This window comes from Panthera uncia (genome assembly GCF_023721935.1).
Source record: "Panthera uncia isolate 11264 chromosome C1 unlocalized genomic scaffold, Puncia_PCG_1.0 HiC_scaffold_3, whole genome shotgun sequence".
Lineage (NCBI taxonomy): Eukaryota > Metazoa > Chordata > Mammalia > Carnivora > Felidae > Panthera > Panthera uncia.
The window spans coordinates 8,069,501-8,141,049 of NW_026057584.1; the positions used below are offsets into that span (position 1 = coordinate 8,069,501).

The following is a 71,549-nucleotide window of genomic DNA, read 5'->3' on the forward strand; positions in this document are numbered from 1 at the left end:
GCAGGCGCTGCGCTCCCCGCTGCCGAGAGGAACACGCAGCTGCTGCGCCTCGACGAACTGCGGATCCGGAACCGGACAGACTTGTCATCTCCCGGGCTGCTCGGCTCGCCAAGGCCTCTCTCGCGGGCCTTCACCCCGTTCGTTTAATCCGCGGGGGAGCCCCGTGAGGCCTTCGGACGTGCGCGGGACCAAACAAGCTTCCAGGTGTCCTGTTGGTCCGGCTCAGAGAAGGCGCCCCGCACCTGGGTGGACACCAGGGGGCGTCATCGCTCCGGAAAGATCAAGGGCTCCCTTGGGACAAAGGCCGACGAGGCTGAGCAGAGGGCAGGCGAGAAAGGCAGGGGCATCGAGGTGCCCTGTGGAGCACGTGCGGATTGGGGCACGGACCCCAGGCTTGAGTGCTCAGCGTGAGATGGGGGCCCCGGCCGAGCCTTGAGTCCCGCGCGCGGAGCCCGGGGAGGGACGACAGGACTCCCTCTCCCGGCTTGGTGCTCAGGTCAGTTGGTCTGTGGGCTCAGTTCGCACGTGCTTCCGGACCACGGAGGTCCGGTACTGGTGTGAATTCCGAGTGTGCGCAGAGAGGCCAGACCCGGCGACCGGCGGCAGCAGTCTCCTGGAGGCACACGGCCGGGAAGAGACTGCTGCAGGACGGCTGCCCCAGCTGCTCAGGATCTACCTCCTTTTCCCGCCGTGAAGTGGGGGTGTGCAAGTTTGTGAGCTCAAGCACCCCAACTGTAAAAACTTGGGTGTTATTTATTTGTGCATTAAATACAAGCACTTCCGTATTCACAAAACTGTAAGAGCCCGGGTGGCTCAGTCGGTTAAGCCTCTGACTCTTGATTTCAGCTCAAGCCATGATCTCACGGTTTGTGAGTTCCAGCCCCACGTGAGGCTCTGCCCTGACAGTGCTGAGCCTGCTTGGGATTCTCTCTCTCTCTGCCCCTCACCTGTTCGCTTTCTCTCTAAAATAAATAAACATAATAAATAAATAAATAAATAAATAAATACAATTGTAAGGTTGTGTGTGTGTATAGATATAGATGTAGACATAGATACAAATATAAATATAGATATAGATATACACTTTCCTCCCAGGCCCTGTGCTAGGCCCACATTCCCACATACAGTGCACGAGCCCAAAGATTGGACCTAAACTCAAGGAAAAGGTATATAGATCATTTTTTGAGGCTGGAGATGGGGTGACATCTGGCAGGATGTTTGCCAAAGCTATTATCTTGAGATGAGGGGTTTCAGGTGGCTCTTTTTATTTGTTGTATTTTTTGGTTGTACTTGCGTTGTATGCAACGCAGAGGTAGTGTGCATACGTATGTATCTATGAGTGTATATATGCGCATGTATGTATATGTGTGTATGTATGTGTACGTGTATACACACACACAAATGTTCACAGCAGCGGTATTCATAATAACCAAAAAGTAGAAACGACCCAAATGCCCGTCAGCTGGTGAACGGATAAGTAAAAACGGCATCTTCATACGTTGGAGTATTATTCATCTGTAAATGAAGCAGTGACTCACGCTAATAGTATAAATGAAGCTGAAAAAAGGTCAGGCCAAGTAAAAGAAGCCAGACACGAAAGGTCACGTGTTGGATGGTTCCACTTACATGAAAAGTCCAGAAGGAGCACACCCCTGTAGGAGCAGAAGGTACGTTCTGAGAGGTCGGCTAGGGGCTGAAGTGGGAGCGTGAGGGGAAGCAGGGAGTGCCGATTTCTTTTCGGGGCTGGGAAAACCGTCTCAAATCGGTTGTGATGATGGTTCACAGCTCTGAATGTCTGGAAAACCACTGAATTATAAACTTTATTTATTTTTTGAATTGTATACTATAAATGGGTAAAGTGGGCACCTGGTGGCTCAGTCGGTTGAGCGTCCAACTCTTGATCTCGGCTCAGGTCATGATCCCAGGGTTGTGGGATCGAGCCCCACATCAGGTTCCACACTGGGTGTAGAGTCTCTTTGAGATTCTCTCTCTCTCTCCTGTCCCTCTCCCCCACTCACTCTCTCTCAAAATAAAAAATAAAATAACATAAAAAATAAAATAAATGGGTGAAGTATATGGTATGTGAAGTCGATCTCAATAAATTTGTTATTTAAAGAACAATAAAGTGGGGTGCCTATGTGGTTCTGTCGGCTGAGGGTCCAATTCTTGACTTTGGGTCAAGTCATGATCTCACAGTTCATGAGTTCAAGCCCCATGTCGGGCTCTGCACTGGGCATAGAGCCTGCTTGGGATTCTCTCTCCCCCTCTCTCTGCACCTCCCCTGCTCATGTATGCTATCTCTCTCGAAATAAGTAAATAAGCTGGGACATCCAGGTGGGTCAGTTTGTTAAGCATCCAACTTTGGCTCAGGTCATGATCTCACTGTCCGTGAGCCCCGAGTCGGGCTCTGTGCCGACAGCTCAGAACCTGGAGCCTGTTTCTGATTCTGTGTCTCCCTCTCTCTCTCTCTCTCTCTGCCCCTCCCCCACTTGTGCTCTGTCTCTCTTGCTCTCAAAAATAAATAGACATAAAAATTTTTTTAATAAATAAATACGCTTTTAAAAAAAAGATTCTAAAAAACAATAAGATTATTTCAAAAGGGAGAAGAATTTCAAGAACCTCGAGAAAGAAAACTCTTATAATAAATCGGGCACTCAGAACGCAGCCCCATGCTTGGCTAGACCGCTGGCAGGAGTGGTGTTTCCTAAACTGTGCACAGAGCTGGGTGGACCAGCCCTGGTGCCAGGCGGCCTGGCCCCCTTCCCTGGCCCCACCCCCACCAGCTGGGAGGCTTGGACGGTGATAATCTCAGCGTCCTCCTCCAGAAAAAGGGAGCAATCCTAGTCGTACCTGGTGGGGTGGCTGCGAGGACGCACGGCCTGATGTCTGGGCCTGGCCAGCGGGAGGGCTATGGTTCCTATGAGACAAAGCGCACACCCGCTCCACCTCCTGGGTGCTGGGCTTCCCAGATTGTGAACAAAACCACAATCTCGATGACACTGATACTCGAATTACCTCAGCCTGCAGCCTCGGGCCACCCCTTCGTAGTCACTCCCAATTTCAGGGAAATCCCAGAGGCACACACTTTCTTCTCTTTTCCTCCAGGCTGACCGTCAATGGCTTCCAAGCCCAAAGGGGACATTGGCCATTGCCACACTGTCAATACCCGCCCCCAGAGATGCTGTTCTGCTGGGCACACGTGCTCTCCGGGTGCCTGTGTCTAGAACTGGGGTGGGAGGCAACACTGTGTCCCTAAGTGGTGCTGTTGGGCCAAATCTGCGGTCTCCAGGAGCTGCTGCGGGGAGCCACTCTGGCCTCTGGACCTTGAACTCAATCCACATGGGTGGAGGAAGGGCAGAGGTGAAGGGTGGCAGATGACCCCAAGCCATCTCCTCCCTCCTCATCACACTGTGTCTGTCCTTTTCTCTCATCCTTACAGGCCACCCAACACCTCTGCACTCCCCCAAAACTCTTCCCCCTTCAGCCAAGCACAAAGATCTTTGTGTTTGTCAACTTCTACTAATAGATGGCCAGAGAGGTCATCAGCTCCCAGGTCCATAAAAGTAATCCCATTTGGCAGAGCCAGAATGCTCTGTGATGGCAAGTTCTTCCTGGGCAAGCATGGGGTCGTTCTTGTTTTGATGTTCCCAGTATCTAATCTAGTTACTGGCGTGTCCTAGATGCTCCACTGAAGTTTGTGGAAGGCCAAGGGCAAGCTGAAGGCTACTGCTCCCTGCAGATTGGAGGTTGGCTAACTCTCGCGGGTGAGTCCCCGGGAGTGACTCTGGGGGGCTGCTCACAGAAGGGCCAGGGGCCATGAGCAGGCCACATTCTGTTATCAAGTCAAACTGGAGAGGCTGGCCCGGGGGTGCTGGCTTTTGTCCCCTGGGATGGTCTCCGAAACAAAGAGTACTCAGGGCAGCTCTCATCCAAGGAGAGATTCCTCCAGGAAGTGCCCTTTCTCAGCTCTGGGCTTCCTCCCCGCACATCTCTGCTCAAAAGCAACAGAAGTGGCTGTTCAATCTCTGACGCTGCCACCATCAAAGTTTTAAGACTTCCTTTATGACCCTACAAAGCCCATTCTCCCTGGCTTACTGCTTCCATCTGTCCTCTGGCAATGTTCCCACTCCGTGGTCTTTTCCTGTGACGGGAAAGTCTCTCTGACCCTTTGCAGTTAAGACAACCATCTTAGGATATGTGTCGTTAAACAAATACCTTGGCTCCCCTGAGCCCCAGTTTCTTATCTGCAAAGTGGGGATACTATCTAATTCAGAGGCCTCTGGAGAAGATTGGTTGCCCTAATAATGTCTTAGCTGTTGGCACAGTTAATACTTAATAAATGGTGAGAAGAACAATAAAATGTGCATAGGCTTCTTTGGCAAAGTGCATCGAATACAGGGGTGAATTTGAAGCTATAGTCTTTCTCTTTTTCTAAGTTTTTATGTACTTACTTTTTTAGTAATTTCTGCACCCCACATGGGGCTCGATCTCACGACACTGAGATCAAGAGTTGCATGCTCTTCTGACTGAGCCAGCCAGGTGCCATGAAGCTATAGTCTTTCCTAGGTTGTAATTATTCCAAGCAAACATGTTTCACAGAAACAGAATTCTAAAGAAGATACCTGACATCATTCAGGCAGAGGGGTGTTAATTCATCTAATACAGAAGCAAATGCTATCAACCCTATCTTCCAGGAACATCCTGACCACACCTGGCCAGTCTTCTACTCCCAGCCTGTTCAAGCCACCTGCATCTCATGCTGGACGATCAGCAGAGAATCCTAGTGAGCCTCCACGCACCTGGTCTCCCTCCCTCTCTTCTCTGTGCACAAGCCCGGGTAACCAGTCCCACCCCAGGACTTTGCACCTGCCGTTTGCTCAGTCTGGACGGAACACCATGTCCCCAGGTATTCTCATGGTGCATTCGCTTATTCAGATCTCTGCTCAAATGCCAACTGATCATCTTATCGGCGATACCTTTCCACGTTAGTGCCCCACGCACTGGTTACCCTCTTACCCTGCTTTGTTTTGCCTCTGACGTTTATATTACGTGCGTCTTGGTTTAGTGCTTGCCTTTCCCACTAGAATGTAAATTTCATAGGGCAGGATTTTGTCTTGTTTATACCGAAAGTCCAGTGTCTAGACTATAAAACACGGTAAGTGCTCAATAAATATTTGTCAAATGAATAAATCATCATGTTTACAGCCAAGTCCTGGATAACTGCTCAGTTACGAGCAAGTTTAAAAAACACATAAGTTGATGGAAGTGGCTTTTGCCAGTTCTGAAAATACAATCTGTCTTTTATTTTTTTATTTTTTTTTTTTATTTTTTAATTTTTTTTCAACGTTTTTTATTTATTTTTGGGACAGAGAGAGACAGAGCATGAACGGGGGAGGGGCAGAGAGAGAGGGAGACACAGAATCGGAAACAGGCTCCAGGCTCCGAGCCATCGGCCCAGAGCCCGACGCGGGGCTCGAACTCACGGACCGCGAGATAGTGACCTGGCTGAAGTCGGACGCTTAGCCGACGGCGCCACCCAGGCACCCCTCAATCTGTCTTTTAAAATGTACCTCCCATACAAACTACAGTGAGCTATTGCCTCCCACCTGTCAGCATGGCTAAAAGCAACAACACACTAGAAACAACAAGTGTTAGCTAGAATGTGGAGTAAAAGGAACTCTCCTGCGCTGATGGTGGGCGTGCAAACTGGTGCAGCCACTGTGGGAAACAGTATGGAGGGTCCTCAAAAAGTTAAAAATAGAACTACCTTATGATCCAGCAATTGCACTACTGGGTATTTATCCAAAGAATACAAGAACACTAATTCAAAGGGATACATGCACCCCTATGTTTATAGCAGCATTATTTACAATGGCTAAGATATGGAAGCAGCTCATGTCCATCGATAGCTGAAGGGATAAAGGAGATGTGGAACAGGGGCACCTGGGTGGCTCAGTCAGTTAGGTGTCCGACTTCGGCTCACATCATGGTCTCGGTTTGTGAGTTCGAGCCCCACGTCAGGCTCTGTGCTAACAGCTCAGAGCATGGAGCCTGCTTCCGATTCTGTGTCTCCCTCCCTCTGTCCCTCCCCCACTCATGCTCTGTCTCTCTCTCTCTCTCTCTCTCTCTCAAAAATAAACAAACATTAGAAACATTTTTTTAAAAAGATGTGGAATATATATATATATGTGAATATTATTCAGCCATAAGAAAGAATGATATCTTGCCGTTTGTAATGACATGGATGGAGCTTAGAGAGTATAATGCTAAGTGAAATAAGTCGGTCAGAGAAAGACAAATAACATATGATTTCACTTATATGTGGAATTTAAGAAACAAAAAAACAAGCAAAGGAAAAAACTGAGAGAGAGACAAATCAAGAAACGGACTCTTAATTATAGGGAACAAACTGATAGTTATCAGAGGTGAGGGGATGGGGGTGGGTTCAACGGGTGATGGGGATTAAGGAGTGCCCTTGTAATGAGCACCGGCTGATGTATGGAAGTGTTGAATTACTATATTGTACACTTGAAGCTAATATAACACTGTATATTAACTAACTGGAGTTAAAATAAAAACTGTAAATAAATAAAATGTATCTCCTATTTTTAAAAAAACCCTGCAAAGCCCTGTGAGCAGGAAGAACAGCCCGGGTGTCTCAAGAAGGTGTCTGAGGGCTTTCCCAAGTACTCAAAGAAACCGCTGGGGTATGGCTTGCTCTCAGAAAAGGGAACTCAGGGAGCGCCTGGGGGGCTCATTCAGTTGAGCGACTTCATGATCTCAGGGTTGGTGAGTTCAAGCCCCGGGTCGGGCTCTGTGCTGACAGCTCAGAGCCTGGAGCCTCCTGCTCCGGATCCCCGTCTCCCTCTCTCTCTGCCCCTCCCCCACTTGCGCTCCGTGTCTGTCTCAAAAATAAATAAACATTTTAAAAGTTAAAAAAAAAAGAAGAAGAAAAAAAGAAAGAAAGAAAGAAAGAAAGAAGGAAAAGGGAAGTCAGGGCCATGAAGAAGAAAATCCGATGCTCCAGAGACACAGCAGGAAGCCGGATCCACGGAGTCATTCCTGGACCCCTGCCCTCCGGGAAGGCCCTCAGGGCACCACCAAGACCACCTTCCCTGCCTGAAGTGCAACGTTCTGAAGGTGAGTTCAAAGCCCCTCTGGTGCTAAAGCCACAGCCAAACGTTGTGTTTGAAGGGGGAGTGGAAAGAGAAGGAAATAATTGGGTCTGTAAGTTTCATTTTTTAAAAAATCAATAGAGTGGTGGCTGTATTTGTCAAAATTCATTGAACTATCGAACATCTCCAATGAGTGAGTACACTTATATGTAAATTGTACCTCGGTACAGTTGAGTGGAAAATGACCAAAAAAGAGGTAACCAGAAGGAGGGGAGAGACAGGTGACAGCCATGTTCTCAGCCCAGGGGAAGCTGCCCGCGGAGGTAAGAAGCGAGGGCCTGCAGGAGAAGCAAAAGCGGCGAACCGGCCACCGTGCAGCTCTACCCTGCTTTTTACAGAATGTAAACTTTTATTAGGAGGTAATCTTTGTTGCTGACCCTCACGCTTGTACATTTCTACACGTTCCAGACGAAACAAGCTCTGTCCAATAAGTTCTACCACCACCGAACCTCGAAGGGTCCTCAGTTAAGCGAGGATAGAACGACTGTACAATTTGCTCCAAACATGGTGACATTTAAGGTTACCCAGTAATTCTCGACTACCTTCAGTCATTCTTTATTAAAAAGGAAAAAAAAAAAAAAAAAAAGCCTGGCGGGGTCTTTAATATCCTTGCTAGTTTGGTCTTTAGGAAAGAAAAAGCTGGCAAGGAGGAAACCACAGCCCACTGGTGCCCTCTGGTGGGAAAGTGGGAGGACTGCATGGGATTGCCAAAGTTGGAGGAGCGACGCCCAGACTACAGCTCAGGGGGTCTGCTAAAAGGGGCGGGCTGGGCCCTACCCCCAGTTTCTAAAGGGGAAGGTCCCAGGTGGGTCCTGGGAATGCGCATGTCTAACAAGTTCCCAGGTGCCACTGCCTCTGGGGCTGCTGTTCCAGGGGCCACACGGAGAATCACTGCGTTAGGTTTGTCTACCCCAACACCTTGCTTTTCTCATACTAGACCGCTAGGAAATTAATTAAAACAAGCATTTTCCTACAACGCAACAGAAGTTTATGGGTGACTTTTTTGTAGGTTCCAAATTTTTGCAGCGGGGTTGCAACTTTTGGGTTTGTTTTTAGCAAAACCAAAAGACCTAAGGCGCGTCAGTTGTTGGAGAATGGTTACCGCAGTGTCCTTCCAAGAGACGTAGGCGAGCCCACTTTTGCAAAGTTGGACTGTGCACTTCAGAGCTTGGGCCCTTCTTTGTCTTTTTGATTGCCTTCCATCAAAGGCCACGCCAGGAGGGTTGTGCCCGGGCCCTGCAGTGGGGGCTCCCGTCCCTCTAGGCTGGTGCTCTCATCCTCTGCCAGGGGGGTCCAGAGCCCTCTTCTCTTGCCACCCCAGGCCGTTGCTCTCATCTTCTCCCCCTGCTCCTCCAAGAGCTCTTGAGACCTGGGCCTGGCCCCTGCCCTGTTTGTCTGCTAATGGGTCAGGTTTGGGGCTGCAGATGAGGAGACCGTCAGCTCCCTCTGGCTTTGCAGAAAGAACTCAGGACACCTCACGGACCAGGGGAAAAATGGGCTGTGGGAGTGGGGTGGGGTTGAAGCAGCATTTCCAAGGCCACGGGGACTTTCTCTGCATCAACTCTGTCTCTCTCTGAGGGTCGGCCAGTTTCTCTCAGACCTGCTAGAACCATGAGCTTGGCAGTTCCCACACCTCTCACCTCCCAGCATTACCATCAGAGACGAACTGGGGGCTTGGGGGGGCACTCTGAAGGGAAAAATCCCAGGGATGGACCCCATCTGGTCTAGCTGGGGTCAAGGACCCACCTCAGGCCCACTGACCATGGCCAGAGTCCAGGGGTCTTGTGATGCGGGCATCCCATCCCCACGAGGACCACTTGCATTTGGTTGCTGTGGGGCCGGATTCACCCTCCCAGTGGGGGCTGGGCAGACAAAGTGCGTGTCCCAGCAGCTGGGTGGGCCCGGGGTATAATTCCCCCGGCTCCCCAGGGTTGGTGCTTGCCATGGTCAGGCTGCCGCCAGCGGCTGGCTCTCCCTGTGGCTGCGGCAGACATAAGCCATCTGAGCTCTGCACATGGCTGTCTGCCCCTTCCTGCAGCAGGTGGGGGCGCTTAAGAAGGGCAGTGCCTACTGTTGAGTGCTCCGTACCACATGACCAGAGGGAAGGTGCTGGGGGAAAGGGGACTGTCCCCCTGGAGGATGGAGCCACCGGAGGGCCTCAAGGTGGCCAGATGACGGAACTGCCTCCAATCCCCCACCTTCTCCCTGGGAGACCATGGACACTCTCTCTCCTTCCACGGAGACTGGGGAGATAAGGGTCCCGCTCTGGCTGATGCCCAAGAAGTGGGCTTCCTGCTGACAAGGGCCGGGCCCTGACCAGGGTGGGGAAGACCTCTGGGCCTACAGGAGGCTAGTCTGTAAAAGTGCATTCACCTGCTGGGGGCCCTGCCTAGGCTGCACCAGCCCCAGACGGACACCCTGTTCTCAATCCCAGCAGCGAGCTTTCCTTCCCAGAAGCTTGGGGGTTCCTGCCCCCTCCCCAGACAGAAGCAGTCCTGAGGGTAGAGCATTGGGTGACTTTGCCAAGCAGCCCTGGGCTTGGGGCCCGGCTCTCCCAACCAGCCGAAAGCCTCCCAAAGCACGTGGTTCCCGTCCACAGATACCTTGCTGGGGTCCAGTGACCCACAAGACACCCCCTAGGGCGCTGGAGAGCACATCAAGAGGCCAGGGCTGACCTTGCCCACTGCCCACATGCCCCTCGTGGGTCCTGGAAAACCCATACTCTCCCCATAGGCCAGGTTGGGCCACTGCTAAGCCTGGCCCCGCCGGCCCCCAGGTGCCCCGGGTGACTACGAGATCTGCTTGGAAGGGCTCTGGACTTGCCCCAGCGCAGCACCCACGAACTGAAATTACTCACAGGCCCTCACCAAGCCCTGTGTCTCAGATGCCATGGGCTGCTTTTGGAGATGGGTGGTGGTGGTTACAGAGAGTGCCAGACTCTCCCATCATTTCCAGATTTGCTCAGCAACCTAACCATGTCTGGGAGGCAAAGTAATGGCCCTCTTAAAGAAGCCCACATCCTAATTCCGGAACCTGGGAGTATTTTGCCTTACGAGGCAAAGGAGACTTTGCAGATGTCATCACACCTCAAGGGTACAGACCTTGAAATGGGGAAATGATTCTGGATTATGTGGTGTGCCCAGTGTCCTCGCAAGGGGCCTTAAAAATGGAGGAGTGAGGGAGACGGGTCCCTCAGAGGGAGACATGAGCACAGAAAAAAAGCACGGAGATGCACTCTGCGGGCTTTGAAGGTAGAAGAAGGGGGTCACGAGTCAAGGAGAATGTGGGCACCTCTAGAAGCTGGAAAAAGTCAGGAAACAGATATTCCCCTGCAGCCTCCAGAAGGGAAGGCTCCCACGCCAACACTTCTGATTTGTTGGTCTTCTTAACCTACCGAACTGTATGGTAAATTTGTGTGGTTTTAAGCCACAAAGTTTCAGTAACTCGTTCCAGCAGCACTAGAAAACTAATATGCCGTGACAGCCTGGCTGCTCAAGAGAGAAAATTTCAGAGCTGCCGCAGGGTTTTTAACTTTTTGTAACAGCTTTGTGGAGATGTAATTCACATATCAAGCGATTCTCCATTTGAAGTGCACAGCTCACCAAAGAATTTTAAGGGTTTGTTGGTGTTGCCGTTGCTGTTGTTGTTTACAACCTCTGAAGTAACCATCATTAACCAACTCCAAGGGGTGCCTGGCTGGCTCAGTCGGTAGAGCACGAAACTGGCCATCTCGGGGTTGTGAGTTCGAGCCCCACGCTAGGTGTAGAGATTAATTAAAAATAAAATCTTTTTTTAGAACACACTGACAACATTCCAAGTACATCTCAGGGGCCTGTGCAAAATATTTTGCATCTTATCAGTGGTTATGAAACAAACGACTGATATCAAGTAGCTCATCCTCGTCCGGTTGTGCTTCCTGACGCAGAGGTTCAACATGAGGTGAGAGGAAGTGAACTTGGTCTTGGCTTACCAGCTGGCAGCAGAAGCCCTCTTGGGAGAGGAGCAGAAAAACGCCTTGACATGTTGGGGGAAAGGCGAGCTTGGAGAACATGGAGGGGACAAACATTCGGTCATCAGGGTTGGCTGAGCTGTTCCGTCGGGGACAAGGAGGGAGAGAATGAAGAGAGAGGGCCAGAGAAGCTGGGGCCAGAGGGCCGGCCATGCCAGCAAAGGAGGAGGAGGGACACTGACACCATCTGCATCAAAGGGTCCGTTTGTAGTTGTTTTTGCCAAGATGGAAATCCTCCTCCTGGTGGGTGGGCGTTTGGGGGATGGGAGGATAAAGGACTGAGCCGCACGCTTTGATCCTGGCCTGCAGAGCAGGGTCCACACTCATCGCTCATCGATGACTTGAAGAAAACACTAGGTGCTGCAGAGTCCCGTGCAGGACTGCTCAGGGCGCCCAAAGGACCCCAGGGGGCCAAGAGACAACCCCCACCTGACACGGACGTGCCAAGCTCATGTGTACTTGTACATAGTTGGGGAAGAGTTTATCAAGTTCTTGCTGTGTCACACAGCTTTTTGCCTTACTTGAGCCAATAATTAGTGTTCGCTGCAAAAAATGTGGTATTTTGTTTTTTTAAGTTTTATTTATTTATTTTGAGAGAGAAAGGGCATGAGCAGGGGAGGGGCAGAGAGACTGGGAGGGAGGGAGAGAATCCCAAGCAGGCTCTGCGCTGTCAGCACAGAGCCCGATGTGGGACTCGAACTCATGAAGCCCTGAGATCATGACCTGAGCCGAAATCAGAAGTCAGAGGCTTAACCTACTGAGCCACCCAGGCGCCCCCAAAATATGTTTTAAATCAAGAAGTGACCAGCATCCTCCCAGCTCCCCTCCAAGCCCCATGCTGTGGATGGATGTTGGGGTCCCCACCCCCTATTATATATTCTCCTCTGTGTGATCCCCGAGACTTTTAAGCGCCAGGTATGATCTGGGCTGACCGCCGCTGTTCAGGGAGTTTGGAAAGCATCTAGTCCTGCAGCAACCTGCGGGGGGCATGACCCGCTGGCTGGATTGGGCACAGAGGGCAGGAGCTGAGTCTGCAGTTCTGGCCGCTCTGCTCTTGGTTGAGCCATGAGGCCCCTTCCCCACCCCGCCCCCAGGCAGGCCCCTGTCTGGGGCACATATATGACCACACCCCTGCGGGGGTGGGGTGAGGTGGCCCAGAAGGCCCTGAGTTGTTCTGAGGCCAATCTTCCCGAAGCCCTACAACTAAGGTCCTCTGTTTCCCTCAGGGATTCTCCGAGGGGTTGGTCAGATTTTTTTTCTTTTAACCTTTGAAACAGGAGGGCTGATTACAGCCGCTTTGCCCAGGTCATTGTCAGGTTCCCTCGCCTGAGATCAGAGTGCTCTTGTCTTACCCCTCTCTTTAATGTAAACTCGGGCCAGGGGCAGGCATCCTTTCCCATTCTCCTAAGGTGGGCAGGGACTGCTGTCAATGAGTCCACGGAGGTTTTCCTGGCAGCTTCTTAAGAGTAAAAGGAGCAAAATATAAACTTGGGCTCTAACAGCGTACCCTGACATTCCTATAATTCTAAGTTTAATTTTCAAGCAAAGACAGTAGTTACTCTAAACTGCAATGTGTGTTTATTAAATTATATGCCTGTATGCTATTTGGGTAATTTAAAACATCAGCAGCACAGTCATATATTTTGTACTTAAACTAGGACAAACGATATTTTATCATACATTAAAAATAAATTTAGAATTTCAGCTCTATGCAGAGTGATTTTTGTCCGTCATGCTCGCCCCTGCATTCCCAGCATCGAGAAAAGTTCCTGTCACATAGTAAGCACTCAATACATATTTGTGGAAGGAGTGAAATAACTAGTTAATTGATCAATTTTTACAGATTTTAAAAATACATTAAAATATCTTTGGTGTTACACCTCACACCTTCCTCGCAATGCTAAAGAAGAATAGAATGCAGTCATTTCCACATTCTTTTAAAGATATTCCATCTATCAATCGTGTCTTCCTTTAAGTGTATTTAATGTTTTATTAGAATGAAGGGGCACCTGGGTGGCTCAGTAGGTTAAGCATCCGACTTCAGCTCGGGTCATGATCTCACGCTTCGTGAGTTCAAGGCCTGCGTCAGGCTCTTTGCTGACAGCTCAGAGTCTGGAGCCTGCTTCAGATTCTGTGTCTCCCTCTCTCTCCGCTCCTCCCCTGCTCATGCTCTCTCTCTCTCTCTCTCTCTCTCAAAAATAAACATTAGAAAGGAAGGAAGGAAGGAAGAAAATTGGAGGAGTGCCTGGGTGGCTCAGTCAGTTGAACATCTGACTCTTGATTTCGGCTCAGGTCTTGATCCCAGAGTTGTGGGATCGAGCCCTGCTTCCTGAGCCTCAGTGTGGAGCCTGCTTAAGATTCTGTCTCCCTTTGCCCCTCTCCCCAGCTTGTGCTCTCTCTCTCTCTCTAAAAAAAAAAAAAAAGAAAGAAAAATGATTAGAGATCCCCATGGCATTACATTTATCTCCCCTGAAATGAAGCCATAATATATTTTCACTAATAACCCTGAAACTTTTGACCTGATGGAAATTCGTGGGGAAAGACCAGAGCAAACCATATTGGCTCCAAGAAACCCATGATGTAATAAAAATTCAGAAAACCACAAGTTAACCCCTGATTTTACCACTTAGTATCTCTGTGACATCAAGAAAGTTCACTAAACCCAGGACTTCTCATTTGCAAAATTAATATAACAGCTCATCCTCTCACTTCATGCAGTTGCCATGAACATCAAATGGAATCACACGTGGGAGCATTTTGTAAAACACCACTCAAAATTAAGCGATCCTAAAAAATAGGTATGGGTGCCTGATTACACATACCAAAAATGAGTATCTTAATTTTTAAAAAGTCAATCGGATAAACAAAAGTTGCTCAGACAGTTGTCATTTGTATTTCCTAAACCCCACTGCTTATATACATAAAGTTATGTAAACATATATATGTATGCATTGGCTTTTGATCAGTGCTTAAAGAGAGCTCTCTGACCTTAAGATTATAAAATATTTTACCTGTATTTTTCTTTTTTGATAGATTTATTTTTATATTTAATTAATCTATCTGTCATTTATTTCAGCATTTAAATTTTTTTTTTAACGTTTATTTATTTTTGAGACAGAGAGAGAGCATGAACGGGGGAGGGTCAGAGAGAGGGAGACACAGAATCCAACAGGCTCCAGGCTCTGAGCTGTCAGCACAGAGCCCGATGCGGGGCTCAAACTCACGGACCACGAGATCGTGATCTGAGCCGAAGTCGGCCGCTTAACCGACTGAGCCACCCAGGCGCCCCTATTTCAGCATTTAAGATAAACAGCAGGGAATCTAAATAACTCATTTCCCCCCAATGATGAGCCAGTTGCCCCAAGGCCATTTATTGGCTAACCTGTACTTTCCACACTGATCTTTTTTTTTTTTCTTCCAGACTGGTATTAATTGCCTTTTTTTTCAGCTACTAAATTCCCATTTGAACTTGAAGTCAGATCTGGACTCTGTTTTAATCTGTTCATCCGTCTATCTCTATGCCAGCATGACCCCATTTTGATTACCATAGGCTCAACAGAGTAGTTAAATATCTGATAGAGGGTAACTCTCAAGACATCACGCTGGGTGAAAGAAGCTGGACACAGAAGAGAACATTGTGGAAGATTCCACGTCGATGAAATCCTAGAACAGGTGAAACGAATCTACCGTGACAGAAAATCAGTGGTTGCCTCCATCAGGCCCAGTGTTGGGCGGGGGACTAGGGAGGGTCATATGGGAACCTTCTGTGGAGATGTTCTATATTTTGACTGGGTTGGTGGTTACAAGAGTACATACATTTGTCAAAACTTATCTAATTGTAACTTAAAATGCATTATATTGTATGTAAATTATACCTCATCTAAAAATTTCTAATAAGGCAAGTTTCCTCGTTTCGTCGCTGTTCCCAAAAATTGCTTTTCTCTGCTTATACAATTATTCTTCCAGATGAATTTTAGAACACCTTTATAAAGTTAAAAAAAATTCATCAGACTTGTGATAGGAATTGTGTCCAATGTGTTTATTAATTTGGGGTACAAGTGACATTTCTATATTAAGACCTTCCATCCACAAAGAGGATGTATCTCTTCATTTGTCCAAGCCTTCTTTGATACACTTTTGTCATTTTGGTAAAGCTTTGTCATGTATGGCCCATGTAGGCCATGCACATTTTTATGAAGTTATTTTAGGATATATTTTATATGTGGTTGCTATTGTCAAAGGGTTATTTTAAAAATTGTATTTCCCAACTCATTTCTGACATATGAAAAGGCTCTTGATTTTTATGTATTTACCTTGTTTCTGGACACATTATATAAGTTTCTTATTGTTTTTTTTAAGTTTATTTATTTATTTTGAGAGAGACAGAGAGACAGCATGAGTGGAGGAGGAGCAGAGAGACAGGGAGACAGAGAGGATCTCAAGCAGGCTCCACGGTGTCAGTGCAGAGCCCCATATGGGGCTCAATATCACAAACTATGAGAGCATGACCTGAGCCGAGATCAAAAGTCAGACACTTGGGGCACCTACGTGGCTCAGCCAGTCAAGCATCTGACTTCAGATCAGGTCATGATCTCATGGTTTGTGAGTTTAAGCACCCACATTGGGCTCTGTGCTGACAGCTCAGATCCTGGAGCTTCTTCGGGTTCTGTGTCTCCCTCTCTGTCTCTCCCCTGCTCACACTCTGTGCCCCTCTCCCCGCCCCCCCCCCAAAATAAATAAACGTTAAAAAAAAAAAGACGCTCAACCGAGCCACCCAGGTTTCCCAGTTTCTTATTGTTTTCATATTCTGTTAAGTTGATTTTATTTTTTAGGTGGATAATCATATCATCTGGACATATGATGGTTTGTCTTTTATTTTCCAATTTATCCTCAACTTTTCTTTTTTAACCAAATTTAATCATCTGAAACATCTAGAGCTTTTGAATAGTTGCTATGATAATGGGCATTTCTGTTTATTCTTGATGTAATGAAAGTTGCTTCTGTTTTTCCTTGGAGTACAGTGTTTGCTGTTGGTTTCTGATAAATACTTTCAACCATGCCAAGGACTCACACTCCTGTTTTTAGAGTTCCCAGCATTTTGGTCAGAAATGGATGTTGAATTATATCCAGTGTCTTTTCAGCATTTACTTAAGTCAGTGGCTCAATATTGGCTTCACATTAGAATCACCTGGAATCTTTAAAAATACTGTTGTCTGTGTGCCCTCTTGCCTAGATTCTGATTTAATTGGTTCAGAGTGGAGCCTAGGGATCAGCATTTTTAGCTCTTCTCGCAATTATTCCATCTACCCACAGGTGAGAATGATCGATCTAGAGCTTTGCTTCTCAATCTTTATTTTTTTTTAATGTTTATTTATTTTTGAGAGAGAGATCAGGGGAGGGGCAGAGAGAGAGGGAGACACAGAATCTGAAACAGGCTCCAGGCTCTGAGCTGTCAGCACAGAGCCCGATGCGGGGCTCAAATCCACGAACCACGAGATCATGACCTGGGCCAAAGTCGGCCGCCCAACCGACTAAGCCACCCAGGCGCCCCCAATTTTTTTTTCCTAATATTTATTTATTTTGAGAGAGACAGCATATGTGTGTGAGCAGGGGAGGGGTGGAGAGAAAGAGAGAGAGAGAGAGAAAGAGAGAGAGGAAGAATCTCAAGCAGGCTTCAAGCATCAGGACGGAATATGACATGGGGCTTGATCTCAAGAGCGTGAGATCATGACCTGAAACAAAATGAACATTTAACTGACTGAGCCACCCAGGGACCCCTGCTTCTCATACTTTAATGTGCATAAAAATCGCCAGATAATCTTGATAAAATGCAGATTGAGATTCAGGAGGTCTGGAACTTGAGATTTTGCGTTTCTTGTACTAAAAGTGGCATCCTTAAACCACCAGCGTGGGCATCATCCAGGAGCTTTCTAGAAATGCACACACTCAGCCCATCCCAGACATACTGGATCGGAACCTGCATCTTGAATGGAGCTTCAGGTAAATCTTGCGTGTATTAAAGTTTGAGAGGCACTGAAGATAATTATGTATAAGGTTTTTTTTTTACTTTTATCCTATTAATGTAATAAACTACAAGACCAAATTTCCCAAAATTGTAACTACTGTTGCACTCCTGTAATAAAACTGGCTTGATATGCTGATGAATCAGATTTTCTAATATTTTATTTAATATTTTATATCAATATTCAAAAGAGAGATTGATCCGTATTATCTTTTTGTGCTGATTTGTCAGGTTTTGGTATCAGGGGCTGACTCAAGGGTTATTCTTCCATATTCATGCCTCATTATATGTACTTTTTCTTCGTAAAACTTGCCAGAAGGTTTCATCGTTTGTTGATCTTTTCAAGGAATGAGCTTCTTTTTTCCCTCCTTTAATATATGTTGACTTCCCATACATCCCAAAGTCTATTTTTGAGAAATTCTTTTTTAACCCTTTGACACTATTTAATTTTTTTTTATTTATTTTTTAAAGTGTATTTATTTTGAGAGGGAGTGTGCGTGCAGTGCATGAGAGTGGAGGAGGGACTCAGAGAGGAGGAGAGAGAGAGAGGATCCCAAACAGGCTCCGTGCTGTCAGCACAGAGCCCCACTCGGCACTCAGTCTCACAAAGCACGAGACCACGACCTGAGCCAAGGTCAAGAGTCGGCCACTTAACCAACCGAGCCACCCAGGTGCCCTCATTTCACGCTATTTTAATTGTTGTAGCTCTGGGCGGTATTTTTGTATCTCTTACCAAGAGATTTTGGTAAATCCATTGAGCATTCTAAAACCTCCCTTTTGTCTCTAAGTTGGTCGCTCCCTCCAGGAGTCTGGTAGAACGTCAGGAGATGTGACATCACTTCGGAAAGGGTTCACTGTGTACCACTCTGTTGGCTGGCAGATGCTTGCCGTGTAGGTATGTGGGCCTCCAATCTGTCAGGCCTGAAACACATTCACCTTAATAAATGTCTTTACCACATGCTGAGAAGTCCTGAAAAGGAGCCTGGGACTCTGGGACCAACCCAGCCAAGAACACTCTGTTCCTTCTTCCATCTTCATAATGAAACGCTGACTGCTTGCTAAAAGATGCACAATTTATTTTAAATATATGAATAGGATGATTGTTTAAAAAGAGCTCCAGCTGGTTAAATTCAGGCCCCTGCAATAAAACTCCCCTCCGGCACATTCTCTGGCTTTGGGCCCCACGGGCTGCAGGTTCTCTCAACTAAACTGGAGACTGTGGTCTTGCGTGTTCAGGTTTTCCGGTGGTGTATTTGATGTTCTGAGTCAGGGCAGCAGGAACCGCACTGGCCTCCAAAGGACTCCCTCCATGATTTCAGTGATCCACTTGTAGACCACTCTTGCCAGTTAGGAAAAATGTCGTTTGGTAAAATACGTTCAGCGAACCATTGGGCAAAAAAACAAAAAACAAAACAAAAAACAGGTGGCTGCTTTCTTTTGCTGTGATCTGGCAGGTTCTGTCTCCCCCATCCTTTGTGTTCAAAGGACTGACTTCTTGAGGTCCACCTTCCAGGGACGGAAGGGCCTTCCTGAGCTTCAGGCCATCCCAGGTATCAAGTTTACCAGGGCTTTACCAGGCCTTCTTCAGCAGGTTCTCAGGTTCAGTTAACAGACTCAGCCTGGCATCCAAGTCAGTCTTGCCAAAGCCCCAAGGCTGCCTGGTCTCTTCTCTTTGTCTCAGTCACCCTGTGAGGTCTTTTTCCCTTGGCTTCCAACATCCTCTTCTCTGTATCAGGAGGCACCTGGGTCCTGTTCGCATGAGGATGGACCATGGAAAGTGCCCAGAGGAGGCTTGGGGTGACACAGGGTTGTCAGGACTGCATGTCAAAGAGTCTAGGTTAGGAGCAGGTAGGGCTGTGCCGACATTACTTCTAACACAGAGGGAGGGAAGACACAGGATAGGGTACCAGGGTGGGGCACCGGGGTGAGGGAGAGTCAGGGAGAGTGGGGGAGCATCGCTGAGCTCTGTCTCTAATGATCTGTGTTGGGAGAGAGGAGGGGTCAATGGTCCTGGGTTGGCTGTCTTCATGAAGTTTAGGACTTAATTAGGTGGGACAGAGGAGTTGGGCATACGAATGTACATGGGGTGCGTGTGGAATGGAAGGTTAGTAGAGGGAAGAAGAGGAAGATGGGGCTGAAGTACTGGTTGCAGTTCAGGTGGGAAGAAGCTTCAATGCTGAGCCAAGGCGAATGGACTTAATTATCAGGCACTGGGGAACAGGAGTAACTTAAGAAGTCTATTTGGGCAACAGCTTGCAGGATGTCTGGAGCCATGAACTCTGCTCTTCACACTCTGCTTATCCTTGAGCTTGAGAACAATGTATCAGGCAGGTTCCCGATGAGTTGTACTGGGTAACAAATGAACTCAGAAACCCAAGTGGCTTAGAGCAGCAATCAACTATTTCACATTCATAGATCTGCAGGTTGGCTGAAACAGCTCTACTTCAGGCTCTGGGTTCCATTTAGTGTCCCTCCGTGTTTCTCATTCTGGGGCCTATGGCCACCTGAAGTGTGTTCTTCCCATGGTGAACAGCAGGAAGTGCAAGAGAGGTGGGTAGCATCACACATCCTCTTTGGAACTGGAATATCTGTCATTTCTGCTCAGATTCCAATTGAATTATCTGAGCAGGTCCCTTTGCCCAGCCCAACATTCACAGAGCAGAGAAATTCACTTTGCTTACTCCAGTGGAAAGCAACTCAGCATCTCAAAGCAAGAGCACGGATGTAAGATTGGAAACAATGATTTGATTACCACCAACACCAACTAACTTCTTCAACAACTTTAGCTCCTGGTTCATGAGTGTCCACGTGGCATAACAGGAGTGCTGAATAAGGAAGGTCTGGGGTCCTGGGCTCTAACCCCAACTCTGCAAAGCATTTAGTATTAAAGACCCTCAATGTCCCCCTCTTCCACATAAAAGTTTTTTCTGCCTGCTTTTCAAGATCTCCTCCAGCTCCAGCCATCATGAGTCTTCGATGCTCAGATGGTTCCAACTGCCATAAGCATGATGGATTTGCTAGGGGTGAAGACCAGAGGCTGGAGACCATGAGATGAGCATGTAAGAGCGCAGGCCTGGAGTGGAAAGAGGGGAGTGAGTTTGCAAAGAAGAAGAAAGCTGGGTGTTAAGGAGATTCTGGTGTTGGTAAGCAAGGTTACACATTTGATTCCTGTTCCGTGGGCCAGTTTTCCACACTCTGCCTGACAGGTCCAATGATTCCTAACCAGGATTATGTGATACGTGGAAGGTTTGTAGAGAGAAAGCAGGCCCGAGAGATCACTTCTATGCATTCTGAGATGAAGAAGAATCAGAATACAAACATAAGTTCTGTGACCTTTTCCTCATTCCACCAACCTTTCATCTGGATTCCAATTCGTAGGTCAGGAGCTATTTTGAAACCAATAGTGGCCTTCATACCTTTAATCTGTCAGAGTTGTGAAACCGAACAGCTCTCAGCGGGTGAAATTCAGCAAATGAATGTTGGAGGTCTCTGGTTGCAAACAAGGGAGTCTGTGTGTCTGGACAGAAGAAAGTATGTAGGAAGGCTATCAGATAACTCAGAAGGCTGATGGAAAAGCAAAAGAAACAAGCTCGAAAACAGCAGGGGACAGGGTGGCACTGCACCTGCAATGAGCCAACATTGATTCTTTTCTGTCCTGTGTCCCTCTACTTGTCCTCGTATCTCAGAGTCCCACGAGAGTCTGATGGATGGAGCATAGGTCCTATGACCCAAGGAGTCATGGGCAGTCTGAGTTCTGTGATGGGATATGAAGACCTCTTTGGTTTCCCCAGCAATCAGGTTGAGAACTTTCTGATTTACTGCTTCCCAAAGACTGCACCCAGTGGGACAGGGGTGTTTTCCCCCAAAGAGATCAAGGGAAATGGACATTGGATGGCCATAAACAAGTGCCCATGACAAATGTATGGAAAAGCACTGAAAAATGTACCATTGCAGTGGTAGAAAGACAACAATTCATAGAATTGCTCTCAGCCATAATGTTTGGAGAGGACTAAGACCCACAAGGGGATGCCAGCGTGGATATCCTAAGCCCCAGACCAGGCAATCCCATGGCATTCCTTTCTGTGACTTTCTCTGGAATGGCCAAAATTGCTAAGGTTTGTTATCCCAAAAAATGTCATTTAACTCCTCTCCCATCTTCTACTTTACAGTAAAAATAGCTAATATTTACAGGGCAGTTACTATGTGCTGGGCACTCTTCCAATAATTAACATAAATCATCTCATATAATCCCCACAACAATCCTTATTAGGTGATTACTATACTTATCCCCATTTTATAGACGAGAAAACCAAGGCACAGATGCTAGCTCACTAGGCTGGCAAAAATTAGAATCAGGATCTAAACCCGGGTAGTCTTGGTTGGAATCATTTAATCCTTCCATGAACAATCCTTCAAAGAGGATGCCCTGGGTACAAGCTTGCCAGAGGGACTTAGGACAAAGAGAGGTCTTAATCAGGGGAAACTGGGGCTATTTTGCAGGTGCCTGCAACAGGAAGTAATCATGAGGCCCAAGGAGGAGAAAGAGACTGGGTGGGAGAAGGCAGTTCTTAAAATCCATAAAATAAAACACAAGGATGGAAAGCTTTAAAAACCCTGGAGGATTTCTCTGAAGTGTTGAACTGTGTGGAGAGTCGAAATGGCTGCTAATATCCTCGCGTTCCTACTTCTGCTCCTACCTGGCGAGGGACTTGCATTTCCTACGGGTTCCCGGGATGGTTTCTATTCCATTCCGAACTCGTCTGTCACGCGGACTGGCCCGTGTGTGCAGCCAGGTGTGGAGCCTGAGCACAGCTGGCTCTAATTTGAGGGGCCTTCTGCCATTTGAAGATGACCTCACTCCATTCCCTTGACTTTTTAATATGCAATTCACGCCATTTTTCAAAAATTGGGGTAATGATTTATTGGCTTCTTTTCTTGCTATTATCCTGCAGTGTGAGGTTTTTTGTGTGTGTAAGGGCTTGATAACTGTTCTTGATAGGAGGATTGTAAATGTATCTACTACAGGAGTGATCACTTTATTTCCACCATACTTGCTATATTTTAGTCCTGGCCAAGGAACTCCTTCCCATCATCCTGTGTCTCCCACCTCTACCTTTGACAGGTGAATGTAGAACAAAGGGGTGATGGTTAAGTGGCTTTGGCATGAACAGCTCTGTACCTTGCCTCTGACATTTAGCTGTATGACTTTGGGCAAAACAGGGGACTATACCACATGGTCTATCCCAGCAGCAGCAGGAAATACCCGCTCCCTCGGTCCCTTCTGTCCCTCCTAAGGCAGTGGTACTCTGTACTGCCCTGACCACAGCTGATGGGCCAGGGTAGGCATCTGACCTATGAATGTCTGGCATGAAAAGTGAGTGGAAACGAATGAGGCCAATCAGATTCCCTTTCAGAAACCTAAATTGGGAGAGGCACCTGGGTGACTCAGTAGGTTGAGCGTCCAACTTGGGCTCAAGTCATGATCTCTAGGTTGGTGAGTTCAAGCCCATGTGGGGGCTCTGTGCTGACAGCTCAGGGCCTGGAGCCCGTTTCGGATTCTGTATCTCCCTCTCTCTGCCTTCCCTGCTCATACTCTGTCTTTCAAAAATGAATGAACATTAAAATAAAAAGAAAAAGAAAAAAAAAGAAACCTAAACTGGGATAAAGAAGCAGCTTTAATCACAGCAGCTGGGTCTCAGTGGGCAGTGGTGAAACCTGGCAGGGAAGCCCCAGATCATCTTTTAATTTCTTTTTAATGTTTATCCATTTTTGAGAGAGGGAGAGAGACAGAGCGTGAGTGGGGGAAGGGCAGAGAGAGAGGGAGACACAGAATCTGAAACAGGCTCCAGGCTCTAAGCTGTCAGCACAGAGCCTGACGCGGGGCTCGTACTCACAGACCGTGAGACCATGAGCTGAGCTGAAGTTGGATGCTTAACTAACTGAGCCACCCAGGTGCCCCTTAGATCTTTTTTTTTTTTTTTTTAATGTTTAATTTATTTTGGGGAGGGAGCAACAGAGCTCAAGCAGGGGAGGGGTAGAGAGAGAGAGGGAGACACAGAATCCAGAGCAGGCTCCAGGCTCTGAGCTGTCAGCATACAGCCTCACACGGGGCTTGAACTCACCAACCAGGAGATCATGACCTGAGCTTAAGTTGGACGCTTAACCGACTGAGCCTCCCGGGTGCCCCTTAGACCATCTTTTTATCAGATGACAGAATACCTGGTCCTAGAGCTACCTTAAATCCACAGCTCATCTCCAGGGTGCGGGGACACAACGGTCTCTGTGTTAGAATGTTGGGGGGCACCTCTCCATCTGATTATAAATGAAAACAGGAGGCTGCAGCCATGTTTGCCCGGGAGGGGAGGGGATGGAGGAGGCAGCCCACTCATGTCGGTGGGGAAAGAAACCTTTACACAGCTCTCCTCCCCTCGTGGGGGCTTGTGGGGAAGGGATAAAGAAAATCAGGGAAGAAAGAGACACCTCTGGTAGTTCTTCAGTCCCCTTCCAACGTGTGTGCTCAGCAGATACTCTGTTTAGCAGAGTATTATTGGGGTTGGGGCTGCCTGAGGAGGCCCGGACCCCAGTGAGAGAGGAAATTAAACTTCTCGGCACGATGTGGAGGAGGAGTTTGGAGGAGGCACAGAAAAGACCCCCAAAATGGAATCAGGGTGTGTTGGGAGCGCCTCTCCAAATGTCCAGGAGGCTGCAGGCTGTCAAGAGAGGTATACAGGGGAAGTTCCCGATGATGGACACCTAGAAGATTTTTTTTTTTTTCAACGTTTTTTATTTTTTATTTTTGGGACAGAGAGAGACAGAGCATGAACGGGGGAGGGGCAGAGAGAGAGGGAGACACAGAATCGGAAACAGGCTCCAGGCTCCGAGCCGTCAGCCCAGAGCCTGACGCGGGGCTCGAACTCACGGACCGCGAGATCGTGACCTGGCTGAAGTCGGACGCTTAACCGACTGCGCCACCCAGGCGCCCCAAAGATTTTTAAGACAATACAAATATTGAGTCAGTTTGCATTCCTGTGAGGTAAACACCTTTTACCATCCAGCACGTTCAGTAAAATAGCACAAAATATCCATTAAGAAAATACCCCAGAAGACAGAGTGCCTGGGGGTTTCTGGATCCCTCAATGAACACCCACTGCTCGAGGAGCTGGGGTGAGCCTCTTGTTTCTAGAACCAGAAGAGTCTGCTACAGAACATTTCCTGCAGCAGGTCACAAGGACTGGGGCGTGGGGTGCACGGAGTGCCCAGCACGGTGCCTGGCGCGGGGAGGGGTGCAGCCCAGAGCATCACACAGAAGCTAAGCGGCACCCACCCCCAAGTGCCCACTGGGTGGAACACGCAGCAAAGATGGAAACAGAGACAGGACTTCCTGTTGGGCTGACAGCCACAGCCTTGTTGATCCAAGGGCTGAGGGGACACGGGCATTTGTCAGGAGAAAATGCAAAGGCCCGGAGGCAGCTTCATCAGGTGATAAATGCCTTGAAGGGACCACAGTATCACCTGAAAGACAAATGAGCTCTGGATTTTGTGTGGCCCAAGCTTCCCAGTCCCACCAGCCCTCATCACAGGCATGGAAGTAACCTGTGCTACCATGGGGACAACCCCCATTTACTCCCAAGGACCCTCTCCCTTTGCACAGTTCCCTGCGGCCGTTTTCTGGGAGGCCACAGAGGTAGTCACACATGAGCTCCTGGACAACCCCATTCAGCTCCTGCAGGGTGTGTGACGGCCTCCCCACTTGTACCTACCACCGGCATCTGTCAGCATGGCCGTCGATGCCCCGTACATCTCGAGGGCCCAAAGCTCTGAGCCACTGTTCAGAGCTGAGTGTTGAAGCTCATGCTCTTTGACCTCAGCTCTCAGGACAACTAAGATGAAAGGCTGTCAAGGCAGGGCATGAGGGAGCAAGCTTTCATACTGCTAGTGAGTTTGGTTCAAGGATCACAACATAAACTCATTTCCCTACAAGAGAAACGTACTGTTCACGTATTCGGTCATCGAAAACAAAAACAAAAGCAAACAAACCCCCACGTGTTCCAAGGACTTGGACATTTTCACATTGAACTTGGCATCTCCAATCTAACTTTTGCGAGGGGCACTCTGGGTCTCTTGTAATAATCTGTGTCCTGTCTGGGACACAAACTGTTATCTGTTCACTAGATGATTTCCACCTCATCTGGACTTCACTTCCCAGCCTCCTTTGCAGTTAGGTGTGGCCATGTGACAGTTCAGACCAAAGGAATGTGGGCAGCAGTGACATGTGCCACTTCCAGGCTGGCCCATGGAAATCTCCTGTGATCCTCTGTGCTCTTCACCCCCCCAGTCAGCTTGATGAGGACAAGCATGGCGACCCTGGAAGTGACATGTTGAAGACAGCAAGGCCATAAGACGGCAGGGTCCTGGGCCCAAGAATCAGTGCCTAGAGGAGAGACAGCCTGCCAAGCATAACACCCACTTTGGACTTTCCATCATGTTTGAGCCCCATATATCATGTTTCTTTGTTACAGCAGCTAGCATTCCCTTAAGTAAAGCCAACTGGAAGATCTATGTGACCATTAGGGAAAATGTTGTCCTGTTCTGAAACTTGGAAACTTAGATGTGTTTGTGGTATCTGCTTCCTTTCTTAAAGCTGCACAAACGAACTTGATTTTGTCAAATACTAAAAATCAATATACGGTGCTAAACGCATGGAGAGGAACAGCAAGACCTGCTTCAACAGCTTAGGATAAAAAGGGAGTCACATCTCTACTGAATTTCTAGTTACATGTCTACAGCTTTTATTAGCAGGAAGTTCAGTATGTCCATCTTGAGGCCTCCCCAACACATATCTGATACCAGGCAGAGAATTACTGCCGTCTTTGCCTCTGATGCTACCACCCACTGTCACTGCTAACAAAGGGTCCCCAAATCTGCAGGATGCTTTGGACCGCTGCAGTGATGCCCCTGCTTATCCTGACCCTCGTCTGAGCTCCAAGGCCTCAGTTTGTTTAGGTCATCTTCATGAGCTTGGGACTCTGCCCAAACCGCCATGCCAGCAGGGTGGCTGAGTGGGGGACTGCCAGCCTCAGCCCACACTGTGCACAGAGCAGCACGGCCCTGTCAGCATAGCAACCTTGGCCAGAGTCCGCTAGATGACCCCACGGGCCTGCCTAGCTTCGAATCTCAGGGAGAAGGGGCTCGGGTCTCAGTTCTTTCCTCCCCGGAGGCTCTTGGTTTGCGTGTGCCAGAACTCTGCACGCCAGGGAGGCCAGCACCTGCTAAGCCTGTTCTTCACTGACCCCCACCTGGAAAATGAGAGCCCACTCTCCTTCCATTGCAAAACAAAGGGGCCACCCAGTGACTCTCAACAGATCCAGATCGACTCTAAGATGTCCTTCTGTTTCGGCTTGTTCAAAAAAGCAGCTGGGAGCTTTTTCTTCTCTATTAAAAAAAAAAAAAATGCTGCTTATTACATTGAGTTGAAGGGAATAGATGATGAGCCCCTGGGAAGATATTAATTTCTATTTTGTTACAAAAACATCCAAGCAGACTGCTGAGAATCTGATCCCCTCATTTTGCTTGTAAAACATGTTTCATATTAGTTCATGCTTTTTTCCAGAGTATATTAATTTGCATTCGCTCCTTCTTAGAATTTGGCTAATGGCTTATTAATTTTTTTAAGACTGTCTATAAAGGAACTTTCCCTTCAAATAACCATGGTATTAAATCCTCTAAAGAACCAGCCCAAAAAGAATTTGTGAGCCCAGCATAGCCAGTCTCCCCGCTCTGTGCCCGCATTTGTCACCTGTGACTGGGGTGACTTCACCCAGCCTGTGGTATCCGATCCCCAAATGCTCTGTCCTGAGGGCAGGCAAAACCAAGAACTTGTCCTTTTCTCACTCAAGATGAAATTCAATTTCTTCTTAAAATTAAAAACAAGATAAGACAGAGGAAAAGGAGGACCCTTAAGCGGCGTAGGACCACATGGATTTATGAAGAAGGGGTGTAAGGCCCACGATAGGGTGCACTTGCCTCAAGTTGTGTGCCTCCCTCTCCCTGGCTGCAGGGTCTGCTGGGCGCTTTCCTGATTTTGAGCATTCTCTATTCCACCCCAAGTACTTCTGATACTGATTAGGGCGAGAACTCCCGTCAGGATCCACGGCCAGTGGGTGGCCACAGGGCTAACTGAACCCCCTTCCCCAAGCCCACTTGCCCCCAGGAATCTGATGGGAAGGAAGAGTGGACTGCCTGGAGAAGCCAGGCCCCTTCCTCCATCCTGTCCCACTTTGCCCCGCTCTGCAGAAGGGTCATTTCCTTCCACGTGCTATTGATTAAGTTTATCAATTCTCTCTCTTCTTCCTCCATTTTGTTTAAATTTATTACTTCCTTTTTCTCCTTTCTCTTGGTTTGTAACTTAAAGGGAACAAAGTTCATCAGGTATGGACTTGATTTATTGTTTCTTTTTCTCTCCATAATATAAGCCCTGGGAGCAATAAATCTCCTCTAAGTACTGCATTGGCAGCATCCCAGAAATTGAGATATGTCACTTCCATGGTTTTGTTCTTTAAATATTCTGTAGAGTCCTAAATGTCTTCCCTAACGAAAGGTTTATTTAAGAAAGGATCTGCTCTGCTGAACACAATAAGAAACAGCTGAAAAAGAGGTTCAGCTAGAGGAAGGGAAAGGCCGGAGATAGAATGATCATTTGTTGATAATGTGATTTTATTCCTAAAATTACCAGATGAAAAATTCTTAGGACTAATAATAGTTTACTTAAAGTGAATGGATACCAAATAATTCACAAATCAATTCCTTTCCTCTATACTAATAATCAGAAGGCAAAAGGGTGGGGGAACAGTAAAAGTACATACACTATAGCAACTGTAATAATATACCCTAAAATTAGTTTAACAATAAATGTGCAGAAACTATATAAACACTGAGAGTTACAAAACAAGAAAGTAAAAATGCATGCCATGTTCATGGTAAAACTCAATGTTGTAATGATTTGAATCTTTTCAAATTGACTGTATAATGTCAATCAAAATATCAATGGAAATTTTTAGGAAAAGTGCCCAAATGATTCTGAAGCACATCTGGAAAACTAAAGAGACACAACTCCCCCCAGGTCTCCTCCTGGGGAGGAGAAGGTCTGGGCTGGAAGAGTTGGGCATAAATGGCAGGGGTGGGAGGCAGGTAGGGACAGGGCAGTGGCCACTACCAGGCCTTACAATCCCTGAGCTTTGAAAGTGGTCCCAGTTGTTAACTCCCAGACGTGACTTCAGGCATTTCCCACTGAGGAAGACGCAGTTCCAAAAATATTTACTGAGCATCAGGCTGCAAAGGGAGCAAGCATACTCTTGGTGAAATTGGCTGTTTTGTTGTGTAGCGCTCTGACTCTTCTGTTCGTGTTGGAGGGCCATGTATCTTCTAAGAGCCATAAAAAGAAACCTTCAGTGACAGATAAACTTTAGAGTGTCATTCAGTGACAAAGATAAGGAAGTTTCTCGATGACAATGTTGAAGTATAAGTGGAGTATTATTTGCCCATATAAATTATGGCTGAGGCCGGGTTAATTTTTCCAAAGGTCATATATGGATGAGAAAAAGGGTGTTAGCATTTTTATGAGGTCACGGAATGTCAGGACTGACTACTGTTTCTGAATAAGTATCTCATGCATGGAACTTAATCCTCTCCCAGCTCCCTCGCAGAGGAAAGCCCAAACGGTCGGACAGCCACCTATGATCTGCCATTCCTGTGTTAGAGCACTTGCTAAAAAACTTACTTTGCAATGTGGAGGCCATGGACTCATTCTTCAGGGCAGAGAATGACTGATCACCACCCTCCTGTCTCTTTGGGATGCTTGACCAGTGAGAAGTGCACATGCCTGTAGCCATACTTATTGATTTCATAGGATCATAGTCACTCTGCAGGCCCCATACCCAGAGGCCCTGCTGTAGAGGTAGATTAATTATAGATTCGTGTTCGATGGTACTCCTTGGGGCTTACAATAAGGCTTCTTCCAACTCTCCGAAAATGTGCAAGGAGGGGAGAAAAGATTGCCCTCCAAGAGTGATCAAAAAGAGGCTTGTAAGAATACCCAGTTAGGACTCGACCTGACCTGTGTCTGACCACCACCCTCCCCCACAGAAAGAATGGCTTATATCTGTGTTAGGCTTCTGTGTGGACATGATTCCCATTCTCTCGGTACATACCTAGGAGTGAAATTGCTGGGTCAAATGGTAACTCTATGTTGAACTTCTCGAGGGACGACCAGACCGTTTTCCAAAGTGGCTGCACCATTTTACGTTACTACTAGCAATGTATGAGGGCTCCAGTTTCTCCACATTCTTACCAACACTGTTTTTTCGGTCTTTTTGATTATAACAATTTTAGTGGGTGTGGAGTGGTATCTCACTGTGGTTTTGATGTGCATTCCCCCGGTAAACGATGTCGAGCATCTTTTCACATGTATTGGCCTTTGTAGAGCTCTTGGAAAAATATCTATTTGGATCCTTTGCCCATTTTTTAATGGGCGAGAGGCTATTTTCCCCCCTCCTGACAGCAGATACATGGTATCTTTTCCAACTTCACTTCTTCAACTCTCCAGCGCCAACTGGGTGTCCAACAATTAATCCTATTCTAACACTGCCTGGAGTTAGCACCAGACTCCACAGGTTTAAGAGCTCAGTCCCACAAGAGTGCCTCCACTGCAGAAGCCACCTGCAAGTATTAGGTCCCCAGGTTACCTACACGTCTGTCCAACTTGGCTAAAAGTCAGGGGTTCCCACCCACCCCAGGTTCAATAATTTGCTAGGACAACTCATAAAGATCAGAAAAACTCCAATGAGTCCTGAGCATAGACGCCTCGGTCCTCATGGAGTTGGGCTGTGCCACCCTCCTGACATATGGATGCGTTGGCCTACTCAGAAGCTCTCCAAACCCTGTCATTTAGGGGTTCTCGTGGAGGTTTTATTATGTAGGCATGACGGTGCCATTGGTGATTATCACAATCTCTAGCCCCTCTCCCCTCCCTCGAGGTTGGGGGGTAGGGTTGAAAGTTCCAAGCTTCTAAACAAGGCTTGGACTTTCTGGAAACCAGTCCCTGTCCTAGATACCAAGAGGTGGGCCCCTCTTCCAGTTTCCTCCCTTGCTTCCCCCCTTCTCCCTCCTCCCTCTCTCACACACACCCCACTTTGGGCCTCCTTTCTATGACTCCATTTTCTCTGCTGCCGCCAGGGGCCAGGGTCTCCTGTGGGGAGCCCAGTCAGTACCCCAGGTCTCCCTTCAGGGCTGGGGTGAACCTCCGGGAGAGCCAGGAGGGGAGAGATGGGAGAGGGTTGGGGCAGAGGGAGCAGCGAGCCCACCAAGTTTGGGGGGGGCGGTAATCAGACGGGGGAGGGGGCAGTAATCAGGCAGGGGGGGGGGAGGAGCAGGGGGGGGGCCCCAGGCCCCCCCCCCCCCCGCACAACTATGGAAGAGCAGCTGCTGGGGCCTCCCCCTCCAGGTGGGGGCTGGGAGCGCCTGGGATTGGTGGGTGGGGAGCCTGGGGACCCTGATGAGCCTCCTAGTGGCAGAGACCCTGGTGCGGGGAGGGAGGGGGTCCTGGGAGGTCGATGGAAGCAAGACATCAGGAACTTTCTGCAGCAGATAATGACCATAACCGACCAGAGCCTGGACAAGGCCCAGGCCAAGAAACACGCCCTCACCTGCCACCACATGAAGCCTGCTCTTTAGTGTCCTGTGTGGAACCAAAGAGAAAACCGGCCTCGGCATTCGAAGCTCCCAGAGGAGCCGGTGGGCCCACATTGGATGCGCCCAGACAACACGCTTCTGGCATGGGTGTGGCTGGGCCTGAGAAAGGAGGGGGCTCAGCAGCAGCAGTGTCCCCCTACAACTCCATCCAACACTTGGGCTATGGCAGCAAACCTGCTCAGATCTGCCACATCTGCCATTGGGAGCTGGAGAAACGTGAGCGGCGGGCATGAATCGAGTTCACAACCACGTCACAAACCTGCTGAGGGAACAGAGCCGCACTCGGCCTGTGGCACCCAAGGAGATGGAGCACGTGTCATCCATGGAAAGTTCCGTGCCATCCAGATGCAACTCAGGCAGAGCACCTGTGAGGTTGTCATGGCCCCACGTTCCCGCTTCTTGGATGGATGGCAGAAGAAAAGGCTGCAACTTGAACACACAGGCTACCGAGGTCTCAGTGAGTATTTCTACTGGCATCTGAGTAACCCAGAGCCTAGTGATGAGGCTGAGGAGGAGCTTGGCAAGAAGTGTGGAGGTGTCTCGGGTCTCCAACTGGTTTGGCAACAAGCGGATTCGGTATGAGAAAAATACTGGGAAGTTCCAAGAGGAGGCCAACACCTATGCTGTCAAGACCCCCACATCAGTCACCCAGGAGGTCCACAGCCACACCAGCTCCCAGATACCCCCTTCCTCTGCAGGCTCTGGTGGCTCTTTCAATCTCTCAGGATCTGGAGACATGTTTCCGGGGATGCCTGGGCTCAACGGAGATTTCTACTCTGCTCCCCAGTGGAATCACTCCGGCACTCAGTGGGGTCAGGGGGCTACAGGGATAACCTTGGGGGAGGCCAGATGTACAGCCCTCAGCAAGTAAGGGCAAATGGTGGCTGGCAGGAGGCTGTAAGCCCATCCTCAGTGATGTCCCCAACAGGGGGACCAGGGAGCATTCACTCTGACACCTCCAACTGATCTTGCCCTCAGGGCCACAGGGGTGGGGGCTCACAAAACGACTTTTGAAGAGGACACAGGCATCCAGAGGACAAACCCCAGACACAGGAGAAGCACAAGACAGAGAAGGGAGAATGGGGTCATCCCTTCCCCAATCAGACTCTCTCAGTGCTGGGGGTGCTGTGCTGACTACGTGGCAGGGAGAATGGGCTCCCCTAAGGGGAGAGTGGGGTCTGTTGTCTCCTTTTTTCAAGTCTTTTTCTCTTTCTCTCACAAATACCCAGAATCCCATTGTTCAGATCCCTTTCCCTTCTTCCTGTCCCCCAACCCCAAACCATATTCCATTTCTCTTTCTCTTTCTCTCTCTCTCTCTCTCTCTCTCTCCCCCACTCTCCCTCCCCAACCTTATCTGCCTATCTGCTCTGGGATCTGTGGAGAAGCCAGCCCTGCCTGACCAGAGATGCCAAAACTGCAGACACACCTTCTGGACAGAGGACATGGGCCACAAACCCTGTGTCTCCCCACCCCCTACCCCTCCAGATGGCTTTATTACCTCATATGCAGCTCATCTTAAACCAACAGAATCGCTCAGTAGACTAGGGGGAAAAAAAGATACCTAGAGGTGGATGAAGAGTCACCCCATTAGAACAAAAGAGGCTCCTGTCACACTTATCACTCAGGAAATCCCAAGGGTTTTAGGAGCTCTGTGCCAGGAACTAAAAACAAGGACCAAATATCTTTCGTGTTATACCACAATTAAGTTATTTGCCTTTTTGTTATTGAGTTATGAGTTCTGTACACAATCTAGATATCAGTTCCTTATCAGATGTATAATTTCTCCCATTCAGTAGGCTGTCTTTTAACTTTCTTGTTGGTGTCTTTAGCGCAAAAGATTCAATTTTGATGAAGTCCAATTTACCTGTTTTTTGTCTTAGTTTCTCACGCTTTTGGTATCATATCTAAGATGCCATTACCACATCCGAGGTGACAAGATTTATCCTTATTTTCTTCTAAGAATTTTATGGTTTTAGCCCTTATATTTAGGTCTAAGATTCATATGGGGCTAATCTATCTAATGTGAGACACATCCACAACTTCAATTTTTTTTGCAGGTGGATATCCAGTTGTCCCAGTGCCGTTTGTTAAAAACCCTATTCTGGGAGAACCCCTCTACTTGCTAGACGGGATGCGGCCTGATTCATGAATCACTTAATAAAGCCAATTAAGATCTTCAAAACAAACCAACGAACACGCACACACACACACACACACACACACACACACACAGCGCCACACTATTCTTTCCCCCATGGACTGTCTTGGCACCCTTGTTAAAAATCAGTTTGACTACAAATGTGAGGTTTATTCCTGGACTCTGAAATCTATTCCATTGATCAATGTGTCTATCTTTGTGCCACTACCACATTGTCTTAATCACGTTTTTTTCTTTCTTTTTTAGTAAATTCTGAAATTATGAAGTCCTCCAAATTTCTTCTTTTTCAAGATATTTTTGGTGTTCTTGGCCTCTTGAGTTCCCTACGAATTTTAGGATCAGTTTGTCAATTTCTGCAAAGAAAACAGCTGGAATTCTGACATAGATCACATTGAGTCTATAGATCAATTTGGGGAGTATTACCAGTTTAATAATACTAAGCCTTTTGATTCATAAACAGGATGTCTTTCCATCTATTTGGGATTTTTAAATTTAACATTTTGTGGTTTTAAGACTGTAAGTTTTACACTTCCGTTGTCAAAGTTATTCATTTCATTCCTTTTGGTGTTACTGCAAATGAAAATTTTTTTTTAATGTTTGTTTATTTTTGAGAGAGATAGAGAGACAGAGTGTGAGCAGGTGAGGGGAAAAGAGAGAGGGAGACACAGAATCCGAAGCAAGTTCCAGGCTCTGAGTTGTCAGCACAGAGCCTGACATGGGGCTCAGACTCACAAACTGTGAGATCACGACCTGAGCTGAAGTCGGAGGCTTAACCAACTGAACCACCCAGGTGCCCCTGAAATTGTTTTCTTAATTTCATTTTTAGATTATGCATTATAAGTATATAGAAATTCAACTGATTTTTTATATTAATCTTGTATCCTGCAACCTTGTTGAATTTATTAGCTCTAATAATTCTTTTTAAAAAACACTGTATACTAAAATGACAGAAGTTAGGAACTCTTCCTCAAACCACTTCATTCCAAAAGTTCAGAGAACTAATTTCACATTAAAAAAAAAAAAAAAAAAGAGGAACACAAAGTATCAATGTAAAAGTCCCACCCAAAGTATCTGTAAGAAAAAAAAGATAAGCAGAACATCCATACAGACAGTAAGTGAAACTATACCAAATATTCCAAGTCAAGAAAAAAAACATTACAAAAATCAGAGTTAGAAAAACTCAGAAGTGAGAGCACAGCACTTAGGATAGATTTAGAAATAAAAGAAACAATAATTTCAGATATGAAGTCTAAATTAGAAGAAATACAAGAGCAAATCAGATGATGCCTCATGAGACATAAAATGTGAAAAGTAGGAATTTTTTAAATCAAAAAAGAAAAGCACACATAAAGGAGTTCAAGAGAAAATGACAAATACTGGAAGTATGCAAAGAAGTCCCTGAAAATGAAATTCATAACAAGGGAACATAATACTAAAAACAATAAAAATTAAATTAAAAATTAAAAATAAAGAGCATGGCAGAGATTTGATATTACATTGCATTAGTCAGGACCCACTTAGAAGAAAGAAACCACAAAGGGGGACACCTGGGTGGCTCAGTCGGTTGGGCGTCTGACTTCAGCTCAGGTCATGACCTCGTGGTTCGTGAGTTTGGGTCCTGAGTTGGGCTCTATGCTGACAGCTCTGAGCCTGGAGCCTGATTCGGATTCTGTGTCTCCCTCTCTCTCTGTGCTCCTCCCCTGCTCACACTCTGTCTCTCTCTCTCTCTCTCTCTCTCAAAAATGAATGAACATTAAAAAAAAATTAAAAAAGAAAGAAAAAAGAAATCACAAAGGAATCTGAGTAGGAAAAGTCTTATATAAAGGATTACTAACTGTAACAGGAGGCTGGAATAATGGAGGAATGACCAGTAAAGATTAAAAGGAACTTTAAAGAACACGGAAGTAGTAAAGCCTCTACACCTAGGGCTGAGACAGAGGAACCAAGAAAAGGGCCTCCTTCCTCAGGGTTGGTACCAAGACCCTGGTAGGAGACACAGCTGTGACTCACTGGATGGTGGCCTGAAACCACCCAAGGGGATGCCAAGGGAAGCTTTCCAGGGGTGGCGCCCTGTAATGCTGACCACCAGGCTCTGCTGGAGCTAGCTCCGGGAGCTGCAGACACTGCATGAGCCTGGTGCAAGAGGCACCCTAGAGTCAAGAAGAGAAACCCCTTCCTCCTCCAGTGCCCCTACAGCGCCCTCTACTGACAAAGTTCAACACTGGGCCAACTCACAAAGGGGAACTAGCTTTCCGGTTTAGCTCCATTATTGCAGAGCGGACAGTGAAGATGGCTTTGGAAGCTGAGACACTATAGATTAATAACTGGTGCCTATATATTAAAAAAGAACACAATATGCCTGAGAAAACTGACTCAGAATGAGCAACACCAAGACATATTTTAGTAAGTTTACTGGATATTAAGAGGTGGAGGGGATCCTTTAATCATGGAAGTGAAAAAGAACAAGTGACTCACAAAGGAAAGAAAATTAGATTATCATCAGACTTTTCAACAGCACTTCTTTGTATGAGAAAAAAAAATGGTGTGACCTATCTAAGGCAAAAGTCTGAGCCAAGGATCTTATATTCAAGAAAACTGACCTTCAAGTATAAAAGGTACGAACCGTAATCAATGTACAAGAACTCAGGGAATATTGTTCCCATGAGCATTTCCTGAAGAATTTACTAGAGAACAAGCCTCAGACTGCCAAAATTACTAGCTATATCAGCAGAAGAACTAGCAGAGAGCATTAAATACATAATTACTTGTAGAACCAAAACTGTATGACATTTAAGAGAGGATATGGTATATGAAAGCTATACGCTCTATTGATGTAAATACAGAACAGCTAGGGGTGCCTGGGTGGCTCAGTTGTTTAAGTGACCCGACTCCCGATTTTGTCTCAGGTCATGATCCCAGGGTTGTAGGATCAAACGCATCAGGCTCCATGCTGAGCATGGAGCCTACTTGGGATCTCTCTCTCTCTGCCCCTTCCCCACTTGCACTCTCTTTCTCTCTCTCTCTCTCTCTCAGAATAAATAAATGAATATTGTATTTAAAAACACAGGGGGGTGCCGGGGTGGCTCAGTTGGTTAAGCGTCCGACTTCAGCTCAGGTCATGATCTCATAGTTTGTGAACTCAAGCCCCATGTTGGGTCTGTGCTGACAGCTCAGAACCTGGAACCTGCTTTGGATTCTATGTTTCCCTCTCTCTCTGTCCCTTCCACACTCGCACTCCATCTCCCTCTCTCTCTCTCTCTCAAAAATCATTAAAAAAAAATTTTAATACAGAACAGCTATAAAAATTAGGGTGAGAACCTTTTTTTTTTTTTAATATGGAACGCTTCACAAATTTTGTATGTCACCCTTGCACAGGGGCCATGCTAATCTTCTCTGTATCATTCCAATTTTAGCATATGTGCTGCAAGAATGAGCACGAGAACTTTCAAACTCTTCTCAGTTATCATTCTGGTGGTAGCAGCATTAGTATTGATATCCCCTGTTGTGTGTGTAATGTAGCCTAAAACAAGTGAGTAATTATGAGCTATTTTAACTATCATCCCCCGTGTCCTAAAAATCAAGATTCTCAGTGTGGAAGAAAGAAGAGACAGCTGTAATTTTTTCAAAGATTGAATAAAAAAAAATCTATAGTCCTGAAACTTAATTGGAAAAACAGTATGAACTTATGACGTTTTCAATCTATCATTTTATCTATATCGAATAGCTCTGTCCGTTGAAAAGGCCTGGAAACAATGACCAACTCATAGCAGCTAGTATCCCTGGAGTCCACACTGTGGTCATAAAATGCCATTTCCCACTGAAAGTCAGAGCTGCATGGAGAAATGACTGACTGCAGGTCAGAAGAGGAAATACAAACGAAGTCTAGAACATCTTGACATAAACGACAGCACACACGCCATCACAGACAGGCTCATCGAGCCCAGGGTAGCGTCAAAAGAACACCGAAGCCAATTCACAAGGGTTCCCACTGGCCAAAGACAGGACAATTTGAGCTTCGAACATAGTACCAATGGCAACAAACTGAAACTCACCAGGTTTATTTAAATCCGTGAACTCGGGGTGCCTGGGTGGCTCAGTCGGTTAAGCGGCCGACTTCGGCTCAGGTCATGATCTCACGGTCTGTGAGTTCGAGCCCCGCGTCGGGCTCTGGGCTGATGGCTCAGAGCCCGGGGCCCATTTCGGATTCTGTGTCTCCCTCTCTCTCTGACCCTCCCCTGTTCATGCTCTGTCTCTCTCTGTCTCAAAAATAAATAAACGTTAAAAAAATAAATAAAATAAATAAATAAATAAAAATCCGTGAACTCATAATGATAATGAAAAAGTGAACTGGTCACCTCCAGAGGATAAGGAACCAGTTTATTATTTTGCAAACTGATAAACACAAGGAATAAAGGCATTTATCCTGCCTCTTCTACATGAGCTATACCACTGGGTAACCTCATGGTAGATGAAAGGAAGCATCTGTTTATAAAGAATTCCAGCAAATAAATGAAAAAGAAATGACGGAATTAAAATATCATCATTTTGTAGTGGTGGCAGCTGTGGTTCTTCTCATTACCTCATGTAAAACACTGGAACAGTCTCATCAACGTTGCCATCATCTGTTTAACATTCTCAAGGTATTTTCTCAAAGCCTATTTACTTATAAATTGTGTGGAATGACAAAATTAATAAGCAATAAAATGTGAATCATACCACAATGAAAACGATATATGCCACCATTTTGGACCCCCAGGGAATTAAGGATCTAGGGACTGAGCATCCATAGCTATGAACACCACCAAAGGAGAGACAGCCTGACATTACGTGGCCCCTGATGAAGGAACACATCACCACCTAGAGTCTTGCCAGAAGACAGAAGCTGAGTCTGATCGAGCTTCTCAATCCAGCTGACAATGCGTGCGGCACAGGCAAAGGGCAACGGAGCATGCTGAAATGTCCCATGCGTGGGCAGCAAACAAACCCCGCACTGTGGGAAATGCTACAGTCAGATGGCCTGGATTCAACAGACAAAATGAAAGGAAAAAGATGAGAGGGGACTCGAAACATGAAAAGGAGGTAAATAAAGATACATTTTTAAAAGTGGGCAAGACAGAGCCATCATTTCTAAAGATGCACACTTGGACGCTAAGACCATAAACATAAGGAAGTGATTACTACAGAAGCCAGGCAGTGGTTACTCCTGGCGGGGGGTATGACTGTGACTTGGACAGGGAACATGAAGGCGTTTCTGGGGTGGCTGCAACATTCCACCTCTTGGGTTACAAAAGCATTTGGGGTGTTTGCCTTATACTTCATGAAGCTCTTTGTTTTGGGTATTTTTCTGTATCTCTATTCCAAAAAAAAGTTGTAAGTACAAAGATTTAAAAAGGAATATTAAAAAATTGATGCACGTGTCACATAACACCATGGTACAAAATAGTGCGCTTTGAGAAATGTTGAGCTTTTCCATAAGCTCGGGTACTGAGAGGCACTAAAAGCCACCTTGCCACAGGAAAGTCCCTCTCAAAGATCTCTGTGCCCATCTGGACTGGGTGGACTTCATGGTGGGGGTGGGGAAGAGTAGAGCAGGAAAGTGACGTCCGTACCGTACAGTCTGAGCAACTGTCCAGTGAACGCAGTGTAGATGGGGTGGGGCAGGGAGGGAGGGCTCCCACCTAAAGACATCCTAAGCCGTGCCTAGCAGATGCAGCTGAAACCCAAGACCCTGCCTCAACCACAGCATCTCCTAAGCGGCCCACCGGGCTCCTGCAGACCTGTACCAGGCCAGTGGGGACGGCCAGAGATGCCACCACCAGCTTAAAATCTTGAGGCACGTGGAGACCCGCAGAACAGGGACTCGGAGGCATGGACCTCTATTGTGGTAGAAACCTCCTAGGGTATCTGTCCAGCTGTCATCCCCGTTTATGCAAGAACTGCACCCCCATCCCAGTAGACATGCCTGAACTATATGATCCTGTCCTCCCCATCACAGCTGATTTGACCAGAGAGGAACGCCCCGTGCTGGAGGCAGTAGACCCCTGTGGTTTTACTGTCCAGCATTTATTTCCCCTCCCACTCGCAGCAGCCCCTCAATTCTTTTCAGACACCTCCTGTCTCCCATGTGGTCAGGGGATGGGATGATCTTATCTCTAGTTTAAGTTTAAATTAAACCAATAAAATATCCCTATATCCAAGTGTTCAAGGAGCAGTTAGGAGTCCAGGCACAAGCCAATCAGTGAATGTCATTCCCTTGGCCCTGTGATTGGTTGAGGGATAGGCACTGAAACTGGTCCAGTTAGAATGAACCTTACAACTCCTGTAGGAAATGATGAAATCCCCCCAGTCCCTCACTTCTGTGTCACATGCAGTGAGGATGAAAGGTCCAGGACTGCTGCAGCTTCTGTTGATCTTGAGGGAAGGTGCCTGAGAATAAAGCCAGAACTCAAAAGTATGCAGAGCCATGGACATTCCAGAGAAATGGAGCAAGATTTCTGATGGTACTTTGAGCCTCCGGGACCAGTTCAGTCATTCCTCTGGATTTTATTACATGAACCATTATTCCTCCCTTTCCTTTTTTTTTTTTTTTTTTTTTTTTTTTTGAGAAAGAGAGCATGAGAGTGGGGGAGAGGGAGCATGGGGTAGAGAGAGAGAGAGGGAGACAGAATCTCAGACTCCACACTCAGCACAGAGCTCAACTTGGAGCTCGATCCCATGACCCTGGGGTCATAACCTGAGCTGAAATCAGGAGTTGGATGCTTGGGGCGCCTGGGTGGCTCAGTTAAGTATCCCACTTCGGCTCAGGTCATGATCTGGTGGTTCGTGAGTTCGAGCCCTGCGTCAGTCTCTGTGCTGACAGCTCAGAGCCTGGAGCCTACTTCGGATTCTGTGTCTCCCTCTTTCTCTGCCCCTTGTCAGATGCTCAATGCCACCCATGCGCAAACTGGCCTGGTTTGCAACAGATTTTCTGCACTTTGTAATGGTGTGTATGTTAGGAATGTTATGGCTGAAAGTAACAGAAAATGCTACTAACATTTGACTTAAACAAATATAGGTATACTATTGCACAAAACAAGAAGTCCAAAAGATGGTGTCTAGGACTATTCATATAGCTCAGCAATGCCATGCACACACATGAATGCATGTAAAAGTCATGGCATCTGAATAAGGCCTGGATTGTACCAATATCACTTTCCTAGTTTAGATACTGTGCTAACGTTATGGGAGATGCCAGCACTGGGGGCAACTGGGTGAAAGGTACATGGGGTCTCTACTTTTTGCAACTACTTCTACAGCGGTATTTGTAATTATCTCAAAATTAAATGTTTTTCAAAAGAAGACATGTAAGTTCATAGATAATTCTGCATAAGATTTCAGGGCTTCCTATCTCCCGGAGGCTCATCTAGCTCCTGGAGCAGCATTCACAAGTCCCCTGCCCTTCATAATCCCACTTTCCACAATCATCACCAGGCCATCCCTATTATGCTGTTTCAATTTCTCAGTGAGACTAAGAACAAGACAGCTCAAAGAGAGTGCCTGGCATACACGACAGTGTATTCAACCATGCGTGTGTGCATATACACACCCTTACTCTGGCAACAACCTGGGACTCACAGTGCCACAATGACAGGAAAAGTGCCTTCCGCCTAAGGGCTCCTGGATGTCTCCTACCAGACAGAATTCATCTACCACTCTGGGACCTACAGTCTTGGCCTTTAAAAGTCATCATCTTGTTCCAAACCCACCCATACACTTTCAGACAAATCATTCACTTTGGATAGGAAAGTAACCATCTTGTCTAAGTTCCCCCTGAACCCACTGACGCCAACACCCCAGGACCCAGGATCTGACTGTCAAAAATAACACTGTTAAGGTTCGGGTTTCAACACCATGTCTTCAGCACCCTGGTGCACTGCTGCACTCTGCTGGTGACTTCTAGGTAGTACTTAGAAATCCTAAAAAAGCAATGGCCCCAGTGGAGAAATGAAATAAGGGACAAGAACAAGAAAGTCACAAAAGAAGAAATGCAATGGGATAATCAGCATATAAAAAATATTTACCTTCACTGGTAATTAAAGAAATTCAAACTATAACGTCAAAAAGATACTATTCCCTCTTAATCAGATTGGCTATAATGGAAAACAATGGCAAGGTCTTGTGCTGTTCAGGGCTTGTCCCACGAGGCACACACAGAAAGTACTCAACACCAGCAGGGCACCCTCTGAAACCACCAGGGCTCGGGCACCCTGGCACCCTGTGGTGAAGCTCTGGCTCGCATAGCTGGACAGAGGTAAGTCAGCAAGGCCTTTTGGGGGAGTCTGGTTCTATGTACCAATGACCTTAAAAATTCCAACTACTCTCTCAAACATTTCACCTCTAGGAATTTCTCCTAAAGAAGTCATCAGACAATTGAGTGAAGAAATTATAACCAGAGGAGCCAGTCTTCATATTGCCATGTTCTCAGACAAGATGCCCTCATTCTTCTCCCAGAAGTGAACCAGGCAACCATTTCAAATTTAAACACTGCTCACCCAACCCACCCCCCTCCCCCCCACACACACACAGAAAACTAGAACCAAGCCTGTGGTTCCTCTGAAGCCGACCCCCAAGAGGCTGTTGCGTGAAACCTTTCCCCACACTCACAGTAATGGGGCCGGTTTTTACCTCTTTTACTCCTTTACTGTCTGTCTCTGCACGAGAACAAAAGCTCTGTGAAGTCAGATGTATCCTCTGGTTCCTTCACAGCACTCAGAACGTGCCTGACACACTGTAGACAAACAATACTTGTCGAATGAACGAATCTACAGGCATCAGGCACGGTCTGGAAGCAAGAAGGTGAATAAAGGGGACTCGCTGCTCTTTAACAATGGCAAGTGCCACCCACCCTGGAATTGTGTTGAGTTTAGGGAATTCTTTTCTTTAACAGAGATCTAGGAAGGCAGTTCTACAGACCTGCTGAGAGCAGAGACCGCACCATTTTCTAGCTGTATGACCTCGGGTCGTGTCACCTCTCTGACCTTCAGTTTCATCATCTTAATAAAAAGATAATGATGCATGCTTCAAAAAGTTAATGTCAGAATTGAATTATGTGATCCATGCAAAGTGCCAAACCAAGTGCCCCGAACAGAAAAGTTATTCAATAAATGTTATTTGTTAGTAGTCTTCCTTATTGCTGAGACTTTGTATTTTTCCTTGAGAGATGCGGAGAGAACAGCCAAGAAGATCGAGGCCTCGGCACTGTACTCAGGTAGGCAAGGCCAAGTTCTCTGCAGAGGGGTGAAGAGAAAGAGGGGATCATTGAATGTCCAAGGAAGAGGTCCCCAAGGAGAGCATTACCACATGGATGAAGGCAGGCTAGGAGTTCCGTGGGTAGGAGGGAGCTGAGGCCCAAGGGAGCCAAAGCAGCATGGAGGAACTGACCCAGGCGGATATGAGACAACACCCCACCATCCCGAAATGCTAGGTGAAGGGGACAATCGTCAAAGACAAAGGGCTAGTATCTGTTACATGCCTATAAAACTACATGAATAGGGAGATTTTTCACATAAATACTGTATGACCAATTGTCCAATGGCTATACAAATTGATGCATTTACATCATGGACAAAACTAGGGCCTAGCACTATTCCTGCTGATATCTCTTCCAATTAGCTAATGCTGAGTAACAAGCCACTCCCAAGCCAGAAGCCTAAACAATAGCAGCATTTACAGACAGTACTCGATACGTGATAATTCAACTTACGATTCTTTTGATTTTACAATGGTGCAAAAACAATACACTCTCGGTGGAAGCCATATTCCAAATTTTTGATTTGGATCTTTACCCACGGCTAGTGATGTGCACTATGATCCTCTCATAATGCTGAGCGGCGGCAGAGAGCTGCAGGTCCCAGTCAGCCACCCAATCAGAAGAGCTAAGGGGCGCCTGGGTGGCTCAGTTGGTTGGGTGACCAACTTCAGCTCAGGTCATGATCTCATGGTCTGTGGGTTCGAGCCCCCTATCAGACTCTGTGCTGACAGCTCCTCCCCACCCCTTGTGTTCAGTCTATCAAAAATAAACAAACGTTAAAAAAAAATTAAAAAAAAGAAGAGCCAACAACTGATATATACAACCATTATGTTTGTCATTTTCACTACAGTATTTAATGAATTACATGACATAGTCAACATTTTATTATAAAATAGGCTTTGTGTCAGATGACTTTGCCCAACTACAGTTAATGTGAGTGTTCTGAGCACATTCAAGGTACACTAGGCTAAGCTATGATGTTTGGTAGGTTTTTTTTTTTTTTAATCTTTGTTTTTGAGAGAGACACAGAGTGTGAGCAGGGGAGGAACACAGAGAGAGGGAGACACAGAATCCGAAGCAGGCTCCAAGCTCCGAGCTGTCAGCACACAGCCCAATATGGGGCTCGAACTCACCGACTGTGAGATCATGACCTGAGCCGAAGTCGGACGTTTAACCGACTGAGCCACCCAGGCGCCCCGGTAGGTCAGGTGTTTTAAATGCATTTTCAATTTCTATTTTCAACTTACAATGGGTTTATCAGGACATAACCTCAATGTAAGTCAAGACAGATCTGTACCGTATTTTCCTCACCAGTCTGCAATCTGAGGGCTCAGCAGGGAGAGCTGGTCTCCGCACCAGTTGACACCGGCCTCCAAAGTTAGGCACTGGAATTACCTGAAGACTTGCCCGTTCTTAGGTAGCACCTGTACCAGGCAGATGCCTTGGCGTCTCTCTCTCTCCCTTCTGCCCTCCCTCCTCCTGCCCCTGCCCCTAGGGGTGATCTCCCAGCAGGGCAGCATCAGCAAAGCCAAGGATTCCAAGGCACGCATCCCAAGAAAGAGGCAGGGGGAAGCTGTATTGCCTTTTCTCATCCAGCCTCAAAAGACACTCGGCCGTCACTTCTGCCACAGTCTATTCAACAGCAATGTGTCACTGAGATGGACCCATTTTCAAGAGGAGGAAAATCAGGCTCCGTAGACATACTTTAAAACCACCACAACATGGAAAGATGTTTACAATACATTAAGAGAAAAAAAATTACAGAAGAATAGGAACAGCCTGGGAGAGCAAGAGCCCCTTTGCCGTCTATGTACACCCAGTCCTGGGGCCTGAAGCTGACCTCCCCCAGCCTCCCAGAGGTACAGCCATGCCTTAATTTCAGGTGCCGTCTGAGTGTCAGGTCTGGATACATAAATCCCAGCTCTGCCACATGGGAACTCAGAGCTCTTTCCTCAGTAGTAAAACCAGAGTAAAACCAGTAAAACCAGAGTAGTAAAACCAGTAGTGCTCACCTTACAGTTCCTGTGAGGATCCAGCGAGCTACCCGTGAGGAGCGCTCACCTCAGCACCCAGAACACGGGCGCCAGCTGCCCCACCTGGACAAGCCTAGACTGACGCAGGCCTGTGCGCCGGGAGCCAAGATCCTGCTGAACGTTTTGGGGCAGCGACAGGATGCCATTCTACGTTCCACTAGCTCCCCGTGACAGCGCAGCGCGCCTCTGCCTTCCGGGGCTCCAGGTAACCACAGCAGCCGCCTCCACCCACACCTGCCCGAGATCGTGCCTCTGCCAGTTCCTGTGGCACAAGCACTGTGGGCTGGGGAAGGCCTCTCCCTAACTGAGCACCACGGAGGCATGAGAAGGGAGCACAGCCCCTGCTCTGAAGAAGCTCATGGTCTAGTTGGCGGGGGGGGGGCAAATCAATCACAAAGGACTATAATGCAAGAAATAGGTGGGAACACCAAAAAAAGGAGTAGGGTACCAAATGGTGCAACTGGGGATTACCCCTGGCAATGGGAGCTTTTGTGGACGAGCGTTTGCCAGGTGGAGAGGGGCAGGGGAGGGAGGAAACCCAGACAGAGCAAAGAGCACAAAGGTAAAGAGGTCCAACGGTGCAGACGGGCATGGCGCTTTCTGAGCCACAGAAGTTCAGGAAGACTGGAACATACTGGGTGAGGAGGGGAGGGACACGTGACAGGGTCTGGGTCCACAGCGTGAGGGGGCTTCTCAAGACCAGACAGAAACTTGGATTTTATGGAGGGGATGCCATGTAGTCTGCAACAGGGACTACTTACTTGAAAGATGACGAGGGAGGTGGCGAGAGGCTGCACTGATGGCAGGAGAAACTGCTGCCACAAACAGGGAAGGATGGAGAGGCTGAAATTTATGTTCTCCCCAAATCTGTGTTGAAGCCCTAACCCTAATGTGACTGTACTCGGGGATAGGCTTTAAAGAGGTAATTAAGGTGAAACGAAGTCATAAAAGTGGGGCCCTAATCCAATATGACTCGTGTCCTTATAAGAAGAGACAGAGACAACAGGGATATACGTGCACAGAGAAAAGTCCACATGAGGCCACACGAGGCCACAGTGAGAAGGGGCCCATCTGCAAGCTGAGGAGAGAGGCCTCAGGAGACGCCAAGTTTGCCAACACCTTGATCTTGGACTTCCAGCCTCCGGAACTGTGAGGGAATACATTTCTGTTCTTTTAGCCCCCAGTCTGTGGTATTCTGTTATGTCAGCCCTACAAAATAGTACACTTGGCAAATGGTAGGCACCATTTATGGCCTACCTGAGTACAGCTGGAAAACAGCACGTACAGATGCCCACTTGGCCGCTGACCACACAGGCTGGCAGAACGAGTGGAAGTAGATTGGGGTGTTAGGCAATAGACACGGAACCATGGGAACGAGTCACAGAACTTATGGAGAACGTACAGAAGTAAAATAAGAAGGTCACCATGGAACCCTAGCAAACGCCTACAACTAAAACCAAAGGAAGAGATGCCCCTGAAAGACATTTAGAACAGACAGGAAAACACAAGACAAATCTAGAGACAGGCCATGAACACTAAGAGAACACTTAAATAAGTGAGCTCAACAGTGTGAACTGTAACATGAAGATGAAGGCAGATAAAGACTGAAGTGATCAGGGAGCTGGAGATCAATGGTCTCCTTGACAAGAAATTCATCAGCAGGTGGTTCGCAGTAGGCATCACGTGGCAAACAAATGCAGGTGTGAGGAAGGAAGTAGAGACAGGGTAGGCAACTCTCCGGCCTGACTGTCAAATAGAAAAAAGGTGGTGGCTGGGGACATCAGGTTCAGGGAGAGTCTCTGAAAGTATACAATTCCTCATCACACACAGCCATTAAGATGAAAGGCGACAGAGGCAGAAAACTCCAGGGACAAGAGAGGCGGATCGATACAGCACAGGCGGATGAATTACACTCACATGGAAGGAGGGTCATCCTTTCCACTGTGGTAAGAACAAAGGATGTAAGGCTGGAAGGTGGGGAGACCCTAGTGTTTTCTTTCCACTACAAAGCCGGAAAATACAGTCACCCGCTGAGAGTGACGGGTGATGGAATAAGCTGCTTCAAGAGGATGGTGAAACTCGAACAGCTGTAGGCCATGAGCGTGTGCTGCCTAAGGACAGATGTTGGGATGGCCCAACAGCTCTGAGGACTCAGTTACATTTAGAAACAATCGTGCAGTGGCACCACCTTGCAGTCGTGGGACTTCTCCAGCAGCAATAGGAGGTGCTACATGAGTTCTCAATCTCTTCAGATTTTCCTGTGTTTCTCTGCCCATGCTAAGATTTCTTCAGGGGCATCCCTCTCTTTAGTTTTTTTTTTGTTTTTTTTTTTTAACATTTTTAAAAGTTCTTAACTTATTATTTATTTTTGAGAAAGACAGTGTATGTGAGCAGGGGCAGGGCAGAGAGAGAGGGAGAATCTCAAGCAGGCTCCGTGCTGTCAGTGCAGAGACCAATGTGGGTAGGGCTCGAATTCATGGAAACTGTGAGATCATGACCTGAGCCAAAATCAAGAGCTGGACGCTTAAATGACTGAGCCACCTGGGAGCCCCTCTCTCTTCCTTTAGAGTCTAGCTGGGGGTGTTGCTAGGGTTCTGTGGTGACCTTCTTATTTACTTACATACCCTCTCCATAAGTCCTATGATTCACTCGATAGTCTGGGAAGGTAACTAGATGAATGCATAGTGGGGTCTGGCTAGGGAAAAGCAGTATAAAGACAGGCATAAATGACCCTGTCTTTTATGAAGAAGAGTTAGGCTGCACCCTATCTTTCCTTTCCCCATCACTTACCTCCTTGTGGGTTTCAACCTTAACTAAGAACAGTTCTTATCCCTAAAAGACCCAACATTCCCTTTTGATAATAAACAGTTACCACCCACCTTTACCGTCCTGAGGTCAAGTCATACACAATCTGCCTAACAAACATAAAGTTTAAAAGATCCTTTTTAAGGTCCTCAGGATAACGTAAAGGAGACACGAAGTGAAATTTCTAATAAAAAAATAGATTTCAATCTGTAAATCTCAAGCATAACTACAAGAAAAGACTTAATGAAGCAGTCAGATGCTCATAGCTGTATACAGAATCCCCAGGAAGATACCGGTATAATCACAGAATGACCAAAGTATGCTATACTCAAAATTCAAAATACATGAGTATGCGACAGTCCTTCAGGTCCAGTAAAAATCAATCAATTTTCAAAAAAATGTTTGAAATCTCAGGCTGTTAGAATACGACTCTGATTCTAACAACCAGAAGGTGGTTTGGTTTCCAGCAACCAGCACATCAGACAGAGAAGACAGCAAATACATCGTACATCACAAGCTGTTGATCACCTTAGTTCTTTGGTCATCACCCCATTTTCTAAGGCTGAGAAGCACAGGGTGAAAAAGAAATCTACCATCAGTGGTGGTCATCTCAGACTTACAACATATGAACAGCCTGTACTGGGGGCTTTGACCACCTCCCTACTGCTTCCCAAGTAGGAACCAGAATGTGTCTCGTTTGGACAGTAAAGACCAGAGGACTTCAGGAAGCAAACAGCTGAGGCTTAAAGAAGGTGGTTAGAGGCACTGCTGCCAAGCTGATCCCGCTTAATGCTGCAGCGTCTCCCGCCTAAGATGTTGCCCTGTTGATGACGACACTCCTTCTAACACCATACGTTAAAACCTTCTGGTGATTTCAGTCCGAAGCCCAAGCCATCACAGCATGGCAAGTGGGACACCCAACAGAGCAGTGAACATCCTAGCTCTTCCCACCATGCCTGAAGACCCACCACCATCCTCTCTGCGTCCTTGCAAAGTGACTAAGTGGGTTTGGGAAGCAGAGGCTGTGGTGTGTGGGGTGTCACTTAAAACAAGATGAGCCCTCGGAGGAACAAGGAGGAAAAGGATGCCAAGGGTCTGTCTGGGGAGCGGACAAATTTTAGTACATGTGCTGCTGACACAAGCACTGGGGGGCAGACGCTAAATCAGAATGTACCAGAGAGGGGCGCCTGGGTGGCTCAGTCGGTTAAGCGTCCGACTTCAGCTCAGGTCACGATCTCGCGGTCCGTGAGTTCGAGCCCCGCGTCGGGCTCTGGGCTGATGGCTCAGAGCCTGGAGCCTGCTTCCGATTCTGTGTCTCCCTCTCTCTCTGCCCCTCCCCCGTTCATGCTCTCTCTCTCTCTCTCTCTCTCTCAAAAATAAACGTTAACTAAAAAAAAAAATAAAAAAAAATAAACAGAATGTACCAGAGAGAAGATGGCGGGATGTACGACTCAGATCTAGGAGTCTGTCTGCCACTTACATCAGGGTACTTCGAGTCTCTGAGTCGCCACTTTCTCATATGGAAAGTGAGGATGACTGTGGTAATACCTACTTACTTACCCTTTACCGGCAGGAGGAGACTGAGTGGAAAGTATTCAATGGCTTATTGTACATGGAGACACTTTACAGAGCACTTGACAAATGTGTTCTAAGTGCTGCCGTTACCATCTTTAAGGAAGCAAACAGCAGACTTGTAAAGATGAACCTAGAGCTCCTTAGGGCCCTGGGGCAAACATTTCACACAAGTCAAGCCAGCTTCCTGGTCTACTTGCCAGGTGGGAAAGATAAGGATGAAAGACCACCTGCCAAGAGCAACATGCCTGTTTCAGGTATCGAAAGAATATCTGTAAAAACCTAAGAGGCTGGAAGGTGTTTCTGAGAAACAGATAATGTTTCCAAAGATTTCCTCAAAATGTGTTCCACTAGCTATTACCAAGAATTTGGAGAGATCAGTGTGGGAATAGGTTTCCTCACTCAGGCCTCTTCTGAGACCTTAAAAATGAATTTCCAATGTGGATGTGGGATAGAGGATGTGCCGTATTTATTTAATAACGGAACCCCTTTTCCACAGAGCATCTGTCAGGGCTTTCGTGGAACATACTTTGAGAATTAAACTCTCCAGTCGGGCACAAGGTTAGATGGGCACACAGACCAGCTGAAAAGGGAAACGAGAATACTTCGCTGACATTCAATCCAACAGTCGACACCTGCTGGACAGTTTGGAAAAAGGAGAAACCCATTTTTTCACCATGGTACTGAAACAGTGTCACATTTTCCCTGAACCACCCTAACTCCAGACCCTCAAGATCCACCAGCCATGCAACCCCGCACTCCACAGTCACATACGTTAAATCTACACTTTTATTTTTTGTTCTAAAATGTGCTTTTACTCCCAATGAACTTGAATAAGTCGGTCCAGGACCACCACCTCCCCTTTAAAAACAACAACAACAACTACAACACACGCACACATACACACATGCCACCCTCCAACCAGGTGAAAAATCCCCGGCGATTAGTCTGTAACAAATATTGACACGAAGGGGAAAAAAAGCATGTTGAAATGTATTAGAATCAGAACCTGTACAAAAAAAAAAAAAAATTAAAATATAACCTGAAACAGTCAAGTTCAGAAAGGCCAGTCAAGTCCTTTTCTCTTGCCAGGAGAATGTCGTCATCAGAGGGCCCTGGGTCATCAGCCAAGGAGGGGCAGAAAGAGAGAAACAGAAGCAGCAACAGGTCCTTCACCAGACAGAGGGGCCTGGGCACTGCCATCCCCAGCACGGACACAGCCGGGAGGGATTAAAGATCTCGGGGAGGCGGGGGGGGGGGGCAAGTGTCGGCAGACAGTCCCGGGCGGCAGCTGGGGCCTTCGCACCGAAAACCAGTCTGAGTGGTCAGGGGCAGCAGGAAGCGAGGCCAGCAGAGAACACCAACCCAGAAGAAACTTCTGCCACCCAGCAGACCCACAGCGCCCTCCACTGGTGCTCAGATTCCAGAGGTTAGTGCTCCCAATGGATGAGAGATTGGAGCTGGGCTTAAGAGGCTGAAAACCCGCAGGTTTAGTAAACATAGCCCAGCATCACATCCCTCCGTGGCCTGATCGGAGCTGCCAACAAGGGATAAGGCAGGAGAGGGGAAACAAAGCATTTGATACCTGGCTAGAGATCACCTGCACCAGTGTGGGAACTGTGGTACATGGGCTGGAGAAGGCACACCCCCCTCCTCACGCAGAGAGGGGCCTCCTCCGCAGTCATCCCTGTGGGCCGGCTAAAGCTGCCTCCGGCTTATGACCAGCCTGACAAAATGACATGGAGCAAAAGAAAAACTGGGAGGGAGACAAGCCCTTACACAGAGACGAGAACCTCCTGGAGGAAAGCTGGGCAGTGTCTGACCCTGTTGGGATGGCATCAGTGGAGCCCCTGAGTCTGAAGGAACTGGGGGAGGAGGGAGTGGGTGAGGGAAGGATTAACGGTTCTTCTGGAACAGTACCAACAGGGTGGGAGGCGCTGGTGAGGGGACGGGCAGGTCTGGAACTCACTGAAGGTAGAGAGGGGAGGAAATAGGCCCTTGGTGTCCCCTCCCCACCTGACCCAGGCCTGGTGAGTGCCAGCTGCCCCAGCCGGCCCTAGTGGCGGCTGGAGACCAGACCTTTCACTTTGGACATCTTCTTGGTGGGCTGCCTCTGCTCAGCGTGAGGGGGACACTCCCGTTCAGCCAACTGCTGCTCCATCTCCTGAGCCGAGGAGGAGGCGGTGGCTTTGAGTGTCTTCTTAATGTTGGTAACCTGGAGGGAGACACAGGATTAAGGTGCTCAGCCTCTAAGTGCCAGAAACTCACTGAAACCTGTTTTCATTGTACTGGGGGCCACCCGGGGAAGAAATCAGAATCCTCTGCAAGAAAATCTGAGATTATCTTCAGAAACCCAGATGAGGAGAAACAAGCAGGGGCCACTCATAGAAGATACGTGGAAATGAATCACGCAAAAAAAGGAACTAACACTTTCTTGGTTGAAAAGAGTGAATATGGGGCGCCTGGGCAGCTCAGTCAGTTAAGCATCCGACTCTTGATTTTGGTTCAGGTCATGATCATGCGGACAGAACGGAGCCTGCTTGGGATTCTCTCTCTCCTGTCTTTCTGCCCCTCCCCCTGCTCGCTCGCTCTCTCAAAATAAACAAACTTAGAGAGAGAGAGAGAGGATAAACCAGTGGAAGTGGACCATCTGACAAAGAGGTACAACACACCAGGTTAAAATGGCCTTAGAAACAAAAAGGAGGTCCCAAGAATGCAATAGTCAGCTAACCACTGGCTCATGTATGAAACTAAAAATGCTTTCATAGGAACTTTGGGAATACAGCTCCACGAGCCTTCTGGAATAAACAACTAGTGGATGAAATTTAGCCAACCAAGTGACAAGTGATGAAAACACAGCAAAAGGACCGACAGACAAGATTACGCTAGGTTTCAGCATACCTTTCTTCACTTAACAAAGGAGGGCTCAAAAATATTTAAGCAACTTCTGAACATTTTCCACATCGGAATATATGTCCTTGGTAACATCTGCGTATTGTTATTAAGAATGTTCTAGGGGCGCCTGGGTGGCTCAGTCGGTTAAACGTCCGGCTTCGGCTCAGGTCATGATCTCGAGGTCTGTGAGTTCGAGCCCCGCGTCGGGCTCTGTGCCGACAGCTCAGAGCCTGGAGCCTGTTTCGGATTCTGTGTCTCCCTCTCTCTCTGCCCCTCCCCCGTTCATGTTCTGTCTCTCTCTGTCTCAAAAATAAATAAACTTAAAAAAAAAAAAAAAAAAAATAGAATGTTCTACAATTTTTAAATTAGTTCCCAGTTTGCTTTGCACTTAGGTATAGCGCTGCTATGAACAGTCTCCTATGTTTACCTGTTCGTACTTGTGTGACCAGCTCTGGAGGGCATATTCCTAGAAGTGAGCTTTCCAGATCAAAGGGTTGGCACATTTTACATTTTAACAACTATCATTATCTTGTGGAAACTGATTGCACCACCCTGTACTTCTACCAACTGTGTCCTCCTGTGCCTGTTTATATACACATTCCCCAACAGCCGTTCTAAAAGATCCTTTATGGGGCGCCTGGGTGGCTTGGTCGGTTAAGCGTCCGACTTCGGCTCAGGTCATGATCTCATGGTGAGTTCGAGCCCCACGTCGGGCTCTGTGCTGACAGCTCAGAGCCTGGAGCCTGTTTCAGATTCTGTGTCTCCCTCTCTCTCTGCCCCTCCCCTGTTCATGCTCTGTCTCTCTCTGTCTCAAAAATAAATAAACGTTAAAAAAAAATTAAAAAAAAAAAAAAGATCTTTTGTGCTTTTGCCCTTCAGCCAGATGAGAGGAAGAAAAACGGGAGGAAAAGCATTGGAAGGAAGAAGAGAAAGTAAAGATGTTTCCCCAGTTTGACGGCCCCCATGTTTTCTGGGAAGCAGGCCTGGCTTGCTATAAAGAAGGGAATTGTGGGGGTCAAAAGTTCTCAGCAGTTAGACTACCAGGAGCTGGAATAAGAGACAGTTCAACCCAGAGACGAAACAATCCTGTGACTGAGGCCAACACCAGGCTCTTGCAGATCTATCATCTGCAGAATGAGCCTTGACTAGATTAAAGCTCATCATTTATTTTGGTTTTTGTTGTTGTTTTGTGATGAAGGAACAGCCACGCCCTAAACTGATGTCACCCTGATCAACATTATAACCTTTCTGAAAGGACGGTGAACAGAGGGCTGTGGGCTGGGACACTGAAGACACAGGGCAGCCTAAGTCAAGTGTGGCTTCGTCCTGTGTCCAGTCAGTCCAAGACATGCCATCTCGAACCCCAGGCGGCACACGTCCCAGGGCGTCACTGCCTGCTTTGGGATCTCTTGTTCAGGAGAGTTACTTGGGGATAGAGTAGAGAAGAATCTGAAGCAAATGGATGGCCTGCCACTTTTATCTTGTAAAAGAGATATTTAGGTTTTGTTTGTTTTATTTCAAGGCGTATTTTGGCTGCCAAGGTAGGTCCACCAATTAAACCTGTTGTGGCCGCATGGAACAATCAGGACAAGTCCACTTCCTCTTTCACAGAGCCACCCTTCAAATGATGGCAAACATCCCCAATGACTTGTCTTTTTTGGCCTAAGTGTCCCTGGCCCCTTCCAATTTTCTTTGAGTAGCTAGCTGGCAGGCCATCACATCTCATTTACCAGATGACCTAGAGTTTGTCAAGCCCCACAAACCATGGGCCTCAGGAACTTTCAAATGGGACTGTACCCGCTAACAAGACTGCAGCCTAACTCCATCAGAGACCTTAAAGATTCAAGCCAAAGGAGGGAGAAGAGCCTCCTGGGGGAGGAAAACTTTTGGCTGTGGGGCAAAGGTGGACGAGAGGAAGCAGAGTCACAGCTGGGAAGGTCAAAGATGAGGAGAGCAGCGAGTGGTGAGAATGAGCCTCCAGGAGGAAGCAGGGGCACCCTGTACTCTGGCAGCCGCCAGACTCAATATCCATCACTAACTTAACCCCCTGGGATTCTCTACAGAATGGAAAGCAGCTTACTTTGCCCAGTTACGGTTTTTCACCTACATGCCTGGAACACAGCCTATTTTGTGAATGTAGCAAGAGCTATACGCTGACATTCCGTAGAACATCAGACATAAGCACATTCAAATGTAAAGAAAAATACATTCCAAAATCAAATATAAATGAAAAGGTGTTTCATATTGTTTCAGCTAATCATTACCTCCCCTCCAGATTGTTGGCTGCGAGATAAGGAAATAGCTCACAATGTTAATGTTCTATCTCCCCCAGGTATGCTGGAATTGTAACTAATATGCATCACTTCTGTGAAAGGCAGAAAGGAGAGAAGACTCCTAAGCAGTTTATGATGGGACTGACTTCACTAATAGGGAAGGCTCTCAAAACTAATATTCACCAGAAAAAAGCTGCTGTTATAAGATTTGGGGGGAAAAAACATCAAGTTTTTCCCTCTGAGAACAAGCAATCTAATTTAAGGAGAAATAAAAGATCAACTTAGTTGAAAAAAATGCCAAAAAAAAGTTGGGTTGAGGGTAACAGAAGCATAAGTACAAGCAGAATATGACAGAATTACACATTCATTCTTAATAGATTTGTTTTCAAGTCAACAAACTGGGATGCCTGGGTGGCTCAGCGTCCGACTTTTGATTTCGGCTCAGGTCATGATCTCATGGTTCCTGGGATTGAGCCCTATCGGGCTCTGCACTGACAGCATGGAGCCTGCTTGGGATTCTCTCTCTCCCTCTCTCTGTCCCTCCTCTGCTCATTCTTGGATGTGCACGCTCGCCCACTCTCTCTCTCTCAAAATAAAAACAAACAAACAAACAAAAACAGCTAGCCTTCCATGTGCCTTAAGCTGGGGAATGGTCAGTAAGTATCCTACACAGAGTATGCATGTACTGAATGGAAAACTGACAAGGCTCTGGGTTTTGACCATGTTCCTTCTCTCCTCATACTGGTCTGTTCCAGGTTTTCTAAAAGACTGTTAAGTCAGTAGACTGTTTTAATTGGTGGTGGAAGTGGCCTTGGTATTTTTCTCAAATTTCTTTCTCTCAAAATTTAATTAAATTATCACCACCACCTGGTGGCAGCATCAGGCTCTGGCAGCAGGAGTAACCTCAGCTGTGGTTTTCCAACAAATCCATGTGCACAGGTCCTTTTTTTTTTTTTAATGTTTATTTATTTTGAGACAAAAACAGAGAACATGAGTGGGAGAGAGCAGGGGGGAGAGGGGGGAGAATCCCAAGCAGGCTCCATGCTGCCAGTGCACATCCTGACGCAGGCTACATCTTTGCAAACCGTGAGATCGTAATCTGAGCCGGAATCGAGAGCCAGACGATTCACCTACCTAGCCACCCAGGCGCCCCTCTCTTTTTTGTTTTAATATCTGTAATTTAAGGAACCCACACTGTTCTCAAGTATTGGTCATGGCTCAACATTAGTCAGTGCCTTCTTTCATCAGATGCCATTTGTCACAGAAATAAACTTGAACCACTCAAAATTCTAAAATTAATATCATTCATTTTTGCTAGTGACCACACTCCAAGCCCACCACCTACCACACTATGAGCAACAGTCTGGGCACAATGGGGCAGCCAGCTACTAACCAGGTTACAATATGGTTTGCTTCACACAGGCCACCCCAAGTCAGGTGGGCACGGTTCACCTCCAAACCTCATGTTTCCACGGTTTGATTTACAGAGAAGTATCAAGGATAGGAGAGAGTGCTCAGCCCTTCCTACTTTGCTGAGACATCAGTCTCAGCTCAGAGAAGAGGTCACCATATTTAAGAGGGGAATTATACAGATTAGAGAAACAGCAGGCTTTCTATCCTAATTGTATATGTTGTTGGCTAGTGCTAAATTAAATGTAGTTCATACTTCTATGGCTAGAAGTAGGGTTAAAAATTAATGCACTGGGGGCGTCTGGGTGGCTCAGTTGGTTAAGCGTCCGACTTTAGCTCAGGTCACGATCTCACGGTCTGTGAGTTTGAGCCCTGCATCGGGCTCTGGGCTGATGGCTCAGAGCCTGGAGCCTGCTTCCGATTCTGTGTCTCCCTCTCTCTCTGCCCCTCCCCCGTTCATGCTCTGTCTCTGTCTCAAAAATAAATAAACATTAAAAAAAAATATATTTTAAAAAATTAATGCACTGAACCAATTCACAGACTTGGTAGGTATGTACCTACAAGCATGTAGGGGGCTGTGTGTATCCAAAATAAATTTGTTCTAGTTCATGAAAAGTCTAGTTCAGCAGTCCACCAACACATAGGGTGTACCAGAAATATTCAGTACAACAAACATTTCAGCACCTACTACGGGTCAGGCATGTGACAAAGAGATGGTCTTACATAGACAAGAGAGGTTTTATTTTCAAGGAACACATACGACAGAGTAAGGGAAATCTTCAAATTCCACGAGTCCCCCTTTGAAACCTGACTGAGACTGGGTGGCTCAGTTGGTTAAGCATTCGACTTCGGCTCAGGTTCATGATCTCACACTTTGTGGGTTCAAGCCCCATGTCAGGCTCTGTGCTGACAGTACACAGCTTGCTTGGGATTCTCTCTCTCTCCTTCTCTCTCTGCCCCTCACCCACTCACACTTTCTCTCTCTCAAAATAAATAAATAAACTTAAATTAAAAAAAAAAAAAAGAGGAGCGCCTGAGGGGGGCTCAGTCAGTTAAGGGTCCAACTTCTGCTCGGGTCATGATCTCACAGTCTATGAGTTCGAGACCCACATCATGCTATGTGCTAACAGCTCAGAGCCTGGATCCTACTTCGGATCTGTGTCTCCCTCTCTCTCTGCCCCTCCTCCGTCTGTGCTCTCTCTCTCTCTCTCTCTCTCAAAAATAATAAAAAAAGAAAGAAAGAAAGAAAAAAAGAAAGAAAGAAAGAAAAGCACATCTACATCTACATATTTCTTATGTTTCTTAAGTATAACTCTGGGTCCCATTCTGCCATAGTCTTGGCCACCTGATTTATAAAACCCATTAAATAACATTAACACTTCAAGCTCCATCACACTAGAAAAGGACTTTCAATGCTAAAATGTTTATCTTATGGGCTCCAAATTCTGAGGTCTCCCTACAGGTGTCCCGGCCACAGGCACACAAACTCCCATTAATCCAAAGGCTAGAGCCTATGTCTTTCGGACAGGTTAAAAGTGTCAGGAACAACTAGGTGTCACTAAAACCACAATCACACTTTTTTAACTTCACCTGCTTTTCACCTGCCAAATGTTTTCCCTTTCTTCCTTTTTTCAATATGAAATCTATCATGCATGTCAAAAGGTTATCACACGTATAGTTTAAAGAATAAAGTGGACACTGTGAGCCTATCACACGGCTTTAAGAAGCAGAACAGAACCAGGGCCTTGAAGCTCCATGCGCCCCTGCCCCCTGCCCCCCTCCTCCATCCCGCCAGCTAACCACCATCCCCTCACCCATCTCGAAGACCTATCCCCAAACTCGTTTCTTTTACTCCACAGCTGCAGAATGCATGTGTACTGGGGAAGGACAGCATTCTCCACTCTCCCAAGCCTGCTCACCCTCTGGTAACCAGGAATCAGAAAGGAGACAGAGAGCATCAAAAGCAGGGACCACGTCATACTCATCTCTACCCCACTAGCCCAGTGCCTATCTGTTGGTGACTGTTTCACCTGCGCCAAGAATCGCAAGATGAAGGAGCAAACAGGGATACCCTGGAGCAAGTAACAAATGTTCTCTTCCTTACCTCGGCCTCTACCTGCTGCTGAGTTCGGCTGTGGTTCTCCTTGTACTGGTTGGCTCTCAGAACTTGCTGCTCGATGCCCAGCAGAACTGCTTCGCAGCCATCACACCTACAAAGGAGATAATGGGCTCTGAGCCACAGAAAGGTCTGGGAGCTCTCCACCTCTCCCAAATCTCCCTCCCTAACCCCTTATGGGGACTTCCTTTAACACCCTGTCTGCCAAGGAGGGCTCTTGTGCTTCACTCCTTCCAAGACCAGTGTTTCTGAATACAAAACACAAGGCACCTGGAGACAAACACGGAGGATGTGGGATGGTTTCCTAGAACACAGCTTGAATTTCAACCTTTGTCTCCAATGGAAAAGGCTTACAGAATGTGCCCTTAAAGAGACTAGGACAGCCCTTACAGGTAGAACAGATTCACCGCTTTTCTCAAAGGAAATAATGATCTTCTAAAAGCCTCCCATTTTAAAGATTGCCCCTTTCCTCAGAAGTTTGTTACTTCCTAATTGCCATCCCCCTTATTTCATTTCCCAACTTTTTATTTTGAAAATGTTAAAACCTAAAAAAAAACTTGAAAGAACAGTACAATACCCATTTACCCTCTACCTAAAAGTCAACAGGTGCAAACATTCCGCCATATTTGGGGTACTGTTCTACCTAACAATTTTGTTTTAAATCTAACTCAGTGCTTTAACATAAGCTTTAAGAACCTGGACTGACAGGGGCGCCTGGGTGGCTCAGTCGGTTAAGCGTCCGACTTCGGCTCAGGTCATGATCTCGCGGTCTGTGGGTTCGAGCCCCGTGTCGGGCTCTGTGCTGACAGCTCAGAGCCTGGAGCCTGTTTCAGATTCTATGTCTCCCTCTTCCTCTGACCCTCCCCTGTTCATGCTCGCTCTCTGTCTCAAAAATAAATAAATGTTAAAAAAAAAAAAATTAAAAAAAAAAAAGAACCTGGACTGGCAAACATCTTGGGATGGGGTTAGGATGGCACCTCTAGGTGGAAACACAGTGAAGCCAGACTATGGATGTGAGAACAGTGTCAGCCATCTCAAAGATGGAGTAAGAGCCAACACCGGTAGGGCTAGAGGCCTGGATTGTACTCCAGCTAGAGCACTTCCACACAAGGGGTGTTTTCTAAGTTTTTTCCCCCCATTTACTCTGACTGAAGACTTTTACAGTATTTTGAAAGTTCCTGCCTGTGTCAGAAAGGTGTTTGGGGTCATACCTGGGACAGAACCTGGGGTAAAGGGTAGACAACACATACCCTGGGGTCCAATAGTAGCTGAAGGAGGGAAACTTGGGGGGCTCTGAATGTGGGGTGGGGGTGGGAAGTCAAAGCTGAGCCATTCATGCCTGGAAAGTTTCAGTCTGTTTTAAAGAAGACAATTTCAGGGGTGCCTGGGTGGCTCAGTCGGTTAAGCATCCAACTTCAGCTCAGGTCACGATCTCACAGTTCATGAGTTCGAGCCCCGTGTTAGGCTCTGTGCTGACAGTGTGGAGCCTGGAGCCTGCTTCGGATTCTGTGTCTTCCTCTCTCTCTGACCCTCTCTGGCTCGTGCTCTGTCTCTGTGTCTCTCTCTCTCATAAATAAATAAACATTAAAAAAAATTTTTTTTTAAATGAACAAAAAAATAAAAAATAAAGAGGACAATTTCCCTATCCCTTGCACAAAGCTTGAGTGCTCTGCTTCGTGATCTCCAACAACACCACATGCCTGCTTGGGGACATGCTCTCCTGACCTCCAACTATGCCCTAACCCTGCCCTCCTTCAAAACTCAGCTAGAACCTCTTCTCCAACTAGTCCCACGTAGCTTTGTAAGCTCCAAATCATTTCAATAACTCCATAACAAATCCTTCTAGAACATGCAAAGCTATTGCAAACATCAAATCCTATTAACATAGAGAACATGCAAAAACAAAATAAAATACAGAACATGCAAATGCCCCCCTTCTTTTTACATACCAGAAGTTATCAAACAGTCTATGTGTACATCTTGTGTTCCAACTTAGAATAACCCATTCCTTGTCTTCATGATCCCTCACAATGTTTTGCCAACACTAGCCCAAGGTTATTGATGCTGAACATGGGTTCTCTTATCCAAGGAATCTGATCAACACTAACTTCCTGAGCTTCATCAAGCTCAGAGGCTGAGTTTGCAAAGCACTGGATCCACGTCAGAAGCCAGGTCTCAGAGGCTCCAGCTGCCAAGACTACCATTCAATAGTCCCCCCACTGCAACAGGACAACCAAGGCCCTGGGAGGCCTGCAGTGACTCCTGCTGCCACACAGCTTTAGTCACAAATGCAGCCCAACCCCCTGGCTTACTGTCCCAAGGCTCCAGCTCCCAGGCAGCCCCAGCTGACACTGGAAGACATTTCCCCAAGCGGAGGCACGAATGGCACACCCCTCCTTCTTTCAGCCTCACCATTCATGCAAGGTCTTGACAATATTATTGATATCCTTCTTTCGGATGTCACGGCCAATGCAAAAATCCACTTCCAGCAGCTGGTTTCTCTGGTCCAGCTTGCCCTGGATGATGTCAGTATAGACAGCCTCAATGATGAGGTCTTCCAGTTCCCGGAGATTCCGCATCTCCAGGTCCTTCAGCAGCACGGAGTAGGGGATACACTGTAGATAAAGCCATGTGATATTTACAAAAACTGCTGACAAGCACTAAAGAAAATGCAGGTGTACACCTGCCTCGGGGCTTTGGGAAATGCAGTCTGGTTGTAGTTATTAACATCTATGGCAATAAGACATGGATAAATGAGCTGTGAGACCTATAGGATCCAAACAAGACCCAGAGCCTCTAGGAATGCATTCTCCTAGATTCTCTACCCCTGGACTTCACCCAGACTTTAGCTTTCATGTTGTGAAGCACTCTTAGAAAGTGTCCGAAACAAGAAAGGGAAATACTCAGTGTGTGCCACTCTGCCACCTTCTGGAAGCTTGCAGACTTGACATAAAATGCCAGATCATCAAAAAACTCCAAACAATTTCAGACACTGGAGAGAACTGGCTGCCTGCCCAGGAAAGCACAAGCAAAAAACATTTGCAAGCTAACATATCCACCTACAGGTAGCCAGTGGGTACTGCATCTGTTTTCTCAGACTTGCAACCAATGTCAGTGCCCCAACAACAGTCCCTTACTGGGGTACACCAACATTTTGCATTTCTCCAAGACAACTGTATATCTAAATATCCACTTTTGTGGACACATCACTACTAGTGTGGAAATTAACACAACAATCAAATCTGCAAAATCAGACAGGAGGAAGAGGTATACAAAAAAGAGAGTAACAGCAAACACTGCTAGGGAGATTTTTAATAACTAAAGGTATAGATGGGTTTATAATGACAGGTTGCAGAAAGAGGAAAAAAAAGTTACCCCTAAAATTTGTTACACTTGGGAAGTCCATGATCAGGACAAAAAGAAAGATCAGGTCCTCATTTCCTAACAAAACAGCCATCCCACCTGAAATGCCAGGCTGAGAATCAGAAATTTGTGACTAGACCAGGGAAAATGATCTCAGCAACTGAAATGGCAACGCAAGAACAAATCTACATCTCTCAAGCTCAATCACAAAGGGGAAATGTAAAGGGCAAACCTCTTCCGATGGCAAAGCACTACAAAAACTTTGACAGTTATGCCAAGGTTGGGCAGAGAGCCAAAATCAACTATAAATTAATGGAATCTGGATCTTCTTTGTTAACGGCTATGAGAAGCTGGCTGCAAGGCCTTTTCTAAATTGAGTGGGGCAGAGACCTCAGAGAGATGATGAAGTAGTTTTCTTATAGAAAGTTAGGGTCTAAAGATAGCATATAACGCAAAAATCCAGCTTAGTATAATTAACCTTGACAATCCCCAGAAGAAGGCCACATATTAAAAACCTAGTCTCGGTAAGTCCAACAAAGCCAGTTTTTCCTCCAGCACTGGCACAATTCACTGTGCACTGAGCAACAGATGGAAGTGGTTAACCTGCCTTGAGATGTCCTGCTGTTTGAAAAACTACGTCTCCCTTTAGTACAGCAAAATGCTCACACGGAGTGAGTCACCACAGCATGCCAGAACTGAGACCTGCTGATTCACAATGTCTCCTGGGCATACTTTTCCTGAATGAAACGGTGAGTAGTTGTCTAATTGTTATCTTTTCTTCTTTTGTCCTTTGCCAAGCAAATTTTATGCATTTATGACATGACTACCGTGCACAGCTAGCAGCTCGCACACTGATGCCAGTGCGACACCCGCCTGAGGGTGAGGAGCAAGACGGGAAAGAGTTCAGGACTGTACCTTCATTCTCGACGCCAAGCTCACGATGGTTAGGTGCTTCAGCTTGTTCTGCTGAGCTGTGCTCAATTCTGGCAGGCTCTCCTTGTTGGCTGCTCAGTCCCACCCACCACAAAAATCAAGACACAAAATAAAATTAGAATTTCTTTACCGAACAAGCTTACCAACTCCCCACATGAAATCTACTATTGATTCACTGTCATGACTCTGCACTTATTCATGAGACAAATGTTCCACGAGCACCTCCTGTCTTCTTTGAAGGACTATGTGCTCCTGAAAAGCCAGGCATGAATGCACAAAATGACAGGACAATCATCTTAATCTATCTGTGCCCTTTGTGACATTCAACCAAGCTCAACATGTCTTCACTGGGAATCTGTTACGTGCAATGCACTGTCCTAAGTGATTCAGAGACGTCAAGGATAAATTAGATGGGCTTTGTCAGAGCTGCTGCGCTATACAACCCCAGGGATAATAACCACCAGACTCGTGCAACTCAATGGCCTTGGACTTGTCCTCGGTCTTACAATCAGGTATTTCAACAGCTACAAGTCCAAGACAGAAATACTAGAAGAAAGGTACAAACCACCAGAAGAGAGCCAGAGAGTGAGGAAGAGGAGGAGAGGCAGAAAGGGAGAGAGAGGCAGGCAGGGGAGAAAAGGAAAGAAACAGAAAGGGAGAGAGCAAGTGAGTGCAATCACATTGAGGAGGTACAGGAAAGGAAAACAAAGATGGAATTTGAGATGAGCTTTGAAGACTGGGCAAAATTTTAGTAATAATAATAACAGCAGCAAAGGCAGCAGCAAAGACCATGTGTACACACACACATGCAGTTAATCCTTCACAACGACCTCACAAGATAGTTCCCAAATGCCTTCAATTCCTTATCTGTAATCCTGGATTCCAAAAAGGTGAATCCAAACTAATTTTTTTTCTTGAGCATGGTGCTGAAATCCATCTGGTGGCAATTCCTGACCTGAATTGATGCAGGCTTTTAATCCTACTTGTTGTAAGTATCCATTTGGTTAGCTGAAAAACTGAATGTGTTTTGACTACAGGTGCTGTCCACGTCTTGAAGCGTGTTACATAAAAAGGTATATATGTATCATATTACCTCTTTAGAGTCCCCAAAATTCTAAATTCTGAAACATCTAGCCCAAGGAGTGCATGTTCAATTGGATTTTCCCCGATCTTTCAAATTATTAGTAACCCAATCTAATTTTACCCCAAGTTGAGATAAAAATACTGACTAGAAGGCGCCCAAGACATCATCCTTGCTCTCTTTCCCTCTCCCTCCCCCAACTTCCCATTCCTGCTCACCAGTGCACCTCACAAGTCCACAAAGCTTCAGCCCTGAAATTCCTTGGAAACCAAATAGAGTGACATAAGAAAAGTCTTTGGAAGATCTTAACCAACTCACCTATGTAATCTGGGTATGTTCCATAGGCAAACAGGTTCAGCAACTGCAAATATGCAGCATTAGCTCCTTCTGCAAGCTGAGGAAGAAAAAAAAAAGAGTTCACAGACGTCTACCAGTCACTGCAGGGTTCAAGCAAAGGATGATGATCGTGTGCCTCAGTTGACTGTTTCACTAGATGGTCCCTGAGGTTCCTTCCAACTCTGATTCTTTGGAAAAAAATAAAATTTAATTTTAAATTTAATTCTTCTCTCTTAGCAATACGTGTTTTACGCACTGCACAGCATACCCAAGTAACTACTTCTGTCTGTCCATCTCTCTCTCTCTCTCTCTCTCTCTCTCTCTCTCACACACACACACACACACACACACACACACACACAGGAGTTAGTACTGGAAGCAGTGCAGGTTTTCTCAGGATTTCCTTGCCATTAAAACAAAGAGTGGAGCAGCCTTGTCTACATACCAGGTTGGTGGGTACAACACTAGCCACTATCAGTCCAACCTGAACAAGGTGTAAGGCAGGTTCCGAGGTTCGGGACCACGCAAGTAGAAGGAGCGCTAGGAAAGATTAGCACAGCATAAAATGTAACACAAGAGCCCAGGTGGGACAGGAAACCACAATATCAGGCAGCTTCAAATAAAAACATTCACTAAAATTACTTATTCCTCACTAAAATGGCAAAGAGTCATCTGTGGAAGTAAAACAGAGATACTAATCTGTCTGGAACTGCTCTGCTCTGTTGTTGGTTAACTGGGTGTTTCTTTTACTTACAAATGTGTACCTGTTACTCCATAAACTCCATATACCAAACTCCATAAAGTAGTACCCAAGGAGTATTCTGTGGATACTGACAGTAATACTACTTAATTTGACCTATCTTTTTATTGGGACGCCTGGGTGGCTCAGTCAGTTAAGTGTCCGACTTTGGCTCAGGCCATGATCTCTCAGTTCTTGAGTTCAAGCCCCGCGTCGGGCTCTGTACTGATGACAGCTCAGAACCTGGAGCCTGCTTCAGATTCTATGTCTCCATTCTCTCTGTTCCTCCCCAACTTGCTCTCTCTCTCAAAAATAAACATTAAAAAAAATTTAAAAGAAAATAAACTATCATTTTATTTTATTTTATTTTATTTTATTTTATTTTGTAAGTTTATTTTGAGAGAGAAAGTGCGAGCAGGGGAGGAAGAGAGACAGGGAGAGAAAGAATTCCAAGCAGGCTCCACACTGTCAGCACAGAGCCTGATGTGGGGCTCAAACTCACAAAACCATGAGATCATGACCTGAGCTGAAATCAAGAGTCGGTTGCCTAACCAACTGAGCCACTAAGGCGCCCCTAACCATCTTAAAAAAAAAAAAAAAAAGGTTCCAAGAACTACATCCATAATTTCAGATCACTGAAAAACTACTAGTGTTCCCAGCTCACATACAGAAAAACAAACAAACAAAAAAAAAACAAACTGTGGGGAGATAGTGGTGATTTGCTCAGCACCCGCATGAGAACTCTCACATCCTAATAACCTAGTCTACCCTATCAGGGTTATCAAGAACTTCTTGAGGTCCTGAATCAGAGGAGGAAGAGATCATCAAACGTAGCCCCTACTTTTCAGACAGATGATTACAAAACTAACCCTAAAAGACTATTTTCTCTAGAGTAGATACTCCAAAACTGCTCCCACTGGCCTAAATCAATGTCTTTCTCACTTTAATTTCCATCCATCTCCTCTTAGCCAATCTTCCTTAGTTACGAAACCACCACTTGACATATTCATTTAGGCTTTTCATGAACCTGAAGGAACATATTACCCCTTTGTCATCTCTTCTGTTGATAAAATGATGAACTATCAAACCATAAAAAGACACGGAAATTTAAGTGCATATCACTAAGTAAAAGAAGCCAATCTGAAACAGCTACATACTGTATGATTTCAACTCTACGACATTCTGGAAAAGTCAAAACTAGGAAGCCAGTAGAAAGATCAATGGTTGCCAGGGATTAAGAGGGGAGGGAGGGATGAAGAGGCGGAAAAAGAGGATTTTTAGGGCAGAGAAATTACGCTGCATGACACTGTAACGGTGGACACATGTCATTACACATTTCTCCAAATCCACAGAATGTACAACATCAAAAGTGAACCCTAATGTAAACTACGGTGTTTGGGTGATAATGTGTCACTATAGGTTCCACACTGGCTGGGGATATTGGTAATGGAGGAGGCTATGCATGTATGAGGGCAGGGATATATTGAAAATCTCTATACTTTCCTCTCAATTTTGTTGTGAATCTAAAACTGCTCTAAAAAATAAAATCTATTAAAAAAAAAAAAAAAAAACCTAGCTTTAAAAATTTTTCTTCACAGGATTCCTTTTACATCACTGGTAAATTAAAATTTGACTATAAGCCAACTGTGTGTCAAGCTATATATTAAGTGCTAAGGAAACAATGAGGAGCACAAGAGACCTTACCCTTACTGAGCTCACAGTCCAGCAAGCAAGGCTGACACTAAATAAAAATTCACAATTAAAAAATAAAAGCGGCTCTTTCGGTCTCCGGCTGCCATAGGGAGACAAGATGATGCAGGTCCATACATCAGCAATGGACAGCCACGGGGAACCGCTCCAGTTTCCTAATCAAGAGGAACAGCAGATGTGCAGCAGTGAGTCCCACAGCCTGACGGCCCACACCTCTCCTACGAGGGGCTGATTCACCACAAGGCTGTGGACACGGAGCCAGCAACTGCCAGCCAAGGTGTCCTAGTGGTCATGAAGTGAAGAACCAGTCGGCAAGAACCCACTACCTCCTATATGTGGACCACCATCGACAAGAATGCCGCCCTCAGCAGCACGGTGCACACAGCAAGGCGCACGCAATCCACAAGAACGAGCACCACACAGATCTGTGCACGGCGGCCATCCGTAGAGCCAGTGGCCGTCCACAGAGCCAGTGGCCATTGGCAGTGCCAACACCATCCTAGGCAGCCAGAGGGAAGTTGTGATGGGGAAGAGCAAGCTCACCCACCCTCCAAGAGCTTCTGAGCACAACCCCCAAAGTAATAAAGATGTCACCAGACTTTTCAATCAATTAGTCAACACAAAATTATCAATCAATAAATGTAAAAGTATCCAAAGTGAGAAGCAGAGATTGAAAAGTATAGGTTGCTTCACAACTCTTTGTTCTACCTGGTCATTCTTCACCAGTCTTCTCATTTTTAAGGCACAATAACCAAAATTAGATACCCAAAGTTTTAAGGACAACAATCAAAAAAAAAAAAAAAAAAAAAAGAAAACAAAGCAAAAAGGACTACTTCCCAGCTTTTCATGTCATATTTTTTTTACATACCAACTTAGCATAACATTGTCTTTTTCATCAGGACAATATATTCCTTCTACAATATATTCCTTCTTCATGCCCAGCTCATTCAACAGCAACCATCTTCTGCTACGTATGTACCTAACCAATCTTTGTCTATATTTGCCCTAGAGGTTTTTGATCCCTGCAAATGCCTGAAACAACCTCTGTTAAATATCAGCCGGTGCTTACACTCTACTTTTCTTATTTATCAGGTTCAATTGGATTTTTCCCCTACCTTTCAAATTATTAGTAACCCAATCTAATTTTACCCCAAGTTGAGATGAAAATATTGACCAGAAGGAGCTCAAGACATCATCCTTGCTCTCCTTTCCTCCCCATCCCCCAAATTCCCATCTCTCCCTCAACAGTGCACCTCACAGGTCCACAGAGCTTCAGCCCCGAAATTCCTTGGAAACCTGGAGAATCACAGGAAGGTTTAGATCAAAGAAGACAGAGAAATTGTTTGGAAACTGCTCTTACCTCCTGCACATTGGCCAGCTCCAGCAGTTCTCCAAAGACATACACTCCAGGAGCCTCCAAGACTTGGCTTATGAGAGCAGTGAGGGCTGAGCCACTGGTACCTTTGGCTAGTAAAATAAACTGTTCTAGGAGGTTACTTGATGGTTTCTGTTCACCTGCCATTCTCTGGCCTTGAGATCTGTCCAAAAGAAAAGTGTTTCAGTCATTCTTCCTTCTCCTTTGCAAAGTCTATGCTTATTTAATGCCAGATCAGACATCAGTAATACTTTAATTTTATAGTATTCAAAAAGAGGGGCGCCTGGGTGGCTCAGTCGGTTGAGTGTCCAACTGCGGCTCAGGTCATGATCTCATGATTTGTACGTTCGAGCCCCGCATTGGGCTCTGTGCTGACAGCTAGGAGCCTAGAGCCTGCTTCAGATTCTGTGTCTCCCTCTCTCTCTGCCCCTCCCCCACTTGCACTCTGTGTGTGTGTGTGTGTGTGTGTGTGTGTGTGTGTCTCAAAAATAAACAACTAAAAATTCAAAAAGAAAAACAGCTCCTGAGTCCGTATGCTACAGCCACTTTGTGAGACGGACAGGGTTCCACCTAGAGTTAATGGGATTTTGTCCTTGCTCAAAGGTTTGAAACACATTTAGGAAAAACCACTTCATCCCCATCTGGCCCTCTCCCAACAGCAAGCAGCACCTTCTAAGCCCTTAAACCTGACCAGACCCAAAGAAACACACAGGAGTTTCTCAGGAGCGGTTTTATCTACCTCACTTACAGACTCTAGTTAAGAGAGAATCTGGCCCGTACACAGAGGCAGCAGATGTAAGCAAAAGCAATCAGTTACAGCTTTCAGTGTATCAATGGAATCCCACCTACAGCCAGATACAAATGAGGAAAGCCACAAAAAGTAGACAAGACCTCTCATTAAGTCAAAGAAGTCATTTAAGCATAGAAAAAGGGGGGAAATCATATTGAAAGATAAGCAACATATTCAAACTCAGAAAATACATGCTGTGTAAGTCCATAAGGAAAATGCCTCTATTTGACTTCCCACTGCCATATGATTTTACCAACTATGACTTCAGAATTTGTACAAAATCCTAAGAAAATAAAAAGGTTTGAGAAAACAATGAAGATACTGTACTGCAATCCTGAAGATATCCGGGAGGACGGCCCCTCAATTGTACAATCCAATTACATGCTGGGTGTATGTGAACACACACTGCATACCTACACTGCAGGAGTCCTGCATAAGAAAAGACTACCCCTCCAAGAATGACACATTTTGGGGGTACTAAGACAAAAAGAAGAGAACAATTCCAAGAACTGTTTGGTGCAAGAGAAACTAAGTTTTCCTGTGGAGGCAGGCATAGAGAGCAGCAGCCTTTTCAGAGTATGACAGAAACAATGATGTCGCCTCACTTAGGGTTACGTAAGAACGTCTCGTCGGAAACAGAAAAAGTGAAGTGCTAAGGGAATAAAAGTTGCTGAGGAGAAAAGAGGAAAGAGGAGAGGGATGGGGTAGGGTGGGAGAAGGCGGGAGAGAGGTGATGGTTAGGAGAGTAAAGAAAGAAAACCTCCCCTCCAAGCGGACACGTGTGGAGGCTGAATGGAAAGGCCTGGGGTGGAGAGGGAGTGGAGAAAAGACAGAAACTTCAGTCCCTCAAAAAAATTCCGGCCTAAGGCGCAAAGCCCTTAGGGGCAAAGAGGTAAGAAGACGCAGAGTCGCTTTTTTGTGAAGTGGGAGGGGCGGAGGAGGAGGGGAGATGAGTTCGCGTCGTGGGGGGGGCGCTATTTTGATGGACAGCAGAGGGGCAAAGAGGCAGCCTGTGGGGGTGGGGAAGCGAGAGCAGCCGCGGGTTAGGAACTGAGGGTCGCAGGCTGGGGTGGACTTCAAGGCGGACGGCGTGCTCCAGGCAGGGCCGCGGGTGCGGAGTGAGGGGCCGAGGGGCGCGCTCCCCGGGGCGGGGCCGGAGCGGTGTGGCCGCGGGCTTTCCTGAGGGCTGGCGCTAAGCCAGACGGCTGGGACAAGGCTGGCGCGCCGGGCTCCGCCCTCTCGCCAGCCCCTACCTACCCTCGCCACCTCTCCGTCCTCTCGGTCGCTGGCTCGGCCTCCCGGCGCCTGTCCGCAGGTTGTCAAGCGTCCATGATCGGCCCGGCGTCCGACGCTTTTCTGCCTCCGCCGACCCGTTGCCCTTGCGGCTCCCCCGGAAGCCTCCTGCCGCTGCACTCGAGTTCCGCCCACACTACGTTCCCCCCGCGGCGTAGGCGGCCTTAGATCTCCCGTGCGGCCTGGGCCTGGGCCAGACCGTCAGAGGCGGGTCGTAGCCCAGGAGCCGGGTGGAGAGGAGTGCGAGGAGCGCAGCCTAAGGCAGTACTGGGGCCCAAACCGTCGCCATCACCATCTTGGGCCCGAAATTCACCTCTTTGGCCGAGCTACCCCTCAGGAGCTCCCTATGGCGACTGCGGCTACCCAGGGGTACAAAGACCTATTAAGTCTAACAACAGCTACGGCTTATTGTGCCAGGCGCGTACATTGTCTTGTTGAATTATCAAAACTCTATGGCCTGTAGCAGTAATCCGATTTTTCAGATGAGTTAACAAAGCTTAAAAATCCAAAAGCCAGTAAGTAGCAAAGGTTGCTTTGGAACCCAGGCTTCGGAAGCCAATGACCATATTCGTGACCTCTTCAGAATACGTTTTAAAATAAGCAAGAGACGGGTTGAGCCAACAATGGTTCTGTGAGCAAAATGACAGAGGTTGCGTTGCATTTGGTACTCAGCAACTCTCCCGGAAGATGGCTAAGGGATGCGAGGCAGCTGAACACTTAAGCTGGTTCCTTTAAAGCGTATACCACAGACTTTCGAGACTTGAAGAGCCCTGTTTGCCTTTGGTGAAATAGAGTGCAGAAATCAGACAGATGCAAAGGAACCTAGCACCAACTCACTGATCTATTCAAAAGATGTCTTGTTCTAATTTCTATGTTCTGGAAGATTTATATAAAGAGAAGACAAGGTTCTTGCCCTCAAACGGCTTCAATGTGGGGGCGCCTGGCTGGCTCACTAGGTACAGCATGTGACACTCAATGTCTGGTGGTGAGTTCAAGTCCCACGTTGGGCATGAAGCCTACTTATAAAAAAAAAAATTCAATGTGTTATGAGGATGCTAGGGAAGAGAAAGGCATCTTCCAGGCAAAAAGGCAAAAAAAAATTTATTTTAAGGCAAAAAGTTGGCAGACCATAGTCACGGAGGTTTGCTCTGTGTAGCATACACTAATGCAGAAAAGAAACACGGAGTGTCTGGAACCCAAGGTTCAGGGGTGAGAAATGAGGGCTACAGACCCGGAGTCAGGTCATCAAGGGTCTTCTAAACCATATGCAAGGCACTATACCCAGCAAAAACCTTAATACAGCAAAGTTCCTACCTGGGGGAGCCCACAGCCCCTGAGACAGACAGACCTGTCTGGCTATGACAAACAGTTGCCATAGGCACCCTAGTGATACAGATAAGGCTCTCCTGCCTCTGCTCTGGGAAGAGGTGATTTGAGGCAGGGTTCTAGAGGAGATGAGGCTTGAGTTGAGCATGGAAAAATAAGCAAGAAAATCACAAAAAGGGTAAGCCATGGAAAGGAGTTTTTATTTTATCTTAAGGGCACTGGGGAACTATTTAGGAGTTTTAACCTGTGAAGTGTGAATGATTGCCACTTTAGAATGATCACACTAGCTGCTATAGGAATGGATTGGCTATGCAAAGAGCTGGAGGCCAGGAAACTCTTGAGGGGACACAGTCTAGATAAAAGATTGTGAGGTCTTGAACAAAGGCAGTGGCAGTTGGGCATGAAAAAGAAGGGATGTTGTTGGAGACATTTAGACCATAGAATCTATTGGACTGGGTGACCAGCTGAATGCAGGTATAGGGGAGGAGGATATTACCCAGGATTCTGGCTGAGTAGGCCAGACAGAGCTGTCTTGGAGGTGGTGTTAAGTGAATAGGGCGGCAGAAAAGAAGAGGCAAATTTGGCGGTGGAAGGAAAACAACTAAGTTCTGTTTGAGTTCATAAATATTCTGGCAGTGCCTCCACTTCCTCCAGAATAATGTCCAGACTCCAAGGCTGCAGTGAAAGCCCTTCTCAGTATGCTTCCCTCAACATTTCCAGCTTTGTCGCACCCCACCTTCTTACAGTCCAAACTCCAGGCCTTCCCATGCCCATCACAAGAGGTGTACCTTACCTCTGACACCAGGGTCTATGCTGAAACTTGCTCTCTCTCTTTTTTTAAAAAAGTTTTATTTATCTATTTTGAAAGAGAGAGAGAGAGAGAGCGAGAGCGAGCAGGGGCAGAGAGAGAGGGAGGGAGAGAATCCCAAGCAGGCTCTGCCCTGCCAGCGTGCCCAGATGCCCCAGCTCTCTCTTCTTTTTTGCAATGCTCTTCCTTCGTATTTGCCTGTTAAAATCCTACCAACCCTGGCGTGCCTCGGTGGCTCAATCAGTTAGGCGTCTGACTCTTGATTTTAGTTAGGGTCATGATGTCACCACTG

General features: G+C 46.7%; 1 protein-coding gene, 2 non-coding genes and 1 pseudogene across 4 annotated transcripts in view; 2 read left to right on the plus strand and 2 right to left on the minus strand.

Moving 5' to 3' along the window:
• The first annotated feature begins 10,865 nt into the window (after positions 1-10,865).
• TRNAA-GGC (transfer RNA alanine (anticodon GGC)) lies at positions 10,866-10,938 on the plus strand. The gene has a single exon. It is a non-coding gene; the product is annotated as a tRNA-Ala (tRNA).
• A 19,725-nt stretch (positions 10,939-30,663) lies between these two features.
• LOC125911073 (pre-B-cell leukemia transcription factor 2-like) lies at positions 30,664-31,953 on the plus strand (annotated as a pseudogene).
• Positions 31,954-36,439: 4,486 nt separating this feature from the next.
• Positions 36,440-36,547, minus strand: LOC125912059 (U6 spliceosomal RNA). The gene has a single exon (XR_007454610.1). It is a non-coding gene; the product is annotated as a U6 spliceosomal RNA (small nuclear RNA).
• A 13,236-nt stretch (positions 36,548-49,783) lies between these two features.
• Positions 49,784-71,549, minus strand: part of COPS7B (COP9 signalosome subunit 7B) — a 24,235-nt gene continuing 2,469 nt past the window's right edge. The window contains exons 1-7 of one of the 2 annotated variants that reach the window (XM_049614693.1): positions 69,088-69,211; positions 67,026-67,203; positions 63,199-63,274; positions 61,782-61,870; positions 59,916-60,118; positions 57,492-57,597; positions 49,784-51,024 (exon numbers count right to left, since the gene is read on the minus strand). In XM_049614693.1, the coding sequence (XP_049470650.1) occupies positions 50,866-51,024; positions 57,492-57,597; positions 59,916-60,118; positions 61,782-61,870; positions 63,199-63,274; positions 67,026-67,187 (795 nt within the window). In that variant the 5' untranslated portion in view covers positions 67,188-67,203; positions 69,088-69,211 and the 3' untranslated portion in view covers positions 49,784-50,865. Of the gene's footprint in view, positions 51,025-57,491; positions 57,598-59,915; positions 60,119-61,781; positions 61,871-63,198; positions 63,275-67,025; positions 67,204-69,087; positions 69,212-71,549 lie in introns of those variants that run through there. The other variant, XM_049614694.1, reaches the window with a different exon arrangement.